Below are 55,193 nucleotides of genomic sequence, written 5' to 3' on the forward strand. Positions count from 1 at the left end.
AATGAAAACATTGTGCGTCATTGGTTTAATAATCCACACGTCTGATGGTCCCTCTCTTAATACATGATGATATAAAAACAATGAAGTAAGTAGGCATTAAATATAATCAGATGAAGTTCATTCATATACCAGTCCTTTGGGCTTGTTAGGTTTTTGAGTTGATTTACATCCAGTTATTATTTAATTGTTATACATATTCACCTAATTAAGTCATATATAATAAATAATATTGGTAAGTGAGTAGGATTTAACACCGTTTTGAAAGTATGTCATTTATATCACGGCGTGTCAGCTTAATGTTGGAGGAAAGCCCGAAGTGATGCAGGTTTCAGACGTTTATCACTTCAATGAAATCCACGAGCATGGGTATGGTGCGGACAAACCTAGAAACATAATCGGGGAGAACCGACACTCAAACCCACAATCATATGTTTCTGGTGTGCCCAAATGACGCAAGTCGGCACAGCTAATTGTAGCGACTCAGGGATGACTAGGACACCCGTGTCCCCATAATGTTTACGAAAACAAAGTATTGAAACCACACCGTTTTGTGGTGAGGTTGGTTGATTGGTTGGTTTGTTGTTTTGCGCCGAACTCAACAATATTCCAGCTATATGACGCTGGTCTGTAAAGATTCGAGTCTGGACCAGACAATCCAGTGATTGACATCATGAACATCGATCCACGCAATTGGGATCGATGACATGCATCAACCAAGTCAACGAGCCTGACCACCCGATCGCTTTTGTAAAAGTCAACATTCATAACTAAATAAACAAAAGACCAGGACGCAACCTTATGTAACCTAATTTTATTCATATAACTGCAGTCATTGATATCTTACGAACATTATCGACTCACTAACTTGCTGTTAGAGCGGAAAGTGTAAGACGCAACTATTAGAAAATGATGTTGACGTAATTTTCTGGTTTAAGTGAGTGAGTGAGTGAGTGAGTTGGGTTTAACGCCGTTTTTAACACTATACCAGTTATATCACGGCATGTCAGCTTAATGTTGGAGGAAAGCCCGAAGTGATGCAGGTCTCAGAAGTTTACCACTTCGGTGAAACCCACAAGCACGGGTATGGTGCTGACAAACCTAGAAACATAATCGGGGCGAACAGGGATTCGAACCCACAATCATAAGTGTCTGGCGTGCCAAAGGACGCAACGCTGCACAACGAATTACGGCGCCTTAGACGAGTGGGCCACCAGTGACCCCTTCTTGTTTAAGCCACAAATATATCTGACAAATAGATGAAGATTCGAGATATTACGTTTCAGACTGAAAATTGAATACTATGTCGAGATATTCATCTTCATGATATTGAGAGATAATTGCGTTCCCAATATAGTCTGGAAATTAATTTAAGGTACCGACGTTTACTACAATATCTGAAAAACTATCGGACTACTCCAGTCAAAGTTGGTATGAGATTATTAAACAGTCATACATAACTCGATATTACATTTAAAGACAATCGGTGATTGAACAAAAAATCTGTCTATTTAGCTATCACTATATTTCATCAACAACCAGACTTGTTCGTCACGGGTGGAACGAGCATTCATTGAAACATCCATCTGCATAATGCTACCCCTGCGTCACAGGGCCATATGACACAGTTGAACCAATCAACTCAACTCGAAAGGGTGCACGGGAATCACGCACGTTGAGACGCCCAACGCTAACACCGTATTCGTGAGTGCGTGATTCCCGTGCACCCTTTCGAGTTGAGTTGATTGGTTCAACTGTGTCACATGACCCTGCACCTTCCTCAAACATTTATCACCATCATTCCTCTGGGCACACACACTATTCAAAAGCACGTTAGTTAAAGCATACACCTCATATACCATTTGATCATTAGCTAGGCTGTCACCTGGACAATTGTTCTCTGAGCAGGTACCCAGCCGTGAAATGCATCAGAGTGAAATGAATGTGCTTGTTGGTTGGTTGGTTTGTTAACGCCGCACTCAGCAATATTCCAGAGCTGTATGACAGCGGTTTGTAAATAACCCAGTCCAGACCAGACAAACCAGGGATTGACATCATGAACATCGATCTACCCACAAGGGATATGATGACATGCATCAACCAAGTCAGCGAGCCTGACCGCTCGATCCCGTTCGTCGCCTCTTACGACAAGCAGCGTATGCCGAAGAACAACCTGGACCTTCAGTGATCACTATTAATGAATGGCCGTTTCCGCAAACATATGTACATAAAATACCCAAGGACACTTCACCTTCACTTCCTTGTATACCATCACAATCAACCCGTGTAAATGTCAATAAAAGAAATACAAGTTTTAAAATAATTACATTGTCTTTGGTTAACACAAGAGTCAGTCATTGTGACTCAACAGACGCAACATGGTCAACAAATAATGGTAATAAAAACAGAAAGCGAACTTAAAAATACACTTAAGATCAGTTTGTTCTTAAAGAGCTTGATTAAAATCAGTTTTATAATTCTGATTATGTGAAAGAAATATCGTTTGCAATTACAATTGGCCGATGGAGCACTAACAACACGTCACATGTCACTTCCTATAGAAGGTACATGCATTAATATTTGTTTCACTGAATTGGCGTAACCAGTATTTATCCTCGACTGCTTGGGTGATTTGGTAATAATAAATAATATAAACATATAAATGCAGTTTGTTTGATGGTTGGTTTACGTCGTACTTAGCAATATTCCAGCTATACGACGGCGGCCTGTAAATAATCGAGTGATTGACATCATGAGCATCGATCCACGCAATTACGATGACATGCATCAACCACGACAGCGAGCCTGACCAACAGATCCCGTTAGTCGCCTCTAACGACAAGCATACACATAGTCGCCTTTTACGTCAAGCGTGAGGTGCTGAAGACCTATTCTACCCCGGATCTTCACGGGTCTATAAATGCAGTAACATATTGGCATTTAGAAATAGGAAGAGCATGAATATATGACACATTTTGTATGAATAACTTCTTTGGTCTTTGTAACGTTTCAGGGCTATTTCTTAGAAGAAGTAGGCCTGAAACTCACCTGATGAAGGGGCAAGACGTTGCCCTGAAACCCACCTGAAGAAGGGACAAGAAGTAGCCCTGAAAATCACCTGAAGAAGGGACAAGAAGTAGCCCTGAAACTCACCTGAAGAAGAGGCAAGAAATAGCCCTGAAACTCACCCGAAGAAGGCGCAAGAAGTAGCCCTGAAACTCACCCGAAGAAGGCGCAAGAAGTAGCCCTAAAACTCACCCAAAGAAGGGGCAAGAAGTAGCCTTAAAACGTCGTTACAAAGAATAAAGAAATTGCTATCTATAAAACAGTGCCATGTATTCAGGTTGAAAACAATTAAACTTTCTTTAAAACACCCAATTTTAATTCAAGACATGCCACATTCACATCAGTATGTTATATACAACAGGTAGCATTACAGACCTGACATCGAAAACAGTCGTAGAAGTATTCATATTAATAATGTCGACTTTAAATCTACATATCCTTGTTGTAGGTCGACATTAAGGACGGGAATGTCTAACACATGCGCAAACAGGAACATGTAATTATTGCAGTTTTCTAAACTACCATACATAAATGCTTCAACAATATTTTGATAGTCTATATGAATAACAGCATATTTTTAAAAGGCACAAAATGCATCATCAATATACATCGTTATCGTTATCGTTATCGTCATAGCACCGTGACATGCGCATTAATAACTATTGCAATGCGAATTTATTTACATTTGTATATACACTAGTTCTACTCAAACAGAATCTATACAGTGAATATGGACGGATTCATCAAGGGATAGATTTCAGAGCTTCATACGCTCTTCTCTAGCCTCCTGTAAAAATAATGAAGTGGAACATCTGGACGGTTAGCAATTTGCTTGACATGCATCTACTCTACTTATCATTACGTTATAAGTGTATGTTCTTCCTGATTACCTAACAATTAAATATTTCAATTTAATTTTGTGGTAGATACTCCCGATATACTTCGGTTGTAATGATGCTAAAAATGTGCACATGTAGTTTGTTATAAAACAGTTCAGTGTTTGCGTCGCAGGCTGTTTTTCTGAGACTGTTTACTCATTTTAATTTCATACCCGTAAGTATATTGATCAGTTGTTAATATGAATCGTGTCATGAGTGAGTAACTTTGGTTTTACGCCGCTTTTAGCAATATTCCAGCAATACGACGTCGGGGGACACCAGAAATGGGCTTCACATACTGTACCAGTGTGGGAATCGAACCTGGCCTTAAGCGTGACAAGCAAACACTTTATCCAATCGCCTATCATCTCATCACAAAAATATATATCATGGCTTACATTATAAGACTTTACATACGCATTAATCTAATAATCGATTTCGACGTATTGGGTATTTCCAGCATTGACATGGCGGAGGACACCAGAAATAGGCTTCACACATTGTACCCATGTCGGGAATCCAACCCGGGTCTTCGGCGTGACGAGCGAACGCTTTAACCACTAGGCCACCCGACCGCCCCTTTAACATCCAATCATTGTCAAGGCAGTTTGTGAAGTGTTGTCATATATATACTACTCAAAAGAAGTTAAGGATCACCTGATTCTTTCATATTACTATAGTAAATCTCTCATGTCATGACAGATTAACTTTACCATAATGAAAGAATCGGGTGATCCTTAACTTCTTTTGAGTAGTATATTATGTCAGCTACTTAACTTTGATATTGAGTATAATTTTACGGTCGTACCAATTGTACAGAAGCTGGTAATGCCTCTCAAAAATATAATGGTATACATGCGCTATTGTCATGCATGTACATCGTTCACAAAGGATCTTTACAAACATCTAATTGTTGTTATGTGCATTATATGCACAAATTGTATTATTTTCTTGTCATAACCAATATTATTTTTGTTAGATAGTAACCAGGGGCATCCCAGAACAAGTGAGTGAGTTGTGCAACTATAAACAGTATTTGAGTGTGTATTTTATAGTTTATCAGGGATACTGTGCTCACAGACCTAGAACACAATTTAGAGCGAATATCGGATGCGAACCCACGAACACAGGTTTCTAGAACGCATGAGAGATCGACCATTATAAAAAAAAAAAATCGTCCCCAAAAATGTGCTTATGACAGATGAACAAATAAAATGTCAGCCACAAAAAATACATTGGTGCAAGCTGTTGTGAAACATATTTAGGCTCATGGCTTTAATTTAAAAAAATATCTGATTTTGCAGATGTGGCTTGTCTCCATTCAAGTATCCTAGCACGATCCCCGATGTTCCGTCAAGAATCCCAGATAATAGTGAGTGAGTTTGGGTTTTTTACGCCGCTTTTAGCAATATTCCAGCAATATCACGGCGGGGGACACCAGAAATGGGCTTCACACATTGTACCCATGTCGGGAATCGAACCCGGGTCTTCAGCGTGACGAGCGAACGCTTTAACCACTAGGCTACCCGACCGCCCCCCAGATAATAACGAAGCAGAAATAGTTCGTAGTACAAATTGCAATCCAGAGCCTACATTGGCAAATAGCTGACACATATATAGTCTGGAAGGTAATTTAAGGTACCGACGTTTACTACAATATCTGAAAAACTATTGGACCTACTCCAGTCAAAGTTGGTATGAAATTATTAAACAGTCATACATAACTGGATATTATATTTAAAGACAATCGGTGATTGAATAAAAAATCTGTCTATTTAGCTATCACTATATTTCATCAACAACCAGACCTGTTGGTCACGGGTGGAACGAGCATTCATTGAAACAGCTATCTGCATAATGCTACCCCTGCGTCACAGGGCCATATGACACAGTTGAACCAATCAACTCAACTCGAAAGGGTGCACGGGAATCACGCACGTTGAGACGCCCAACGCTAACATTGTATTCGTGCGTGCCTGATTCCCGTATACAGGTAAGTAGAGCAGGCTGGTGTTGTGATAACATTGGTTGGCGAATAAATAGACCACGACGAAGTGGGGCCAATAATGTTGAGCTTTCCTTCGTGGTTGGTAAAAACGGTATGCAGAATAAGTTGCTTAAGAATGCGGTTTCTTTGTTGTTTCACGCAACACACAGCACTATCCCATCTACATTACGGCGGTCATGTCTGAATCAGCAAATCCAATGATCAATAGAGTGAGCAGTTGATCCACACGTTTGGGATACGGTGACACGCAGTTATATCACGGCGTGTCAGCTTAATGTGGGAGGAAAGCCCGAAGTGATGCAGGTCTCAGACGTTAACCACTTCGGTGAAACCCACGAGCACGGGTATGGTGCTGACAAACATAGAAACATATTCGGGGCGAACCGGGACTCGAACCCACAATCATAGGTTTCTGGCGTGCCCAAGGGACGCAACTCTGCACAGCGAATCGTGGCGCCTTAGACGACTGGGCCACCCGTGCCACCCTTTGAGATTCAGAACCATTTCGATGACTTAGGTAGCTTTTACTTGTCGGGAATAGAACATAGAAATAAAGTTAGCCGGTTACTATTGTCGTGTCAAATTTCATATTCATTTCCTCTTAGGAAGGAGAAAATCACTAGTTTTCAGTGATCCATTTATATATAGTTTCATTAATATAACCTTTACGCCTTAAGATCTGTTTCGTCAGATAATGGAGACAGATTATACTGTATGTGACATCATGAACAAGACAAGTCAAATGCGTATGATAAAGCAACATTTGACGTAATGCTGATGCTACACTTTACGTATATGAGGGTCATAGTATTTTGATCTCCGTTGCATCAGTCTCACTTGACGTCTTAGTTTCCGAACAAGAGGTTCCATTTTCATACATTCACAGGAAGCGGTCGTCACTATACTAATAATGGATGGATGGTTATATGGATATGAAAAAACATGGAAAAGCAGGATATGTGTGATACAAACAATAAAAACATAAAAGGAAAAAAAGTAAATGTACAATTGCTATTCTAGTTTCCTTAAGTCTTTAAATCGTTGCTAAAACTCGGATTGTAAAATATTTACAGTTATCTATATATAAAAAGGTTTGTAAGATTTTAATAATACCACTGATAAACTGCTGGGAAAAAGTAAATATAAACTTGTAAATTGGATTTGATCCAACTGTTACAAACAGTATCAAAACGTTAGCAGGCCGAAAACAGTTGCCGAAACACTACACAACACAGTTGCCGAAACACTGCACAACACGGTTGCCGAAACACTGCACAACACAGTTGCCGAAACAGTGCACAAAACGGTTGCCGAAACACTACACAACACAGTTGCCGAAACACTGCACAACACGGTTGCCGAAACACTGCACAACACGGTTGCCGAAACACTGCACAACACGGTTGCCGAAACAGTGCACAAAACGGTTGCCGAAACACTACACAACACAGTTGCCGAAACAGTGCACAAAACGGTTGCCGAAACACTGCACAACACGGTTGCCGAAACACTGCACAACACGGTTGCCGAAACATTGAAAACCACAACTGTCATACCCGTATCAAATACATCACCATCGAATAATCATTTCTTGTTTGTTTAATTTTTAACCTCCATCAAACATGGGTGTATATTTGGTTTTCCCAGCAGTTTATTTAAATCGAAGTTTGTAAAACCATGAATATGTGTTGAAATAGACTTGGCGTCAGGTTGGCTTACATCGTAGTTCATGTTCTCGAATGCTCTCAGCAGTTTGAAAATTATGAGCAAATTACGATATTTCAATTCTAGGAATATTTCCGCTCCCCATCGAATCAAGAAATGCAACTTTATGTCCATTGGCACTGGACTGAAACTGACTTCTGCCATCATCGGTTTCACAAATGTCGGATTTCAAAAGTTTATCAACATTATCCAGAGGTGGTAACTTCATGCAGTTCAAATCGAGGTCCCGATTGTGGTAGGGCTGCTTCCTGTTTTCCATAACTGGTCTTTCCGGAAGTGTCAAATGATCCGTGAATAGCCCCTCTTGTGATTGGACATCAGTTGCGATGTCACTTCCTATATCTGACGTGTCAGACATGTTGGACATTGAGATGGATGTCTTTCTGAGAACGGCGCTGTACATGGAGTCAAACATGCCGTGGCCGAGGGAGTTCCCAGACGGAGATGGAGCGCGCGAGTCGCACTCTTCTTCATAGGACTTCTGGAGCCTGAAATATAGATGAAGTAAATGTTTACAACCATAGGATGAGGGACCTTATCGTACCTACATGTCAGAACGATGAGATCTGATTGGTCCACGCGATCTTGATAAAAAAACCCAGTGTATCCCGCCTTGGAGGGTTATAAATCTTGTACCCCGCCACGAGCAAGTCGGACTGCACGTGGATTTCTGAGAGGCAGAATAAAATCCCTTATACCCCGCTTCAAAGCTAAAAAGCTGCACGCTTTTTCCGAGTCAACGGAAGTCACGTGACATAGCGCAAGGTATACTCAGATGAATCGAACAGTTTATTTCTCAATTTTAAATTTCTTTAAACTCTTTTACAATGTCATATTCATCGGTTATTTATATTTTAAAATTACCGGATCGTAGGAACACAAAAATACAATTCACAAGCTTTGTACCTATTTTCTGCAAAGTCCCATTATAACTGTTTATGTAAAAACTGATGTGTTTTTTTTGTGTTTTTTTTTTAAATGTTTGTTTTATTACATGACGAACTAACGAGTGACGAATACGATATTGTTTTACAGTCCGCACACATGACGATTTTTAAGAAAGTAGGTTGACGTCAAACGTCTTCTGTTGGGCCACAATTTTTTAACGTCAACGCCAGTTAATAACCAGTCTCGATTATCCGCCCAAACAGATTCCATTGGGCCTAAAGGCAAAATAACGGTGACAATTATGTGAATGGATAACTGAAAATCAGTGACGATACGGTGTGTTCGTGAAACGGGTACAAATAATGAACCACGGGTGGAAAATGAAATTGAGGGGTATTTCTGAAAGGACGTCAGGAGTGACTGGTGGAATCCAATGTACTTTGCGTTGCTACAATGCGACGTGTGATACCATAGCTTCTAAGTACCGTATCACACCTAAACTGTCTATTCTCGGAGTGTATTGTGGCTATGGCGAACAAAGCAATGATGTTACTATAAATTACGACATCGTGTCCCATTATGAAGACATACGATTCCGGCTAAAATCTGACATACGGACTTTTAGAAACATGCAGCGTACAACACAAACTGTAACCTCGTGTGCACAAGTAATCCACACGAACAGTACCTGGATTATTGACAATAATTCAAAAGTTTCACTAATTACATGTACAGTAATGATTGATTGATTATTGTTTTACGATGCTTTTACAAAATATTCTATCATTATCAAGGCAGTATAGGCTTACCATATTGTACCCATTTGGGGAATCGAACCCGACCCCGGCGTTCAGCGTGATTGGTTCAGGTGACTGCCACACATGCATATTAGAAAAGAGTGTGTGAGTGAGTGAGTTGGGTTTAACGCCGCTTTTAACAATATTTCAGTTATATCACGGCGTGTCAGCTTAATGTGGGAGGAAAGCCCGAAGTGATGCAGGTCTCAAACGTTTACCACTTAGGTGAAACCCACGAGCATATGGGTGTGGTGCTGACAAACCTAGAAATATAATCGGGGCGAACCGGGATTCGAACCCACAATCATAGGTTTCTGGCGTGCCCGAGGGACGCAACTCTGCACAGCGAATCGCGGCGCCTCAGACGACTGGACCACCCGTGCCCCCTATTAGAAAAGAATTATGACAAACTCTCTAGGGATTAATGCAAACGGCATAGGTCACCTTGGCCAGCACTGAGGGAAGTGAACCTATTAAAGCTGTATGCTCTATTTTTAATTTTCTGCACAACCATCATACAAGTCATTGTCAAACTTTATTTTGATCTGGTCTCAGTAAAGCTTTTAAAATTAATATGGACGATGTGGAAGGACATTTCCAAATTTGACGCAACGGTAACAAAATGCAGTTTTATATATATTATATATTTATTTATTTATTTATATTTATTATAACTTGTACTATAGTCTGGAAGGTAATTTAAGGTACCGACGTTTACTACAATATCTGAAAAACTATCGGACCTACTCCAGTCAAAGTTGGTATGAGATTATTAAACAGTCATACATAACTGGATATTACATTTAAAGACAATCAGTGCATGAATAAAAAATCTGTCTATTTAGCTATCACTATATTTCATCAACAACCAGACCTGTTCGTCACGGGTGGAACGAGTATTCATTGAAACAGCCATCTGCATAATGCTACCCCTGCGTCACAGGGCCATATGACACAGTTGAACCAATCAACTCAACTCGAAAGGGTGCACGGGAATCACGCACGTTGAGACACCCAACGCTAATACCGTATTCGTGCGTGCGTGATTCCCGTGTCTTTTCAGGTGGACAATTGACTTGTCTTTGTGTGTGTTTGTGACGGGTACTACCCCTGGGACAGGAAGCCCTCACCTGTTCGCGAACACCTGGTATAATCAATATTTCAGAGAAATTAATAAAAGACATGTTTATTATAAAGTCGGAAGGTACAATAGACCCAGCTTCTAGTAGAGATTCCTTGTGAGTACGGAAGGGTTATTTTCGCTTTTATTTATTACATTACATTATCAAATCTGGTAGCAGTCCTGACTCTTGTCAAACATTATCAGACAAATAATTATATAACCTATTTCTATTAAATAATGTCCCCTAAATCGGCTGTTGTGCGAACAGTATGCGGAGGCATCAATCGGTGTGCGGTTTAAGGTAAGAAGGTAACGGAATATCCCGAGAAGACCCGAGCGAATTCTTGTACACGAATGACGGTTACGACCTGTGGTTGACAATAACACCTACTTGATCATGCAGTCCGGCAGGGGTTTCTTGTAGTCCGCCTTGCCAACCAGCCAGAAGGTTTTCTGGTTCCCTTTGCCCTGCAATGGAAGGATATCAGAATAGCAAGTATGCATACTTGTACCAAAGTCGTCGCCATTCAAAATCTGGTGATTTTCAGTTTCATATTATTCATACCTGATGCCTACGGGGATACGTCATCGCTATCAGTATATTATCAGTATTGTAAATGCAAAATGTCAACACCAGTCAACCCCATTCTCGATTATCTGCCGAAACAGATTCCATTAGGAGTAAAAGTGAGTGAGTGAGTGAGTAAAGCCGCTTTTAACAGTATTCCAGTTATATCACGGCGTGTCAGTTTGATGTGGGAGGAAAGCCCGAAGTGATGCAGATCTAAGACGTTTACCACTTCGGTGTAACCCACGAGCACGGGTATGGTGCTGACAAACCTAGAAACATAATCGGGGCGAACCGGGATTCCAACCCACAATCATAGGTTTCTGGCGTGTCCAAGGGACACAACTCTGCAAAGCGACCACTAGGCCACCCGTGTCCGACATAATAAGTATAAATTGAATTATACATACACTACTCAAAGCAATAGTATACCGTTATCGTATGCATCCTTGCCAATATTATTATATTTCTGGTATCTGAGGAAGTTTTATGATACATATTGATGAAATCGCACATTTTCCAATAATAAAATCATTGATATATGTGTTTAGTTCAGGATATACATGTCATTTATATATGTTATTTGTCTGAAAATAATGACAAACGTCTATGAATCAGATAATTTTTTAAAACAACAGAAAAACAACGTTATCACAGCCCATCTCGCCTTCTCATTGCACACGTTTCCGTTTTACATCGAAGTGTCCTGTGCATAAGTAACGAAACATATGAAATGACAAAATATGCATACTGTCAAGGGGCGGTCAGGTAGCCTAGTGGTTAAAGCGTTCGCTCGTCACGCTGAAACCCCGGGTTCGATTCCCGACATGGGTACATTGTGTGAAGCCCCTTTCTGGTGTCCCCCGCCGTGATATTGCTGGAATACTGCTAAAAGCTGTGTAAAATCAAACTCATTCACTCACTCGCATACTGTCAAGACGACAAGGGAGATAACTCTTGTTTTTCATGGATTCCAGTTGTTTTGTATGTTTGAGTGATTGAATGAGTATGGTTTTACGCCGCTTTTAACGGCTTTTTAACGCTTTTAATTCTAACGGTGAATAGTTACTCATGGGGCGAGGGTCATTTCCTTTATAATCCTCATCCCACTTTTAATGGGAAAGATAAACCTAAAATGAAGCAGTTCTGACTAAATAATAACGGATGTAGATGTACTCGTTCTACTTTCCAGCCATCTTGAAGTTCTACCTTCGCAATTAATCTCATATCCTACCTTGATTGATATCAACCCTCTTTCAACTGTGATGAAACCCTGCCTCAGCTCATGAAGCGCCATGTTGAAGTATGCGCTGGTGTGTATATGCAAAGCTAAGGAAACAAACATGATAATATTAATATAGATGTAGAAATGCTTTGTTCATACATTTTTGTATGTCTCATTTTTGTATGTTATAATGATTACTATAAGATGTGCCAAAATACACAAAACGTTGTGACAATAATAATAATGATGATGATGATGGTAATAATAACAATAATGATAATAACCCTACTACTACTACTTCTACTACTACTATTACTTCTACTGCTACTCATAATAATAATAACAACTAGAAAGTGTTTTTACTCGTAAAAACATATGTCTCCCCCCACTCCCCTAACCCCCATTCATTCGTTTACTTCACGTTAAACCCCATCTCTTCATTCCCACCCTCCATTACTAAATAACAGAGACAAAAATAGAACTCCTAGAAATTTCAAACAACTAATGGGCACCACTTCAGTGCTGGGTTAATATGTTACAACTTCATGAAATAATATTGAAATAATAATATTTGAGTTATGGTCAGGAAACAAAGCTTACCCCCATTCAGAGTCTATGTTCAACTTATCTCCATGGAAACGAGAAAAAATAAAAATGTCAAAAATCTCTAAAAAGCAAAAGGCACCACCTCAGTGCTGGGTTAATGTGTATACAAAGTTTCGCGAAAAAATATTAAACGGTTTCTGAGTTATGGTCAGGAAACAAAGCTTACCCCCATTCAGAGTCTATGTTCAACTTATCTCCATGGAAACGAGAAAAAATAAAAATGTCAAAAATCTCTAAATAGCAAAAGGCACCACTTCAGTGCTGGGTTAATGTGTATACAAAGTTTCGCGAAAAAATATTAAACGATTTCTGAGTTATGGTCAGGAAACGGTGGGAACGCCGACGCCGACGCCGACGGGAACCGTGCCAAAAACAATATGTCTCCCACCATTCTGGGGGAGACATAATTAAGCCTGGATTAAGGTGCTTTGTTTTGACGAAAAAGTAAGGAATGATTTAACAATTCACCAATAACCAAGCAGAACCTATTGATAGTTATATATATATATATTGATAAGAGACAGTACAACCAATAAGAAAAATCAAATTCAAATGTGTTCGGATTTTATTTGCATCGCTCTCCTTTGATGAGACAGGTGAATCGTAAATCACAAACCCTTTCCAGTTGATTCCATTCTTGACGCCATGTTCACAGTATCGCCGAACAGACAGTACCTCGGCATGGTCAGACCAACAACCCCAGCTGCGCACGAACCCGAATGTAGGCCTGCACGCAGCTGCAACTTCTCATCCGGTATGTGGCGGATCCGGAAGCTAGTTACTGCACTGATGAGGTCTAGACCCATGATGGCTATCTCGCCAGAATGTTTTTTACCATTTCGCTTTGGAATCCCACTTGCACACATGTAGGCATCGCCAATTGTTTCGACCTGAAGTAAACAGGAAACGTTGTATTGTTAGCTATAGGGTGGAACCGTAGAATTCACCATTATAAAAACAATCCGGTACGGGTTTTGGAAAACAAGATGGCGCCCCCCTCGCGCCCCCCTTTGTTTATTATTATTCAAAGTTCATTTGATCCGTAGCCTCAAATAGTTGCAAATAAACAAGCCAATTAAAGGATGACAGGTTACGGTAACCCCTAGCTACCATCAATAAAATATGAGATCATGTACATGAAGTGGGGTAATCTCATATTGACAAAACATCTGTTGTTAATATATTCGTCAGCGAGCGACGACAAAATCCATTCTAAAGGAAAGTAGCTGATCAGGTCATATTCGCTTATCCAGACTATCCATGCAAGGCAGCTACTGTGACCACTCGATTTTCTTTGAAGGGGTGGCATTAAAAAATAATCCCCAAAATGTTTGAAAACATATTGTGTCCGCAAGTAAAAACAAAAATAAAAGTTTTTCTGGGCATGCCATGTGTTCTGAAATCAACACAACTCCTTATAGGTTCCCAGTAGTGTTTAGATCCTACTTTTAGAGAAAAACATGTATATACGTAAGCCTTTGAGGGCCATTTGTTTTTTTTAATTATTTTCTTGAAATTTCAAGATACTAAGTTAAAATTTCAAGATAATTTATCCTAAGTTGAAATTTCAAGATGATCATCTTGAAATTTCAAGATAATCATCTTGAAATTTCAAGATAATAACTTGAAATTTCAACTTAGTATCTTCAAATTTCGACTTAGTATCTTCAAATTTCAACTTATTATATTGTAATTTCAATATCATTATCTTGAAATTTCAACTTATGAATCTTGAAATTTCAACTTAGTATCTTGAAATCCAATATCATTATCTGAAATTTCAACTTACTATCTTGAAATTTCAACATCACATCGTGAAATTTCAACCAAGTATCTTGCAATTTCATGAAAATAATTAAAAAAACAATGGGCCCTAAAAGGTTTCCGTATGTATGCCTTTTCACGCTGAATGAAAAAAACTCCTGGGGGAATATAAAAGGTCGACGCCGAAGCAGTGAGTAAGTCTCTCACCTTATAGACATCGTGTTTGGAAATGATTCCATCGAAAGTGGTGTACAGGTCATTCAGTAAATCAACTACCTGAAAGAAAACAAAAAATAATACATAAATACAAAAATAAGGAAATTTTATTCGATTTATAAGGTATTGCACTGTCAGTTAAAACGTATATGTTGTTATAACCTGTTATTTGTTTGTTGTTTAACGCCACACTCATCAATATTACAGTTATATAACGGTGGAATATGAATATTCGAGTCTTGGTCAGACATTCCAGTCATCACAAGCATCTATCAACGCAACTGGGATACAATGACATGTATCAACCAAGTCAGCGAGCCTGACCACCTGATCCCTTTAGTCACCTCTTAAGAAAAGCATGGGTAGCGGAAGACCTGTATTTATCGACCCATCATATTTAATGTATTTATTACATCCGCGATGAGTAGTGGGCACGGGTGGCCCTGTGGTATAAGGGAGTTACGCCCTGAGCGTGCCTGCAGCCTGGGATCGTTGGTTCGAGTCCTGATTGGTCCTGAATATGTTTCTGTTGGTTGTAACCATGCCCATGTTGTGCAATAACTGAAAACACTGTGCGAAGCCGCTTTATATTAAACCCTACAATGCGTAAATAGTCAGACACAGTCCACGGTTTAGTCCATGGGTTTCATGCCAGGTCATATAAAAATGTTGCTTATCTCAAATTAAGCCTTACTATTCCTTCAACATCGAGATAACACGTGTCCCGTACGTTTCGATCCATCCCGCGAGTAACTAACCTCCAATGGTTCGCTAAGACTTGCAATTTTAGTGAATCCAACAATGTCAGAGAAAAATATGGAGACTTCTTCAAAAGTTTCTGGTATCACAGGTTGTCCCATTCTCAACTGGTTAGCGACAGACCTGGAACAGAAGGAAGGGAGGGAACTCTATCAGGCGTCAGGATTAAACATATCGGTACACGCAACGTATTAGAGGTATATGGGTTCCTGGTTAAGTGTCATATCTCTGAAACTGCTATAAGCATTTCAACGACAGATCACTCAGAGAGGTAGCTATTTGTCTGATGTATATGACTATATATGTTGGCAATTGTATGCGTGTCTGATGGGGACTACAGTAAACTACGGTTATAACGAACTCAAAGGGACTACTAATTTTAGTTCGTTATAACCGTGATTCGTTATAAGCATATATACAGCATAACTACAGCATGTAGTCGGGACTAAAAAGTTAGTTCGATATATCCGTCAGTTCGTTATAAGCGTGTTCGTTATAACCGTAGTTTACTGTACTTGCAGTAAAGTTTGTGCGTGGTGTGTAGCTCATCACATGGGTAGTTGTCTGCCATATGTAAGGGCGGGTGAATTACTACCATGGCTACCAACAAGGGAAGTGCGTACCACAGAATGGTAACCTATGAAGCATGTGTATACCATTGGCTGTCCATAAGGGCAGAGTTGCTTCCGATCTGTATTCCCTTCCCATATTGCGTTGTTAATGGATAGATTAATCTTTAACATGCCCTTTAACGAGATTTGAATCCAATCTCTGATCACCTAGTTACTGTACTGTCCTTCGATGATGGGATTTTATACAGCCTAAATATTATCGTTATCAATATATAATTTGTCTCGTCACGTTATGGCTGAAATATTGCCGATGTGTCGAGTTAGTTTTAAATCACTCACTCACAACCACATGGCCAGAAATATATGGCTACTCACTCACAGTGCGTGTATGTATCTATAGCTATTCACAGAGAAGGTGTGTATCTATAGCTATTGACATAGTAGTTGTTTATCTATAGCTATTGACATAGTAGGTGTGTGTCTATAGCTATTGACATAGTAGGTGTGTATCTATAGCTATTCACAAAGTAGGTGTGTATCCATAGCTATTTACAGTGCAGGTGTGAAACAACGGCATCACTCAGGACAGGTATATACATGACTACTTACGGAGGTAGCATCGTGTACAAAAGTCTTTCCGTCTTCTGTTTCTCCAGAGCCAGCTCTTCTGTTCGATCTGCCACCAGCTGCTCCAGGTTGTTGCTGTACGCCTCCAGCATCTTCAGCATGTTGTCCAGGATGTTCGTCTTCCTACCATTGGAAACTCATTTGTAAATCAGCAGGGGCAGGCGTCCATGTCACACATGCCAATATAAGATTCATTTTTTTATGCATGCACGTGGAGAGGCATTCGTTCCCATACCGCAATCCTTTGCTGCATATATGTATATATTTCCTCATCAAACACTAACCCTATGATCACAATACTCGATGAAACTATACCTATACCAGTAAATACCCCCATCATTCTCTTCGCTTATCTACCCCAAACCTTATCAATCTCTATCTCTAACCATTGAAGAATAATGACGAACTATTGTCAGTCTCTACCTCCTTCAATCTCTAACATTCTCAGGCATTGACGAACCATTATCAGCCTTTACCTCCATACATCCCTATCTAACCTTATCAGACACTGAAGAATAATGACGAACCAATAGCTGTCTCTACCTCCGTCAATCTCAATACTTCTCAGACACTGAAGAATAATGACGAACCACTAGCAGTCTTTACCTCCGTCAATCTCTAACCTTTTCAGGCATTGAAGAATAATGACGAACCATTGTCAGTCTCTACCTCTGTCAATCTTTACACTTCTCGTAAGAATGAAGGACAACAACGGCAAACAATGAGAATTTGTTGCAACAATGTTAGACGATCGTGCGCCAGTTACAAACGATCATTATGATTATTAAATTTAGATATTAAACATCACAGAATCTCGATTATCCGCCGAAACAGATTCCACTGGGCGTACATGGCAAACTAAGAGTGACAATTATAAAGCAGTTTCAAATTTAGTATTTGAAGTGAATGGACACTATATATTATCAACTTTTCAGGTTGATCATATTGCTTTTGCATGTCCTCTGCAACTGGATCAAATCGACAAATATGCACTAACTTTCCACCATTTATGTCGATAAGCCTCTTTCTTATTGTATGGAAGTCTGGCCGGAGGTCAGGCAGTTCTGACCAGCACGACGTCATCAACAAAATGCCCTTTTCCAGGATGTCCGAGTCTTCTGGGATGGTTGGACGGTATGGCTCAGTGCCCTCCTCCTTTACCCTGCTGACGATTTCTGTGATGGAAACAATAACGGATATATACTGGGGGCACGGGTGGCCCAGTCGTCTAAGGCGCCGCGATTCGCTGTGCAGATTGCATATTTGGGGATATATTTTTTTTTAAATTGTGAGATCAGTTTTCACTACAAAAACATATTCCCAAATTTATTCATGATCCCTGAGGTGTTTTGTTCAGTATACATAGCAGCACAGAATACCGAAATCAACCAAGTGTATAAGCGACTGGCTTGTCTGAACTGTTGCGACTTCAAACGAAATGTTCCGTGTTCTGTAGATGCATTATGCTAAATAGAGGCACGAATGCAACACTAGGATTGCATCATATTGGTCAAACATTCTGTCAACGGAATTAGTAACATGTTTAAAGATGTGTGTATAATTTCTGCATTATATGTATACATGAAAGAGTGATAAGTAAAATTTAGCAAGACTAGACATCTATATGTTGCCTGGGCGAAAAGGTGGAGCAGTTAATTAACCATTGTGTATCATCGCTACCTTTCGGTGAAGTGTCGTTGTAATAGTACGGGCCACAGCGTAGATGTATCTCCTGGAGGATGATAGCGAAGCTGTAAACGTCCCCCTTCTGTGTTCCACGTGCAGGGCGCTTGTCCATCCGTAGTAGTTCCGGGGATGTCCAGAGCAGCCCTGTGGATGAAGAGATTTATGAACATTCATTGCTCAGTCTATCTTGTTTTACTGTGTCTCATTTTATTGACTTAAGTTTCTTCTTGTATACCAGTATGGAGGTGCGCTTGCCAAGCAGAATGTCTACACGTTAAACGACATTTATCCGACACCAAAAAAAAATCATAAATATGGAATTAAATTAATATTATCATCCCGTCGAGTATTTTAAGTTATTACAGTGATGGAACAAACTTCAAACTACGTTTTCATGAATTTTGTAATTAATTATTTCACTTTACCTGGAATACTTTTTATAGATCACTGTAAAACATGATTTCTTCAAAATTGTATTTTCAATTCGACCTATTTGAGAAATAATCCACAAATCAAGTAATAGAAACCTTACAGGCTTGTTAATTTTAAAAGTAAACTTGTTTTTAATCATAACTGTAGAAACATTGTAAGGCCATCTGAAAGTATGCCTTTTGATAATATATTTGGACACTGCCAGTTGTCCAGGGCCGAATCAAAGAAAGAACCTAAACTCGGTGCTCTGCCCTGTTGAATAAAAGCGACAACAAACACTTCCATAATCATGAGAAATATCTGCTAAAAACCGGGTCCATTGTACGATTCCGACTATATCATGGTCATGTGGATATGAATCACTGTCAAATAATGATGACACCAGGTGTTCGCCAATAGCGCATCCTGCCCACCGGGGGCACCGTTGGCACAGACACATGCAAAGGCAAGGCAAGTATATGACTAGCTGGCTTACTGTTGTAAAACTCGTGCTCCCCTATGTCATCATCTGGTTCCTTTGGCTGAAGAGTCACAGCACCGAAGTCCGTGATCTTCAGAACCCAACGACTGTCAATGACACAGTTGCTTGACTTGAGATTTCCATGAGACTTCAGGGGACTCTTGTGGAGATACTCTATTCCCTATGTCATAAATATTGGAATAGATGACGGAGGTTGTCTCAAGATATACAGAGTACATAAAAAACATTTTATTTTTTTATTTTTTACATAAATGATTGATCTGAATAATGAATGAATCAGTATATATCATCAGATACCTCAACATTAAAATAGAAAAAATATAAGTATATATTGGTGCCCATATAATATATGATAACTATCCATGTGTAAATCCTGTGAAGATATGTATGGAAGTTATACAACGAGACAATGGGATGGTAGAGCCATGTCTTAAAGGAACGTAACATTTTGAGGATATGTGTCGGGGGGAGTTGTGGGTGGGTGGGGTTGAGAGTCTGTAAGGCATTATGTTCTGGAATAAATCACTTTAAATCTTTAAAGCAAATGGTTCGTCCCAATCTTCATATGAGCTGCATCCTAATCTTGACAGTTTACACTCACCTTGGATAGATCTATTGCAAATGACATCTTGAACATCCAATCTAGGCTGATGTCATCGTTCTCAAGGACGTCCTACAGAGATAGATATTCATTTTTATTGATTGATTGCATGAGTGTCCAAGAGTCAATTGTTGGATAGGTATTACTTAGAAGTTGACGGATGACACAGTAGACATCCTTGCGTGACAACGTTATAAGGATCCATACCGAAAAGTTGCCATTACTGTAAATTAAAAAGTTGCTATTCATAGATTGTGTCTATTTGTTGTACATGATTTTACATACCCACCTGACTATTTGTGAGTACTGATAGGTGAGTGAGTGAGTATGATTGTACACCACTTTTGGCAATATTCCAGCAATATCACGGCGGGGGACACCTGAAATGGGCTTCACACATTGTATCCATGTCTGGAATCGAACCCGGGTCTTCGTCGTGACGAGCAAACGCTTAAACCACCAGGCTACCCGACCGCCCCTACTGATAGGTAAATGAGTGTGAAAGGTATTACGCCGCTTTAAGCAATGTTCCAGCAATACCACGACGAGAGACATCTGAAGTGGGCGTCGCACATTGGGGAATCGAACCTTAGCGCATGATTTAACCACTGGGCTACCTAACCGCCCCAATAGTTTGATGAGTCATGACGAGCGGATAGTCTGAGTCAATGTGACACCTTCGTCACACTGATTGCGTTCCATTGTACTCAGGTGTGGAAAATTGCTCATAATATCAACCACCAGTTTGTCTGATCCATTTAAAGGCCGCCGTCGAACCACCAACATTCGGCTCTCTGGGCAAACGCTCAAACCACCAGCAACCGTTTGATAACTGACACCTGCATACATACAGACGCTGCTGAAATGTCTACCCTACCTGTAGGCTCCCTTTATTGCAGTACTTGTAAAGCAGATAGCTGTTGTTAGGGTCCAAGTTGGCACCAATAAACTGGTTCAGATTGTCATGCTGGAGTTCTTTTACCTGTCAATAAAGGTGCCATCATCGTTTCCATAATCATAAGAAAGAAGTCCAATGTATGATTCCGACTATAAGAGCGTAATTACGAATTACTATCAAATAGCGATAAAACAAGGTGTTCGGAAAAATACGATTCTCAAGCATAAGTAAATGGTAAAATTTAAAACGGCATGACTAATTATAAATATAACCTTACTTGTTCCTTCAATAAGTAACGACCAAGCAGATTCATATGCGTTTATGGAACTGGCGATGTATCAGTATCAGAAGCTGGTTCACGCATACTGTTAACTTGACGCAAGTGTCAGAGTAAAATAGAAATGAGTGAGTGAGTGAGTTGGGTTTAACGCCGATTTTAACACTCAGTATTCCAATCATATCACGGCGTGTCAGATTAATGTGAGAGGAAAGCCCAAAGCGATGCAGGTCTCAGACGTTTACCACTTCGGTGAAACCCATGAGCACGGGTATGGTGCTGACAAACCTGGAAACATAATCGAAACCGGGATTCGAACCCACAATCATAGGTTTCTGGCGTGCCTAAGGGACGCAACTCTGCACAGCGAATCGCGGCGCCTTTGACGACTGGGCCACCTGTGCCCCTTGAAATGAAAGAACAATAGTAAGATTACATACCAGATTAAAATTCTGGGTCATTTCTGTGGTCAGTTTGACCGGTGTTTGTCGTATCTTCTTCACAGCCACAACACAGCCCTGTCAATACAGTACAATAACTATTATAGCAAGGCAGGAAACTCAAAAGTATACATTTTATCGTTACATGATGGCTTTTGGTCCAATGCATTTTATCAATCTATAATACGTTCTTCCGCCAATCTATTGCTACGATTAACACAGTGTTGTGTTGTATAGGAACGTGTATCATTTAGGTGTATTCATCCAGCTTAAAGTTTCAGTCAAGATCCACACAGCAATCACTTTACTTTGTAATTCCCAATGGGCGCAAACAACATATTTCTGTCCAGGCTCGTGATGGACCCCAAACCAAGTGTGCCTCGTGTCTCCTGAAATGGTTTAAGGATGGCATTTAAGAATTATACATCTGGAACTCTACAAAAAAAGAAGATTTAATACAAATTTTGGCAAGGTTTGGCACCTTTTGACACAACATCAAAGTGCAAAACCAAAGTAGACGAACGTCTGTTATCGATACTAAATATAATACATCTCCTTAATTAGTGAGTGAGTTGGGTTTAACGCCGATTTTAACAGTGTTCCAGTTATATCACGGTGTGTCAGTTTAATGTTGGAGGAAAGCCCGAAGTGATGCAGGTCCCGGACGTTTACCACTTCAATGAAACCTACGAGCACGGGTATGGTGCTGACAAACCTAGAAACATAATCGGGGCGAACCGGGATTCGAACCCACAATCATAGGTTTCTGGCGCAACTCTGCACAGCGAATCGCGGCGCCTTAGACGACTGTGCCACCCGTGCCCACTTTTCCATAATGATGAGACATATCTACTAGTTCTCTGTATGATTCCAACTACACCATGACCATGTGTAATGGAATCACTATCATATAGTGGTGATACCAGGTGTTCGCGGAAAACACCCGTCACAAACACTGTGTCTAATGGACAGTGTCTTTGGAGAAGTGAAGTCTCACACAATTCGTGACAAACTCGTGTTATTCCGGGACAAGCCGAATAGCGACTCGTGTCCCTCTCATGGCCATTTTTGCGACTGGGTTCCGTCTTAGCGCAAACGGGCATACCTAATATCATTGTCAACTCGTCGCGTTATGGTTCACATATAATTCCCCATATATTACATATATTTCAGATGCAATTTGAAGCACATCTGGACATGCGGAATTATACAGTATGATTGAACACTTTTAACTGTGCCTTGGGTATATTTTTAGATGCAAGACATATGTAAGATCAAAAATTATTTCTGAGGGACGCTCATTCTGATTGGTTTGTCTATTTGCGCACATAACATTCATCGATAGGGGGACGAGTCTTCTTGCAGGTTACGGAAAGAGGCGAGGAAGGTGACGAATGGTCTCACACAGGGAAAGGCTGGGTACATGGTCACAAATACCAAGGCTATATTTGGTTGTCTACAACAGAATGCTAAGTTATGTTCACCATTCTCATAAGTTTGCGTCTTGGATTGGCTTCGACATTTGCAGGGTTCACTCTGGTTCGCCTCATCTTGACGTCATGGCTGCTAACCTTCCATATCTTGCTGGCCTTTCTCTTCATCAACGACCTCCTGCAAACAACGCAATGCATCCGTCGTGGAGTGAGTGAGTGATATTTGGTTTAATCCCGCTTTGGACCACGCGTGAGAATATCTCCTTTTTATCCGTCAGGAGATGAGAGAAACATGATATTTCACGAGACAAATGGAAAATCCTATTGATTATACTTTTTGTGTAGTTGTCTTCTATACATTTTATTATTTCATTACAAATGTAAAACCTGGAAAGTAATTTCTCCCTACTTAACACACAGTTCACCACCCCTAGTATTTGCATAAAAAAAGTAGTTTCGTGTTTGCAAAATCTTATAAAAATATAAAGAAAAGTAACAAAAATTATTTAGGGGCACGAAAATTCTGTATCATACATATAGATATGATTATATACAAAATCAACTTTAACAAAAAAATATGACAGAGTGATGCAGGTCTTGGACTTTAACAGTGCGGTGAAACCTACGGGTGTTGTGCTGACAAACTTAAAAACATAATCAGTGCGAAATGAGATTCGAACCCAGGATCATAGGTTTCTGGCACGTCTAAGGGATGCACATCTGTCATAGTAAGTTCGGCGCCTTAATATTTGTGAGTGTGTCACAGGGCAAAGGCTGTTTCGCATATATTCACAAACGATACAGTGCTATGAGGTCTAATCACCTCTGGAGTGTCATGATTAGATGAAGACTTCATCATATATTTTACTTTGAGGAGTAAGTCCTGTATTCGAAGGAAACCTCACCTGAATACAAACGCACACACTACAATTAAGGCTGCGCCAAACAGAGCTCCAATGACTGCCCCAGATATCACTGCTGCATGATCGTCATCTGAAACAAGGATACGTTTGTATTTACGTTTGTGAACGCAGTTCTCAGTTCACTGTATGTAAGGTGAAATAGGGTTTAACGTCGTGTCCAAAATTATTGCACTTATATAGCGCTGTGCATGTACGCGCCTGCGTGCGTGCGTGCGTGCGTGCGTGCGTGCGTGCGTGCTTTTACTAATCCGGACTGATGCCGATTTATAGTGCCATCCCACAGAGATACCATGCCGCAGTTTAACATGAATACCCCACTCAGACACAGTATATACTGACTCCGAGCCGACTAGTCCTTTTTTTAGGCCCTTAATGCCGAGCGACAGACAGACAGGGTAACAACAAGTACCATATTTTAACGTCTTTTGGTATGACGCGGGTATCGAACCCCGGACCTTCCGCTCTCCGGGCGGACGCTCTAGACCACGGAGGCGGTCCTCACTGTATGTAACGGGTGTTTTGAGTATATCTACACTACACGAATACACATTGCTTTTCTCATGATTCGTTGCTATGGAAACCAATAAAACTGTGGAACACACACGTTTCATTAGATGTTCCTCAGAGGTTCAAAACGTCAAAATATATCAACATTATTTTGTACGATCAGTGTTTCAGAATAAATCATTTTCTAAGTTGATTGCATTTCATCGTATCCCAATTGCGCAGATCGTTGGTCATGATGTCTATCGCTGAATTGGTTGGTGATTTACAGACATCCGTCATATTGCTGGAATGTTGCTTATTGCGGCGTTAATAAACAAAAAGCAAACAAACAAACAAGTTCCGGGTTAGAATTGGGCTTCAGCAACCCATGCTTGTCCAAATAGGCGACCATGCTTGTCGTATGAGGCGACTAACGGGATCAGGTGGTCAGGCTCGCTGACTTGGTTGATGCATGTCATCGATCCCAATTTCGTTGATCGATGCTCATAATGTCAATCAATGGATTGTCTGGTCCAGATTCGATTGTTTACCTACTGCCGTCATATAGCTGGAATATTACGGCGGCTTTGAACAACAAGCAAACAAACATATGAAGACAATTAACAAGATATTTGCACTTTTTACGCGCTTTAACAAGCCTGACCGGTACATGGTGTTTGGTCATCTGGGAGTCTGCCCCATGGCCAGTCCAGCCTATCCAACCTCTGCAGACTGGAGCCCCCCTGCACCAGAAACACCTCCACTGTTTGGTTGTGTTGGAAATGGAACACTGACAATCTTGGAGTGCGGATACCATTGACACTCTCCATAGATCCTGTCAGAAGCCGGGAATCTGGAGAAGGTAGAATGGTAGATCAATAATGTCAGTGAGAACAGAGTTGACATGTGGATTTCAATCTATTTCAAGTCTAAAAATGAAAGAAGAGAATTCATGGATGTCAACTTCTTTATCATGAAGAACACAACGTTTTGCAGTATATGCTTACTCCTTCATCAGGTTATGAATGCAATGGGGCAGAGAGCATATATATATGTACATGTAAGGACAACAAAATTAATAAGATAACAAAAGGTGGAAAATAACAAAAGGGTAGAAACTAACAAGGTATGATTGGCGCTGATAGGTGATTAGCAATAGAAAATGGAAGCCAACACTTTACTGTAGTTAGCGCTGATAGTATGGTAGCCACTTCTTAAGTTGTCATAGATAAGTAATAATCGATAGACAATGGAAAACGGGAGGCCGGGGGTAATTAGCACAGATAGGTGAAAGAATGAACATAGCAATGAGCAATGTTTTCCTTACATGTACACATATGTATGCTCTCTGCCTCGTGGCATTCATTCACCTGATGAAGGAGTAAGCATATACTCCGAAACGTTGTGTTTATCATAATAAAGAAGTTGACATCCATACATTCTCTTCCTTATGTGTATCACTTCTAAATGCCTTTCAAAGACCTGTAAAATGAAATAAGGACTTCACACCCACCTGTAAACATGTCTCCGGGTGAAGATCCGTTGACCGCGAGAATAACGGCGTCGTGAAGAAACGTTAGATAATGCCAACCCCCCTGCAACAATCAGAAACGGCGCATTAAATATATCGATTTCAAATAATGCTGACATGCCCGATATCCATAACATAACAATATCCATATCTATCGACCCGTGAAGATTCGGGGTAGAATAGGTCTTCAGTAACCCATGTTTGCCGTAAAAGGCGACTATGCTTGTCGTATGAGTAGACTAACGGGATCGGGTGACTTGGTTTATGCATGTTATCGATCCCAATTGCGCGGAACGATGCTCATAATATTAATCACTGGATTGTCTGGTCCAGACTCGATTATTTCCAGACCGCCGTCATATAGCTGGAATATTGCTGAGTGCGGCGTTAAACAACAAACAAACCAAACCAAACATTATCTATCACTTAAAGCAGTATTGTTGTTGCAGTGGATTCTGGGCCAGAAATTCACTAACCATTGAAGTGAAACCGATAAAACTTTAGGTCATTAAGCAAAATTATAGAGACATTACATATCAACCATATCTCCATCTCCAGGCATCGGATTTCGGTCAACGTACACCAGCCACTGGATCCAGTCCCGTGGTTCTCGCTATCACAAATTACCCGCCCTTGGTTTTCATTAGCGCATTTGGTTTTGCTACGCTACTCAGTCTAACGGACAAATCAGAATGCGAAACCAAACCGGCTTCAATGTTGGGTAGGCGATCATTCGTCACAACTCGCCCCTTTCCGTAACCTGCAAGAAGACCCGTTCCCCTATCGATGAAGGTTATGTGCGAAAATACGACAAACCAATCAGAATGCGCGTATTATTTCAAGTTCTTCGTCAAAGAATCCCTCAGAAATAATCTTTGATTTAACATATGTTACATATTATCATACTGTATAATTCCGCACGCCCCAATGTGCTTCAAATTGCATCTGAAATATATATAATACATGGGGAAATAATATGTGAACCATTACGCAACGAGTTGACAATTGTTTTAGGTATGCCCGTTTGCGCTAAGACGGAACCCGGTCGCAAAAATGGCCATTGGATGGACACGAGTCGCTATTCGGCTTGTTCCGGAATATTACGAGTTGGTCACGAATGGGTAGCAGATATCAACATGGCATTACGAGTTACCTCCCTTACTCATTTCCTTTGTCCTTATCTCGACGGTTGATTGGTCGCTAAAACTTCAATGAAAACCAAGAGCGGGTAATTTGTGATAGCGAGAACTACTGGTATTTTCCTGAATAACCAATTTAAAAGTACTTACGATTTTAACCAATAAATATTTTGTTGAGGATGAAAAAGATTGCAATGCATTATAATAAGTGAGTGAGTGAGTTTGGTTTTACGCCGCTTTTAGCAATATTGCAGCAATATCACGGCGGGGGACACGAGAAATGGGCTTCACACATTGTACCCAGCATTATAATGATTTCGAGTAGATGCACTAAAATGATTACGAGTAGAAACGTTCACTCTTGCTTGAAAGTTCTTCGATCAGGGTCAGAACATTCAAGACCTCAGTGGGGGCACGGGTGGCCCAGTCGTCTAAGGCGCCGCGATTCGCTGTGCAGAGTTGCCTACCTTCGGCTCGCCAGAAACCTATGATTGTGGGTTCGAATCCTGGTTCGCCCCGATTATGTTTCTAGGTTTGTCAGCACCATGCCCGTGCTCGTGGGTTCCACCGAAGTGGTAAACGTCTGAGACCTGCATCACTTCGAGCTTTCCTCCCACATTAAGCTGACACACCGTGATATAACTGGAATACTGTTAAAAGCGGCGTTAAACCCAACTCACTCACTCACTCAAAGCCTCAGTAAAGCTTTAAAAAGTTTTATTTTAGACATCAAGAGGTTATTTCCAAATTTGAGGTATCAGTGACCACATTGATGTCCTTTGCAATTCCCTGATGCTCACAAACCTTGAAACACGATCACTCGAGATTTGAAAGAACGTTTAAAACGTTTTTATCCTAAGGGACGCAACTCTACACATCGAAATACGGTGCTTCAGTTGTCTGGGCCATCGGTTCGCCCACCAAATCCTAGAACACCGAACAGAAAGCTTACCCATGAAGAGTGCGACCATCTCTTGTGACGATGGGGTACCTTCGCAAAGACTCTGTGGAAGAATTCTCTGTACTTTGTGTAATTTACATTATAATTGACCAGCTGCAGCAAACTGCTTGAATATTTTTGTCCAGCAATGGTTTCATATGGAATATACGCATGGGGCTCTGGTCGCCAATTCAAAAACACATGAGCTCCTGACGTCATATCGGCATTGTGAGCAGCCTCCAGAAAACTGTTGTGATGATGAAGATGTATGCAGCTTAGAATAACTGTAAACATATCAAAACGTATAATCATTAATCAAAATTTTTTTGTGACATTGTACAGCGCAATTTACAATTTACAACTGCTCAAATACGCTCAGACCAAACTATGTCTAGTCAAAGCTTGCCGGTTGCACCAAATGTACCACCAAAGCCCTGTCTTGAAGATTAACCATGATCTTCAATACAATCAAGGAAGGACTCTCTCTATATTCATAGAAGATATTTGAGACAAGGGGATTTAATACCATGCGGATTCTCAAAACCTCAATATATCTGCTTGACTTTTTGCAGTCTCAGTTAAGAACTACGTTCAAGGGTCTATTGAGAACAGGAATCCCCCAAGATTTAAACAAATCATGTTCACGGGGGCTAGGCACCTCTAGAGAAAGAGTTCCTTGTTTTATTATCTGACTATGTACCGGCGGGTACAAAATCCCAACTGAAATTGGTACTCTCCCCCACTTGTTGTATAACTGATATCTTGAAGAATATACTTACTTGAAGCTTTTGACTTGAGAGTTTTGAGTTTATCTTCTGTGTCCTCTCCATGACAGGATATCGAAGCCGAAATGCCGATTTCAATACCGTGCCGAGGGAAGACAGCTTTAGCGGCTCTTAAAAAGGCTGTGCATGTATCACACATATGTCCAATAAAACCTGAAGTAGAAAGATCATATTAGAAGACAATACAATAAGAAGAGTGAGTTGTGTTTAACGCCGATTTTAACAGTGTTCCAATTATATCACGGTGTGTCAGCTCAATGTGGGAGGAAAGCCCCAAGTGATGCCGATCTCAGACGTTTACCACTTCGGTGAAACCAACAAGCACGGGTATGGTACTGACAAACCTAGAAGCATTATCGGGGCGAACCGGGATTCGAACCTACAATCATAGGTTTCTGGTGTTCCAAGGGACGCAACTCTGCACAGTGAATCGCGGCGCCTTAGACGACAGGGCCACCTGTGCCCTCACAAAATTATTCCCCGGTCAATGGATCATGTACTCTTGAATTTCACTATCCGTTCCCTGGTGAGCATACATCTCAAACTGCCTTATGAAATTCAGATCCTGCCGGTTACCCATTCACTGCTGGGAAAACAGACATGTTTCGAACAAAGTCACTTGCTGCAGGAGACACTACATGCAACAAGTGTTTCAGTGTGTGGAAGGGTCGAAGCCTTGGAAAGTTTCTATTTCATAACTACAAACTACATTAACTTTAACGACATTGTCTCTTGGCTGTTAAAATATCGACTACTTATGCAGTGCCTTTTATAAAAAGCTAAAGTACATCCCACAAACAACAAACGCTGTGCTTTGGTTCGTTGACGCTTTGACGTCTTAAGAACCGTTATTCGCGATGCGGAGTTGCGTCCCTTATTCGTTGCAGGATCTTATGATTGCCTTTTCGCATCCACGACATGCTTGTGAGTTTACAGCCAAAGTGGTAAAGTGTTGGACCCGCATCAACTTGCTCTTACATTAAACGGACAACCGTTACACCAAATCCACTTACTCACACATTCGCCCATATCGTTTTTTAGGAAAAGGGTATTACCTATGTGTTTCCATCCGCAGTCTAAGAGTACGGTGGCCACAGACTCGAGCAAACCTTCATATGTCCCATAAACGCTGCCGACATTTAAATGACCCTTGTCTGGCAACGAATTGCGCCTCATTGGAGTCCAAGTTACCATGGAGATGTTCCAGTAGGACGCAACATAGCCAACCATCTTCATAGCTGGAAATAGATGGAACTGCTGCATGACTAGTTATTCAAAACAAATGTTCACAAAACTTTTTCTTATGTGAGGCTTACATTTTCGTAGTTTATCATTTAAACGTCACACAGGTACAGGTTTAAAATCTCCCAATGGCGCTACCAAACAGCTTCAGAGGTTGAACTGGTCCCACCCATGCTTGTCGAAAGGGGCGAATAAAGGGGATCGGATGGTCATTCGTGGCTGGTTGTGTGTCATCATACCACGACTGCTCATAATATATGTCAGGCGTTTGTCTGGTCCTTTATTCAAAGGCCGCGTTTGACCTTTTACTCTTGTTCTTGGTTTATAGATCCTTCGAACTTAAAAATCGAAAAATCAAAAGAAGGAAAAGTCAGAATGACAAGCTTTTTTGAATTGCCGATTTTGTGGATCGATATGATCATAAAAATAGGGATTTTATATGACAAAAGCAGACGTTTTTTTCCAAAGATAGTCATTGCAAGTTTCTTTTTTCACCGACCAATCGAAATCAAACTTTACGATGACAAAAAATCCCTGTACAATGCTTCATCTTTTTTCGACCTACTGACCACATGTTTCACTAACAAAACCCTAAACCAAACAAAACAGTCCTGCCATAATAAAGGTGTGATGCTGCTGTCTGCGTCTTTTAACACTCACAGCAATTTCCCATATTGTGGGAAAAGTTGTACATGCCAACTTGAGTTTGGAAAAAGAGTATAACCGTTTCTGCGCATAAATGTATTCGTGACTGAATCGTGTTCTTCCGGGACAAGCCGAATAGCGACTCGTGCCCACCCGTGGCCATTTTTGCGACCGGGTTCCGTCTAAGCGCCACGGGGCATAGCTAAAAGACTTGTCAATTCGTTGTGTAATGATTCATGTATATTTCCCAATGTGTGCAATTTAAAGCACATCACCACATGCTGTACCATACAGTTTGATTGAACACATTTAACCGTATCCTTGATATATTTTTTAGATCCAAGACATGTGTAAAATTAAAGTTATATTCCCGAGGGATTCTTTTACCGAAAAGCTTGAAGCCATACGCGCATTTGGCTTGGTTTGTCGTATTTTCGCACATAACATTCATCGATAGGGGACGAGTCTTCTTGCGGGTTACGGAAAGGGGCGAGTGGTGACGAATGCGCATGGCGAGTTTCATTTACTTACTACGCATGCGCACATTTAATGTGCGGAAAATTATCAGTGAGTCTTATTGCCACGTTTTCGTGTCTTTTAACGACCCTTTCACACAATTTGACCTTACAAAATGTCACATCGTCGCATTGTCGTCCTTGGGAAAACCAAAAATATTATTCAAAGCGGGATAATACCACAACGCGACAACGGGTAAAAATGTTGTCGCGGTGTCGCGCATTTGTTAATTTTGTTACTTTTTTCTTTATTTGTATGGGCGTGAACGCGACGATGTCCCTTCTAGGGTTCCATAGTTAAAAGTCTTACATAGTGTGTGATGTGGGTCATGTTGCGTGTTCATATCGTGACAGCATGGAACGTAACTGTCTATACCGGGCCAGAGCCTGTATACTATCAGGCATTGACAAGCTGTATGTAAACACGACAATGAATTTTATGTATAACAACTCCTTTACCATATGTAATATTGTAACGAATCAATAGTTTGGTTTATATGACAGTGGGTATTATGGATAACAACCTCTTTATTATACCATTAAGAAAAAATAGCCTATTTTACATGACAATGAGTATTTTTTGGATAACAACTTCTTCATTATATCAAGAAAATTAGTCTGGGTTACATGATAATGAGTATTATTTTGGATAACAAACTCTTTATGATATCAAGAAAATTAGTCTGGGTTACATGTTAATGAGAATTATTTTGGATAACAACCTTTTTATTATATCAAGAAAATTAGTCTGGGTTACATGACAATGAGTATTATTATGAATAACAAACTCTTTATTATATCAAGAAAATTAGTCTGGTTTACATGACAATGAGTATTATTATGGAAAACAACCTCTTTATGATATCAAGAAAATTAGTCTGGGTTACATGATAATGAGTATTATTTTGGATAACAAACTCTTCATTACATCAAGAAAATTAGTCTGGGTTACATGACAATGAGTATTATTATGGATAACAACCTTTTTATTATATCAAGAAAATAAGTCTGGGTTACATGATAATGAGTATTATTTTGGATAACAACCTCTTTATGATATCAAGAAAATTAGTCTGGGTTACATGATAATGAGTATTATCATGGATAACAACCTCTTTATTATATCAAAAAAAAATAGTTTAGTTTACATGACAATGAGTATTATTATGGATAACAACCTCTTCATTATATCAAGAAAATTAGTTTGGGTTACATAACAATGAGTATTATCATGGATAACAACCTTTTTATTATATCAAGAAAATTAGTCTGGTTTACATGACAATGAGTATTATTATGGATAACAAACTCTTCATTGCATCAAGAAAATTAGTTTGGGTTACATGACAATGAGTATTATTATGGATAACAACCTCTTTATTATATCAGGAAAAAATAGTCTGGTTTACATAACAATAAGTATTATCATGGATAACAACCTCTTTATGATATCCAGAAAAAATATTCTGGTTTACATGACAATACGTATTTTTGTGGATAACAACCCCTTTATTATATCAAGAAATTTAGTCTGGTTTACATAACAATGAGTATTATTTTGGATAACAATGCAACTTCTTTATTACATAAAGAAAACAATAATCTGGTTTAAATGACAATGAGTATTATTATTGATAACAACTTCTTTATTAAAAATAGCAAAAAATAGTCTGGATTAAATTACAATGAGTATTGTTGTGGACCACAACTTCTTCATTTTTTTTACAATCTATCACCCTCAAATCCGATAAATATCTCCCGAATATAAACGTCATCAGATGAAAATGATTGTTTTCAATATCCGCTGTTTATATTTCAAACTAAGTCGCAACTCAGTATCTCAGAATGATTACGTCTATGTAGTGTTTGAAAATGTGACACTACTTGTAAGTGACACGTGAAGTGTTTAACACAACCGTTACGTTTGATAACGTTATCAGGGGTGCGACAGGGTGCTGCCTCAGACCCCTTCTGTTGATAGGGTTATCTGGAGTTAATCCCACTTGTAGAGAACGCTATTTCGCACACTAAATGACATTTAAATCTCAAGACAGATAACATTTATCAAGATTTAGGGATTGTTCGAATGGGCACTTTAAGAACGCCTCAAATCTCAAGCTCGGAATAATGAATTTTTCGGGAGCAACGAGCTATGTGAATAAACGTATTAACTCTGTGTCTTTCTAACCCATTCTATCATTTGTGACGAATGTTTTATTAATTATGATCTTTGGCATACGGGTGTGTAAAATTGATGATACAGGCAACGATCGGTTACTTGTATAAACAACGTTTAACAAACGACTACACGTGTTTCATATTAGAATATATTTCGAAATAAAGTTTAAGTTATATACTACTCAAAAGAAGTTAAGGACCACCCGTTTATTTCACATTATTCTTTTCAGAAGCATATATAGTGGACCACATACACTGATTCTCTGAATGCGTTTGACATCACAGCTGACATACCAAAATGGTTGATATCCGATATCCGATGCATTTCCGTATTTTGACTTGTACCATATGTTCTGGTGTTTGTTAGGGTGAAACCGCCTCGGTGGTCTAGTGGTAGAGCGTCTGACTGGAGAGCATAAGGTGGAGGGTTCGATCCCCGGCTGCGTCATACCAAAAGACGTTAAAAGATGGTACTTGTTGTTACCCTGTCTGGCTTTCGGCATTAAAGGGGTAAAACAAGGACTGGACGGCCCGGGGTCAGTGAACTGTGTCTGATTTGGGTATTCATGTAAAGCTGCGGCATGGTATCTCTCTAAAATCGGCCTTTTTCCGGACAAGCACTATCTTTTAAGAAAGGGTTTTGTTACTATTAATTCCATACACGATTCCTTCTTCTGATACTTCAAATGGACTATTCTCCTCGATTGGGTTCCAAGTGTAGTGAGTGAGTGAGTCGGGTTTAACGCCACCCTTAACAGTATCCCAGTTATATCACAGCGCGTCAGCTTGATATGAGAGGAACGCCTGAAGTGATGCAGGTCTCAGACGTTTACTGCTTTGCCACGAGCACGGGTATGGTGTTGACAAACTTAGAAAACATAATCAGGGCTACCCGGGATTCGAACCCACTCTGCAGAGATCTAAAACTTGCACCTAGCACCTTTAAGTTGTTGTTAATCTCACGTGATATCCCTTTAATAGGTTGATGTTCCCCAGTAAGAGGATCTAAGCCGTAGAACAAAGACGTAGAAGCTATCAACTATCTATTAAATCTGAGCATTCCGGTGTTCCATGGGTGGAAAGCGGGTATCAGGGTGGCAGATACACACCCAGGTAATCTCCCACCTGGCGGAGAATGTCAGGTAACGCACAATACACACAATTGGCATAATCGGTACTTTGTACTCATGGCGAGACAGGTTTAAAGTCAGTCGATTCAGACTAAAACTAGCACCAGTGTTTCATAATAATAATAATAAGAAGAAGAAGAAGAAGAAGAAGAAGAAGAAGAAGAAGAAGGGCAAGGTAGAAGAGGGAGGATCAGTCAGTTTACTTGGAGGAGGAGTTATTGACCATCTCGTGGAAGGTCAGACCTATACGTTCTTAGGGATGCAGATTAGGGACAAACTCCAGAATGCCCATATCAAGGAAATATTTCGGGCAGAGTACAGATGTAGACTGAAGAAAATCTGGAATTCAGAGCTGAACGCTGGCAATGAAGTAAGAGCCACATATACTTATGTTGTATCCGTCCTTTCATATTCTTTTGGTGTAACAGTTGTTGATTGGACGAAACAAACAATTCAGAGTATTGACACCCTAACACGAAGAATCATGTCAGAAAATAGATCCCACCACCCTCGCTCTTCCCTCAATCGCTTATATTTACCAATCATTAAGGGATTAACGTTGGGGCTCATCAGGATAATCCATTTTGTTGATGGATCTGTACTGCTGGATGGTACAGAAATGAGTGTCAACCAAGCGGAGTTTTATATCAAGTCGGCCCAAACTAAGTTTTCAAAGGAGAGCCTATCTGAACGACCATTGCATCGAGTTTATGTGCAGTGTGTTGAGAAGATCAGCAATCCTGCAGAGTCCTTCGCTTGGATGAAGTCGACTGGCCTGAAAAGTGAGACAGAAGGCTCAGGACCAGTCACTTCCCACTCGAAACCGTCAATGTGTGATTTTGCATCAAATTGTAGATTATGTAATGAATTCAATGAGACTGCCCAACACATTGTCAGTGGATGCCCAGCTTTGGCAAAAACTCAGTATCTTAAGCGACATGATGGTGTGGCTCGATCATTTTATTACTGTCTTCGCCATGCTTGTGTTTTTGACACAGAGGTCCATCCATGGTACGACCCGGAATATGTAGAGGGCGTCATGGAAAAGGATAATTACAAAATTCTGTTGATTGACACTGGGATGGTACCCGTATTTTCTGCCAGGAATACAGCCCTTCTGACAATCTGGGTAATGCAGAAGGCTGCAGTGTTGGGGAGTCTTCACATTCTCCGAAAAGTTCTGGGTGAGTTTGACTTGGCATCGCTCCATTCGCTGTCTGGGCTGCGTGAAGAGGGGGCAACGGCCCTGAGCTGATGATGAGCCTAACCAGCCTGACCATTATGACCAGGAACAATGGAGCAGGATGCATTCGATTTTCTTTTATCAGCTGCCTGTGAGGCGCTAGAAGCTGAATATTCACATTACCTATTCATCCTACCGGGTACCTATTCACTACAGGGTGAACAACACTCACACGTAGCAGACACATGACGCTCCTCAATAGGATACCTTAAGGATGTACACTTTGTTAGAACATTTTTAATAATGGGATTCAAATTTCAACTCTTTTCAACTATTACACATGCACTCAAAATATTTATAAAGTGACCTTTAATCCCCTGTCGACGCGTCTGGCAACTTGATAATCCCATGAGATGTATTATCAGGCATTACATTGCCCTGGGGATTTGTTGTGTCAAAGGGCAGATTGATATCGACATAATTCAGGCACTTCATTCAAAAGTCAAGTGTACTTCAAGAATTGCATTTCCTTGGAGGATCAGTGCTTCTACTCCCTAGGGAACCCGCGTCGAGGTTTGGAAAAATACGACGTGCTAAAATAAATCATGTTTTATGTTTGCAAAAAATAAATAATAAATAACAAATGGTTATTAGATAGTGATGTGGGATACTGGTATTTTCGTTGTGTTTTAGACCTTAGGTTTGCAGTGATTGGCAGTGTTTCAGCTAAGTAACGTTAGATTAACGTTTGTACTTTATTGTACAAACAGTTTCCAGTGCATTAACACAATTTCGGATTGACAAATAATGGGAAATAGATAACAAACAACCTATGATTGTCGTACAAGGCATCCAATTAGATCGGTGTCGGGTTTGTTGACCTGGTTTATTGCGTGTCATCGAAACCTGACCGCGTGGGACATTGCTCATATATCAATCACTGGTGTGTCTGGTCCAGAATTAATATTTTACAAGCCGACGTCTGGAATATATGTGAGTGCGGTCGTAAAAATCAACCAACCGAACCATTCTAACGGTAAATTTCGTATACCCGGTTCTAACTGGGTCCGATCTAATGGGGAAGATATGGCTGAAACGCAGAAGTGACGTTAAATATTAACTCACTCACTCACTCACTCACTCACTCACTCCGATGTAATGGGACCAGTTGGGTTCGTACATTGTTGGCTTGGACACATTTGAAATCTAGAAATCTTTCAAATATGTGTAGTTCAAACTAACATGACATTATAGCACATTCAAATTATTTATGAGCATACAATTCATTATGTATAAAAACGCCGTTAGTTTTACTTCGTGTGAATGTCAACGAAATATAAATGGCAATAGCTCTTTATGTCTTACTCTTATACTATCATCACTTATAAGGAAATGATTCATTATATATAAATATAACTACTTAACTATCAAAAATAATGAGACAGGTTATCAAGTTACTGTAGTTGATCCATGGACAAAAGTTTTCAACGAAACTAATGACTAGACGAAAATAGGTTTTATATATGCTTGCCACCCACGGAACGAGGGGTAACTTGACGTACAAAGCTTTCGTCAGGTACGTCTCGGTGTCATGTGGGAGGAAAGTGTAGCGGACCTCAGACGTTTGCCATTTAAGACTTGTAAATAATACTTTTTTATTCAATTTAATTAAACTTGGTTTTTTTTAAAGTAAAATTTTGCTGTAATAGAAATCGATGAACTCCTTCGAAAACATATTATTACGCACAAGATATAATTAAATAAAGTATTGCAGAAAGGTCAACTGATGGATGGGTAAACATGATCATAACTGAAAATTTATGAACGTACATAGACATGAATACATTTAAACAAACAAAAAATGAATTACCATCGATCTGAATAAATTCAAATTAGCTGAGCTGAAATAAGATGTGATTTGTCATACAGACGTCCAAATCCCATGGTCAAGGACACTGAATTAACGTCAACTGGTTTAAGACCTACAAACCTCGTCTTCTACACTCGCTGGTTTGTCAAATGTGAAAATAACAAAAAATATTGCACATATGTGCAAAGAACATAATAATCTTGGCATGTCTTCTGATCCCAACACATTCAACTCAAAATGGCCGGGCGCATATGAATTCCCTTGAATAAAACGTTAATTGCCGGAAAGACCCGTGAATAGGTCTTCAGCAACCCATGCTTGCCGTGAAAGGCGAATATGCTTGTCGTAAGAGGCGAATAATGGGATCGGGTTGTCAGGCGCGCTGACTTGGTTGATGGATGTCATCGATCCCAATTGCGTGGATCGATGTTCATGATATCAATCACTGAATTGTCTGGTCCAGACTCGATTATTTCCAGACTGCCGTCATATAGCTCGAATATTGCTGAGTGCGGCGTTAAACAACAAACAAACAATGTTAAACAATTGAAATTAGGCAGGTGTTTTATGTTTGGTTTACAAACAAAATTTACGAATTTTGTGATCAAATTAAAACTACGAGGAGAGCTTATTTCTAATTCCGGCCGAGTTTGTTAATATACCGAACAAAAAAGTTAGGGATGATAAATATTTAGTGAATACTTTTTAAACTTTAGCACACATTTTCATAAATATATCCCCAATTATATTCATGAAAGTTATTCTTTTGGTTCAGTATATATTTCTCTAATTATTTAATAACGCGACGGGAACGCGTAAAGAGAGTGTGTTTAAATTGCTACCGTTAATTACTGGTTGACACGGCAAATGTCTTGGCTATAGGATGATTTGGCTTTAAAACTGGTCATATACTCTACAACAAAAGGCAATGTGACACCAATATTTTAGTGTATTTTTCAAACAAGTAAAGTTTGGTTTCAATATTGTAGTAGTATATATGTATGGAATCAAGTCACAAAAGCGTAACTGCTACAGAAAGGCATGCATTCCATGCAAAAGTTGACTTTTATGCAAGCCCCATGCATTTCAGTACCCAAGATTGGGTTAAAAAACATGTGCGTTTACGGGATTCTATATGCATTGTTTAGCATCGTGCTGACAACAACGACTCAGAAAAACAACAAAATTACGCAATTATTCAACATTACGAAATACCACGCCTGTCCGAAAATGAGCGTCTGCGAGCCATTGGTATGCGTGAAGCAGGATCGAGTCAACGTGATGTTGCAAGACATTTTAACGTCCACAGAAACACCATTTGGTGTTTGTGGCAACTTTGGCAACAGACGAATGCAGTCAGAGACCATCCTCGGAGTGGCAGGCTACGCGTAACCAATAATCGACAAGACAACTGAATTCAAACAACACACCTACGAAATCGATTCCAGCCAGCAACAGTGACTGCTAGAGGAATCCCTGGCCTTCGACGAATATCTTCACAAACCGTACGTCGTCGCCTCAGGTGTGCAAGGATTGTCGCCAGAAGACCCGCCAGACGTCCCATTTTGACAGGAAACCACCGTCAAGCACGTCCACAGTGGTGCAGACAGCGTCTACGCTGGATGGCAATGCATTGGGGACAAGTTCTATCCACTGACGAGTCTCGTTTTCACCTCAGCCACAGCGATGGACGGATTCGAGTGTACCGACGTCGAGGAGAACGTTACGTCAATCATTGTGTCGTGGGGCGGTTCGGTTCGGGGGCGGCAGCGTTATACTATGGGGTGGGATAGCAGCAAGACAGAGGACCCGTTTGATAGTGGTAGAGGGAAATGTCAATGGACAGCGCTACCGCGACGAGATCATCGTCCCTGTTGTTCTACAGTTTTTGCGTCGTCATGGCCCAGGCATTACCATTCAACACGACAACGCCCGGCCTCATATTGCTCGACTTGTTCAGGATTCTAATCAACAAAACAACGTGAATGTCATCCCCTGGCCGGCTCGCTCCTCTGATCTCTCACCAATAGAGCACATGTGGGATCAGATTGATCGGCGCCTTCGACGTCAACCAGAGACACTCCAGGAACTTCGAAACATGCTCCAGCAGATATGGACAGATATAACACAGGGCTTTGTGCGACGCCTGGTCCATTCCATGAGACGAAGATGTGTTGTTTGCATCGGAATCAGAGGTGGACACACACGCTATTGATTTGTAAATTGACATTTTCGCATGTTCATGGTTTTTTTATGAAATCACGCATTTACTGAAGTCAGTATGGCAAATTAAACCATTTGAACACTTACAGAAGTCTTTTATCCGTTGCAAACCGAAATTGTTTAAGATTTGGTGAAAAACATAACTTTGCATTAAATCTTATTCAATTCCACAGGAACTTTTGTTGTTCAGTATATTTTGACCCTACCGACTAGACAGTTCAGTGCAAACTTTAACAAATGTGAACAACCATGGGATAAGGGACCTTCTGAGTGTAAAATCACATTTTGACTTATTATATTTTAAAACTACAGTATCTTTGGACCATAAAAATACAATTCGTAAGATTCAATCCATATCAATTACAGAGATACATAGCATCAAACATTTGGACCCATTTTTTGCACGGATCAGTTTTCAGACTTATAACTGTTTATGTAATGATTCCAGTTTTTTAAACAATGTCTGATAAATGCCTCTTTTTTCGAAGATTTCGAAACAAATAATATTAATTTTGTACAGATAGCACACATGACGATTTATGCGGAAATAAGTTGAAGTAAGTTCTTCTTAACGTCTCAGCACAATTGTATCTATAAGGTCCCTTTTCACCTAGTGGGTCAAAAATAATGTTTTGCAAATTTATTACTATTTTTATTCGACCACCGACCCTATGTTTATTTTTAAAAAAGGCTAAAACCGTGTAATATCAAATATGTACCAGGTCATATCACGAAATCAGACAAATACTCACTCTTTGTGGAAGGAGGCCCAACGAAGACATCAACATTGCTGCTCTTCACCAAGTCTACACAAACACCAAGGGCAGTCTCTTCATCTTCGTGTGTGTCCAGCCAGCTGACATTCACACCAGAAGCGCCAGTCTTTTCTAAAGCAACTTGTACTGTGCCATTGGCTAGTTCCAAGGAAGGGAATATGTCGCTACCGGGTGAAATTGGCAGAGGTATTGCTATATGTAGGGGATACACAACTGGAAATATGCACGCGAATATCAGAACCATCATCCTCATTCTCACATATGATCATAACTCCTTTTGGTGCTGGATGCAGGATCTGAATGCGCTGATTCAGATGGTCTTCACATTGAATTACTTCACACTTATATTCGATGGAATGGACTCCGAGGTCAACACTGAAATTTGGCATATGCAATGTAGCTTGGCTACACCATAATATGAAAGACTGAATTCGATAATCGTTACCCTTGATCAGTTACCGATAAAGTAGTTTGCTCAAATACTCACTGTCAATCTGACAACACTTCTGACAATCTTCAACGGTGGATGAAGTATGCCTCAGTCTTCAGGATGTGTTAGAATTTGTGCCCGTCAATACTGAAGTGTGTCTGACTGAAATATGTCTCCCAAGACTGAAATAAGTCTTCCATGACTGAAATATGTCTTCCCAAGACTGAATCTGTCTTCCCGAAGGTTATATATGTGTACATCAATGATGCAATGGTCCAGTTTGAAATCTATGTTCCCGAAATGTCTGAATTACACATACAGTTGAGATTTTACATGACACAATAACAACCTGTTCATGTGGATCCATAGTGTATATTCACATAGTTCAGTACGCTGAGGTCACACTGGTCCTTCATTATTGATTATTCAAAAGTCTGCATCTACATACGTCCAGCTCCACTGTGTCATAACTCAAATATGTCATACAACTCAAATTATATTGCATCTCAAGAAAGAATTCTCTGGGTTGCAGCAGTCGAAATCGTTTAAGTAATGCGAACTGGTAACGACCACCTGAGCTATCCATGTCTTCCGCGCCATGGAGCATTAATGATTGAAGACTGAATACTCCAGTTAAACATTGCAGGCTTATCGGAACACATAACCGCTTCTACTGACGGCTCGTGTCGTGAACTTGAGAGTTTTTATCCATTTCCGCTCAGCTGAAGGGATTATCAGTTCCCCTGCTGTGAAACCCCTCCCTAGCTGATAGCTACAGTGTCGGGTGTGACGGTCCCCGGGTATAGAGCTTGCCCTTGTGGCGGGGTACAGACACTCTACCCAAACGGGTACTGTGCTGTGACGTCATGGTATTCCTGTCCCGGAAGTATCCCGGCACGAGCTGTCATACGTTTCCGTTCAGTCGGTGTTAATATCTGAAATTAGTCAGAAATTGCATTACGTGTTTTTGCGAAAATATCACCGAAGGATTTGTTAAATTTCGGTTTCAATTCTTACATTGAAATTAATTAAACATTGGTAAGAGAGTTTCATGATAAATAATTGGATATTGGATTTTAGGTGATTTGTATTAGTAATCACCTGAAGCTCTGGTTTGATTAAACACATGGGTCAATAAAATGTGATATTGCTTGAATAGTGCTATAAACGGCGTTAAACCATTTACTCATTTACTCACTCATTCACTCACTCACTCATTCACTCACTGTATGGATGCCAGGTCATACAATATCCTAATTATTTATGCTTGTCGTTAGAGCTGATTAAAAAGATTTCAGTACAGTTTCAGTATGTATGAAATTTTTATTGTCCCCGTACCCCTACAGCGTTGATGTTCATGCTATCAGCCACTGGGTTGTCAACTTTTGTCAAGACCCAAATAAGAGGCTGCAGTGATGGAGCATAGTGATAGGACATAGTGACAGCCAAACAACATTTGCTCAATTTACGTGTTTCGTTGCTCAACGGCATGCTGCCCATTTCTGTACAGGCATTAACGTTTCAGTCCACTCGTCTAAGGTGTCGCGATTCGCTGTGCAGAGTTGCGTCCCTTGGGCACGCCAGAAACCTATGATTGTGGCTTCGAATCATGGTTCGCCCCAATTGTGTTTCCAGGTTTGTCAGCACCATATCCGTGCTCGTGGGTTTCACCGAAGTGGTAAATTTCAGAGACCTTTCCTCCCACATTAAGCTGACACGCTGTGATATAACTGGAATACTGTTAAAAGCGGCGTTAAACCCAACTCACTCACTCGTACACCAACGGCATGGATCATTGCTAACAATATCAATCACTGGATTGTTTGTTGAAATAACCGCCTCTGCAAATAACGTACCTCGTGTGTCCACGACTATGTAAAGTAATTTACAACGAATCAACAGATTGTTCTGATTGAAAGTTTAAAGTTACTTTGTTTTGGCAAGTTCAATACATAGTAATATTGTTGTTTGTTTAGTAATTTGATCGACATTAAGTGAGTGAGTAAGTGAGTGAGTGAGTAAGATTGTATGCCGCTTTTAGCAATATTCTAGCAATATCACGGCGGGGGGCACCAGAAATGGGCTTCACACATTGTACCCATGTCGGGAATCGAACCCGGCTCTTCGGCCTGACGAGCGAACGCTTTAACAACTAGGCTACCCGACCGCACCTTTGATCGATATTCAGACAAAGGTCACGAGGAAATAGTAATATTGTATAGATATTTATGGCAGATAGGTTACTAGTTCCGCCAAGAATCTATGAGCCAAATGATGTCTCCATCCTGAAACACTTTGAGGGTTGGATGCTTATCCGATGTGCTGAAGGTAAAATATTATTAATTCAAATCTGTGGAGTGAGTGATTTAGTATGGCTTTACGCCACTTTTAGCAATATTCCAGCAATATCACGGCGGTGGACACCAGAAATGGGCTTCACACATTGTACCCATGCCGGGAATCGAACCCGGGTCTTCGGCGTGATGAGCGAACGCTTTAACCACTAGGCTACCCCACCGTCCTCTTTCATAATAGAATTCATTGACCTGCTGTAAAGTAAGAAGTTCAGAGTGGTTCAACACATGCTTGCCGTAAAAGGCGACTATGCTTGTCGTAAGAGGCGACTAACGGGATCGGGTGGTCAGGCTCACTGACTTGGTTGATGCATGTCATCGATCCCAATTGCGTGGGACCCGTGAAGATTCCGGGGTAGAATAGGTCTTCAGCAACCCATACTTGCCGTAAAAGGTGACTATGCTTGTCGTAAAGGCGACTAACGGGATCGGGTGGTCAGGCTCGCTGACTTGGTTGATGCATGTCATCGTATCCCAATTGCGTGAACCGATGCTCATGATGTCAATCAGTGGATTGTGTGGTCGAATATTTATAGACTAACGTCATATAGCCGGAATATTGCTGAGTGCGGCGTCAAACAACAAACAAACAAACAAAGCGTATAGTTAACGATTGTGTTAGTGGTGATAGCAGTGAGGGAGAATTTCAACGGTTACGGAGTAAATAATTACCTAATCTCATCGTCGGACCATCAGCCGCTTGAATTACTGTGTTGTTTTCCCCACTAAATTATCAGCGAGATCTACGTCGCCTACTGCATACACGATCCTTGAGAAGTACGTGTGGACTGAATCCCTTGTCACACAAACTTGATCATGAAGTGGCTTAATCTGAATTTCTACTAGAACTGTACATGTCAAAGTCAAAACAAGGTAATTTGGGATGGGAAACGACCAACTCATAAAATAAATCGCTTTCTCAAAGGATTAACCATAAGTCTTGATACAATCAAGGAAAGACCTTCTTTATATTCACAGAAAGTATTTGAGACAAGTGGAATTAATACCATTTATCATCAAAAACAGGCTCCCACAGGAGATATCGCTTGGATGAGATCAAGCAATGTCTACACTGTAGATATCACTGCAATAAAATTGCATCTCAATCCTTGGCAGACCATTGTGACGTAATTGGTAACCATGACGTCACAATCAAATGACATCAATAATGGCTCTGCTATTGAAGCTGTTAGCAGTACTTTTTACACTTTAGACACTGCTTATTACTGTCTACAAACTGAAAAAGTTGGAAGAATGATGTTGGATGATAAATAAAATCTCACCCTCGTGTCTTTTGATATCAAATATATCAACACTCGTTGGTAAAAGTGGAAACAATCCTCGGCAAGCCTCGGAGTTTTCCCACTTTTATCAACTCGTGTTGATATATTTGATATAAAAAGACACTCGGGTGAGATTCTCTATGTCTCGGGAAAGAACCAGGTGGTTTTTCAACTTTGTACACCACTATCCCACATGACAAACTTTTGAGAAAACTCCATTCCTTGATCCATGTGGCTTTTCTTGCAAAACATGGTGACCATAGATACAGTTATATATCTATATTCAGAGGCTCAGATCAATTAAAAAAATGTATCTGCTAAGTTGCCATCCATATGCATATGAATCGGGATATCTGCTCGGATTGGCAAAGTTAAAACATTGTAATTTGGCCAAGAAGTTGAACTTAATCTTCAGGTATATCGATGATCTGATGCCGTTCCATAGCCTTCAAATAGAGAATTCACTTCCCTTGATTTACCCACCTGAATTAGAAATAAAGGAGCCCAGTGAGACCGCCCCATCTGTCTCATGTATGCATCATGTATGCATAAAGATTCAGTGGCAAAACACTCTCTACAAGACTGCATAAGAGGGATGACTTCAATTGTCCAATAGCGCAACTTTCCCTTCATGTCGAGCAATGTTCCAGCAGCTCTAGTATTTGGCGTTTACATTTCACAACTTTGAGGTAAAATCTAGCATGCTCTTTCTACCAAGATTTCAGAGAGCGTCATACGATTCTTGCTCAGATGGTTGGTTGGTTTGTTGTTTTACGCCGCACTCAGCAATATTACAGCTATGTGACGGCGGTCTGTAAAATAATCGAGTCTGGACCACACAATCCAGTGATTGATATCATGAGCATCGATCCATGCGATTGGGACACGATGACATGCATCAACCAAGTCAGCGAGCCTGACCACCCGATCCCGTTAGTCGCCTTTTACGACAAGCATAGTTGCCTTTTATGGCAAGCATGGGTTGCTGAAGACCTATTCTACGGGTCTCTTGCTCAGAAGTCGTTTGGTCAAACCTACAACATGCAAGGCCTCAGAAAAGCTTTCAAACTGTTTTATGATAGACATGTGTAGGACATTTCCAAATTTGATGCATCGGTGATCAAAATAATGTTGACTTGTACCATATGTTCCCGTGTTTTTCATGTGAACAATTGCCTTGCCTTTGCATGTGTTTGTGACGATCGCGCACCTATTCCCGAACATCTGGTGTAATCACTATTTTATAATGATTAATTATAATAATTATCATTGTATATGGACCGGGGGCATTGAATATGAGTGATAATTGTTTTGCGCCGCTTTTAGCAATATCCCAGCATTATCACGGCGGGGGACACCAGAAATGAGCTTCACACATTGTACCCATGTGGGGAATCGAACCCGGGTCTTCAGCGTGACAAGCGAACACTAAGATAACCGGAAAGAAACTTTCACTTTACCAGTGTTATCAGTGTGTCGTTCAATACTTACAAGATTTGACATAATTCTTTTTCTAACGGTTGTTAGGGCGACCGTTCTATTTTTGACACAATCACAACCTCATATTGTCATGTCTTCAAATAACGTGGATTAATAGTGAATATATTTTACCTACGTAGGAATACCTCATCTTCACGGAACCGCATCACTCTGCTGGGATGTATTGAGAAGGGCATCTCAATCCCAAGCAGCAGACAAAATGCTTTAGCAAAGGAATATGTAGTAATAATAATAATAATAATAATAACAACAACAAAAACAACAACGACGACGACGACGACGACGATGATGATGATGATGATGATGATGATGATAACAAACGAAAAAAGCAGAGTTATATCCCAAAGAACCCCCCGAGGAATACAATCTGGACCTTACGTCACAGTACTCCCAAGGCTATGCCTTGTAGAACTTTCTCAGCGCTATAGTTGTTTAACTTACAGTAAGTTGATGATGGCCAGATGTTGTGTGCGTTCGTTGTTTAAGGTTACACACATTCCAGCCGTAAAATGGTCAGTTAAGAATTGTTGCTTTAATATGTTTTTCGTTAAAACGTGGCACCAAGTGTTCATAGTGTGTAAATCCGCGTGTGCACTTCACAGGCTGAATATATACTAATCATTAACATACGAAAACTGTCGACAACAATCAGTGATGTTATCAGCCACACAAGCTCCGCCAAATCTTTTATCGGTATATGAGGAACATGGTTAGATCGCTGGTGATTAGGTGCCTCACTCTGGCTGTGTGGGTTAGAATCCCGGATGGGACTCAACCCAAAAATGTTCTGGAATCTGCACCGTTCACCTTCCTCACGTCACCAACCCCTGTTCAGTGATACCATAGGTACTGTATTGTAAGTTCTGGAATCTGTACTTAACTAAGAAAGTGTTATCTCAAATATAACATTTGTTACATTTTGACCACTTGCTACATGGCATTGCGTGTTCACAATCAGAAATAGAAATATGTTAGAGGGAGTGCCTGAACATTCTTTTACGGTTTATAGAAAAATAATAATTAAAATAAATTGCCAGGGAATTACTTGCAATTTATGTATTACATAATAGACTCCAGACCGGACAAGGTAGGAGTGTTATTATTAATAAAGTCCCACAATGTCAGGGTTTGACTTACGTATTACAAGGATGAGTTCTCATCCGGACCCCCCACGGCATGCATGTGCCAACAGGTGGCAGACACGTAATCAGAATGATAGAGGAGGTACATGTTCTGGAATAGTTGGTTGGTTGGTTGGTTGGTTTGTTGTTTAACGCCGCACTCAGCAATCTTCCAGCTATATGACGGCGGTTTGTAAAAAATCGAGTCTGGACCAGACAATCCAGTGATTGATATCATGAGCATCGATCCACGCAATTGGGATCGATTGCATCAACCAAGTCAGCGAGCCTGACCACCCGATCCCGTTAGTCGCCTTTTACGACAAGCATAGTCGCCTTTTACGGCAAGCATGGGTTGCTGAAGACCTATTCTATCCCAGATCTTCACGGGTCTGTTCTGGAATAGGAATGAGTGAGTGATCGAGTGAGTGAGTTTAACGCTGCTTTGAACAGTATCTCAGTTTTATCACGGCGTGTCAGCTTAATGTGGGAGGAAAGCCCGAAGTGATGCAGGTCGTGTGACCACAAACAATATAGAGTATTTATTTTTTTTATTCAGTGTATCAACAGTATTTCAGAACAAAACCGAAATGATGTGGCGAAAGGTGTGTGGTGCGTAGACGGGTGTGGGTAGGTTTATCGTTCAATGTATCTAATCATGTTCACAATAAATGACGTGTTTGCAGGACATCCACGTGCACAGGTTTGGTGCTAACATAATCATGACGAACTAGGACACTACTCATAGATTAGTAGATTTCTGGCACTGCTAAGGGAGGCGACTCTGCACCCCGAATTGCGGCGCTTTTATGTTCCACCACCTCACCCCCCAATAACACATATATACACAAGGGGCGGTCGGGTAGCCTAGTGGTTAAAGCGTTCGCTCGTCACGCCGACGACCCGGGTTCGATTCCCGACATGGGTACAATGTGTGAAGCCCATTTCTGGTGTCCCCCGCCGTGATATTGCTGGAATATTGCTAAAAGCGGCGTAAAACCATACTCACTCACTCACTCATATATACACAAACACAAAAGGAAGTATAAAATATACAAATCTATGGACAATACAGGCATGTATGGAATTCAGGCGAGAACGTTAATTCAAGATTAATTATTTATCCTTTTAATCCAGCGTGGCTTCATGTGTTTGTGTTAGTGACGAGTGTCACAGAAGGTGCAGGCTACATTCACCTTTTCGCGAACACCTGGTGTCATCACCATTTGGTAGTGATTCATAAGCACATGCTTACGATATAGGCGAAATCGTAGACTCAGCTTTTAGCAGAGATTTGTTATGACTGAAAAAATATTCTTGACAACAGTGTGTTTGATTTGATGTAATGGACTTGGGTGTCGCGTTTGTTGTAAGATCCAACTACAGGGGATGGTAAATCGTGGATCGGTGCTCATACTATCAACCACTAGTCCTGGCCCAGATGGTTGGACTCAGCAATATTCCAGCTATATGACGGCGGTCTGTAGATAATCGAGTCTGGACCAGACAATCCAGTGATTGATATCATGACATCGATCCACGCAATTGGGATCGATGACATGCATCAACCAAGTCAGAGAGCCTGACCACCGGATCCCGTTAGTCGCCTTTTACGACAAGTATGGATCGCCTTTAACGGCAAGCATGGGTTGCTGAAGACCTATCCTACCCCGGATCTTCACGGGTCGGCCCAGATGGATTGTTTACTGGCGCCATCGTGTAGCTGCAATATATGGATGACGGCAGTGTGTAACTACATTCCCGACAGAACCACAGAGTTTGCCATACTCCATGTATATACAGTTATGGGACAAAGGAGAAATTTAAATCGAAACTGGACGCTTCAGAATTATTTTTCTGAAGCAGAATCTCTTCCGTTAACTTATATCTAGTGTATTGTAGTACGTCATGGATTGCAAACATCCGCTTATTGAACAATACATAATTAAATACAATGTACGACATTGCCGCTTTACCATCTTCGCACCGTTACCCTTCCTCGCGTCAGCAACGCCTGTTCATTAATACTGTAGTACGTTTAACGCACGAAAAAAAACATACGCATAATATTTTTTCTGTGTTAAACGCTTGGGATGAAAGAGAATTCATACCTTCTCTTCTCTGACAATGTTATTAACATACATCGGTTAGCATGACACGGTAAGATTACCACAATGTATGGGAGACAATGCGATTTATACCTTCCCATGTCTGACAATGTTATAAACATACATCGGTTTGCATGACACGGTAAGATTACCACAATGTATGGGAGACAATGCGATTTATACCTTCCCATGTCTGACAATGTTATAAACATACATCGGTTTGCATGACACGATAAGATTACCACAATGTATGGGAGACAATGCGATTTATACCTTCCCATGTCTGACAATGTTATAAACATACATCGGTTTGCATGACACGATAAGATTACCACAATGTATGGGAGACAATGCGATTTATACCCTCCCATGTCTGACAATGTTATAAACATACAGTGATCAGCATGGCACGGTAAGATTACCACAATATATGGGAGACGAGGAGATTTATACCTTCCCATGTCTGACAATGTTATTAGCATACCGTGATCAGCATGACACGTTAAAATTACCACAATGTATGGGAGACGAGGAGATTTATACCTTCCCATGTCTGACAATGTTATTAGCATACCGTGATCAGCATGACACGTTAAAATTACCACAATGTATGGGAGACAATGCGATTTATACCTTCCCATGTCTGACAATGTTATTAACATACCGTGATCAGCATGACACGGTCAGATTACCACAATGTATGGGAGACAATGCGATTTATGCCTTCCCATGTCTGACAATGTTATTAACATACAGTGATCAGCATGACACGGTAAGATTACCACAATGCATGGGAGACTAGGAGATTTATACCTTCCCGTGTCTGACAATGTTATTAACATACCATGGTTTGCATGTTAATATAATGTACGTTTCACACTTACAATTATTGCTCTGTATTTTGTAATCCGCCTGTTTTCCTGACTCTCCACATCGGGTATACAACCGTCTAGGTACTCGCCTTAGACTCAGGCTAAATGCAAATCTAAAAATTTAACCCAGGATCGGTAAGAACCGGAGTGAAATCAATATTTTAGTTTCATGCGACACAGCTCGAATTACGGCTGACCTTTTGGCTACAAGACGTCATCTACAGTGTTTTACAATACACTTCGATATTTAGCTCATAAATAGTACAATTATATCATATACTTGTAAATTATATGTGTATGAACATACGAAAGGTTTATGAACCGGCGTATATAAAACATTGCTGTAAAGATCCTTGGTACACTTTTGTGGAAATGTGCATTTAAAAATCGATTTTAGGAATGTGTGACAGAGTGTCTGTCTCCTGTAATTAATAATTTAGTGGCAGGAATTTCATGTTTCAGTGGAGTATTCGAAAGATAAGCATATACAGATACACATTCAGTAAAAATCTGTGAATGGTGGATTTTTGATTAGATACGAGCCCTAAGACCAGGGCCCTGTTCTACGCAGCGACCTTAATGCTACGACGCTCATTAATCTATGATAAAGTATGGGAGCTACGACAGTCATAAAACTTAGATTGCATTGTGGAATGGTCAGGGAGTTCTAGTCAGCTTGTTTCGAGGATTCGCAAACCTCACTCAACTAAATATTGAAATAATATCTTGTGCCTTCTCCCTTCTGCCAGTATTACTAGTTTAATTACTGAAAACAATAATCAAATTAGCTTTACAGACTGTAATTGTGTATAAACCGCCCGAAAATACGATATACTTTACTTTACATACTCTTTTTGTGCTTTTATTTCGGCCACGGACTGAAAGAAAAATTAGGTAAACTAAGTAACGGAACAGCAGGCTTTCTTTCCTATTTTAATAAACGCGGTCACATACGCATTTTAACAATCCGGATAACTACAGTGTGTTATGTTTTAAGATGAGAGGTAAGGTGAAATTGGGTTTAACTTCGGGTCCAAGATCATTGCACTTATAAAGCGACGTGCATGCACGTGTGTGTGTGTGTGGCTGCTTGTACTAGTCCGGACTGATGCCGAGTTATAGTGCTAGCCCACGGAGATACCATGCCGCAATGAAACATGAATACCCCACTCAGACACAGTATACTGACTCCGAGCGGACCAGTCCTTGTTGTAGCCCCTTAATGCCGAGCGCCAGACAGGGTAACAATAAGTGCCATCTTTTAACGTCTTTTGGTATGAAGCGGTCGGGGATCGAACCATGGACCTTCCGCTCTCCGGGCGGACGCTCTACCACTAGACCACGGAGGCCGTCGATAAGATGTTAATGGTTGATCAGAATATGTTATGTATTGTTAGAATTCGTAGATCACAATGCATAATCTTGTAATGTGAGAATTGGTTGATCACTATGTGTAGTCTCGTCATACTGGAAACGCTTGATTTCAATGTGTAATCTTGTAATTTGTGAATTGGTTGATCATTTGTAATATTTGAACATGAAATTTGCTTGATTACAATGTGTAATCTTTTAATGCGAGACCAGTTTAATCACAATGTGCAATCTTGTCAGGCCATGTGGATCAATGCTCATCCTACATAACCCACTGGTATGCCTGGCCAAAACCCAACATTTTACAGGCTGTCATGGTGCAATCGAAGTAACTGAAACAACATTCAGTCACTTTATGTGGTCAACATCTCACTCATTCCTCACGACCCGTGAAGATCCGGGGTAGATATGGTTTTCAGCAACCCATGCTTGCAATAAATGGCGACTATGCTTGCCGTAAATGGCGACTAACGGGATCGGGTGGTCAGGCTCGCCGACTTGGTTGATACATGTCATTGTATCCCAATTGCGTGGATCAATGCTCATATCAATCACTGGACTGTCTGTCCAGACCCAATTATTTACAGACCGCCTTCATAAAGCTGGAATATTGCTTAGTGCGACGTTAAACAACACACAGACATTCCTTACTCAATTCTTTGCACTTGTACACAACAGACATAATTCTCAATTAACAAATGTTTATCATGTCACTAGATATTATGGTCCGTCGCTTGATTATCTGGTTTGTTTACAGGATGCTGTCGCATTGCAGGAGTACAGCTTCGTGCAGCTTCAAACACCTTTTCGTGCAAATTGTGCGAATGGCGGATGCTTCCGTTGAGCTCGACATGCTTACACTTTTTGTGAACACCTGATGCCATCACTTTTCGGTGGTCCATTGCTGTGATTTACACTACTATTTCGCGTTTTATGCCCAGATGAATCTGTTTCGGAAGACAATCGAGACTGTTCTCTGGCGTCGATGTTTTGTATTTACCTCACCTCTTACATTATCATACTAAGTATAAAATCAAAAATGAAGGAAATTTGAAATATTCCTGTTTATTCAATACATACATTCATGGCACAGATATTGAAACACAAGATATCACAAGCAATAAAATCCATAATGACCAGGATGAAAAACTAGTCATATGTACTACTCAAAAGAAGTTAAAGAACACCTGATTTTTTCAGACAAAATAAAATCTGTCACGGCAGGTGGCTACGGCAGGTGGTTATGGCAACACACAGCTTTCCAATCATGGTCGTTCTTTAACTTGTATTACGTAGTACATAAAACCTTCTACAACACATTATTTTGACCACGTGATCATGATAGTCGCCTTTTATGACAAGCACGATTTGCTGAAGACCAATTCTAACCTGGATCTTCACGGGTTTTTGTTTGTAAAACCGAGGGCACATTTTTCATGCATTTTCAGGAACAGACTTCATTTCAAATCAATCCCAGAACCTACCAGAATATCATACGGTCAGGCCTAAACTTCACCTAAAGCTCACTTTTTGCAAACACCTGGTATCGTCACTATTTGATAGTGATTCATAAACACACGCTTCCCTATTATACTTGTAATACATGTCCCAAATGTGTTTTTAGGTGACCACTTGACTTGCCGCTGCATGTGTTTGGGATGGGTGCCACTGGCGGGCACCTGGTATCATCACTATTTGATAGTGATTCATAAACACATGCTTACCTATTATACTTGTAATACATGTCCCCGTGTGTTATTAGGTGACCACTTGACTTGCCTCTGCATGTGTTTGGGATGGGTGACACTGCCTCTACTGTTAGTAGAGATTTCTTATGATTATGCAAATGCTTTTGTCAGTTTTCAAAGTGAAAATTGTGAACAGTTGCTTGAACTCTTCTTGTCAGACTACCAAACTGTAGTCAGTTTTTACAAGTTGGTTCAGCAGTAGTATGGACATGATGTAGGTGGGATTTCATGAGGTAACGCATTTAGGGATTAAACATTGACACTATACACATAATATCCTAAAGGATGGAAAATATCATTTTGAAAAATATTTTGGCATATTTTCTCTAAAAGTATTAAAAGCCTGAGCATATTGTACATTGACCACTGCCCAAGACTATGCATATATGCATGTGGTGTAATACAGTGCATTATGTGTTTTCCTTGAGTGAGTGAGTTGGTTATAACGCCACTTTAACAGTAGTCCAGTTGTATCAAACACGGTTTGTCAGCTTAATGTGAGAGGAAAGTGATGCAGGTCTAAGACGTTTACCACTTTGGTGAAACCCACCAGCACGGGCATGGTGCTGACAAACCTGAAAAGGTAATCTGGACGAACCGGAATTCAACCTTCAATCAAAACTTTTCTGGCGTGCCAAAAAGATGCAATTATGCACAGCTAATTGTGGCGCCATAGAGACTGGGACACCTGTAACCCGTTTTCTTTAAAACAAACATTGAAACATCAGTGAGTGAGTGAGAATGGTTTTACGCCGCTTTTAGCAATATTCCAGCAATATCACGGCAGGAGACACCAGAAATGGGCTTCACACATTGTACCCATGACGGAAATCAAACCCGGGTCTTCGGCGTGACGAGCGAACGCTTTAACCACTAGGCTACCCGACCGTCCCTCATTGAAACATCAAAGAAATAATTGATATAAACTTGAACTCCAAATCTTCCCTACTGATATTCATCTTCAGCAAAAATATACAGCATTGGTTTCTCGGGAATTAATCTAAATATCAAACAAAGAACAGAGAGCCCTTTCTGCATGTTGCATTAATGGGTATATGGTGTCACAATCATAACTTATGGGTCAAAAATAGAGAAAATCACTCTCAAGTTAGTTATTTCAACTGATGAAGCAACATCCATAAAACTTAAAGTAAATATTACAAAAACACTTGAGTTTTTATGTTTAACACTGAATATTTGATTAAGTTTGATTCCAAATATTTGGATACACTTAAGTTTGCAAGGTAATCTGGCATTGTTATTGCATGTTTGCTAACATCCATAAGCTAACACGACAACATATAGGTCTAGATACAAGGATTTCTTGTGATCTGTCATAATCCTATTACACATTATTGGAGTGAGTGAGTGAGTTGGGTTTAACGCCGCTTTTAACAGTATTCCAGTTATATCACGGCGTGTCAGCTTAATGTGGGAGGAACGCCCAAAGTGATGCAGGTCTCAGACGTTTACCACTTCGGTGAAACCCATGAGCACGGGTATGGTGCTGACAAACCTAGAAACACAATTGGGGCGAACCAGGATTCGGAACCACAATCATAGGTTTCTGGCGTGCCCAAGGGACACAACTCTGCACAGCGAATCGCGGCATCTTAAACGACTGGGCCACCTGTGACCCCACACATTATTGGAGAATGGCACAAGATGGATCATATCAAACAGTAGTTTAAATGACTCTTTCAGATCATTATAAACCACATGGAATAAAAATAAACTTACATATAAAAAGTGCAATCTTTAGTAGAGCATCTT

At 40.3% G+C, this 55,193-nt stretch overlaps 1 pseudogene; it reads right to left on the minus strand.

The window, feature by feature from the left end:
• Positions 1-7,510: 7,510 nt before the first annotated feature.
• Positions 7,511-40,886, minus strand: LOC139455387 (atrial natriuretic peptide receptor 1-like; annotated as a pseudogene).
• Positions 40,887-55,193: the final 14,307 nt, after the last annotated feature.

The sequence above is a fragment of the Haliotis cracherodii genome, unplaced genomic scaffold (genome assembly GCF_022045235.1).
Source record: "Haliotis cracherodii isolate W230 unplaced genomic scaffold, xgHalCrac1.p SCAF_11, whole genome shotgun sequence".
Lineage (NCBI taxonomy): Eukaryota > Metazoa > Mollusca > Gastropoda > Lepetellida > Haliotidae > Haliotis > Haliotis cracherodii.